This window comes from Taudactylus pleione, unplaced genomic scaffold (genome assembly GCF_031769625.1).
Source record: "Taudactylus pleione unplaced genomic scaffold, aTauple2 ptg000579l, whole genome shotgun sequence".
Taxonomy (NCBI): domain Eukaryota; kingdom Metazoa; phylum Chordata; class Amphibia; order Anura; family Myobatrachidae; genus Taudactylus; species Taudactylus pleione.
This window is the reverse complement of record NW_028284981.1, coordinates 3,213,346-3,285,434: the sequence shown is the minus strand read 5'-3', so window position 1 is coordinate 3,285,434 and position 72,089 is coordinate 3,213,346. Positions and strand designations below refer to the sequence as shown.

At 46.0% G+C, this 72,089-nt stretch overlaps 2 protein-coding genes and 1 long non-coding RNA gene across 5 annotated transcripts in view; all 3 read left to right on the top strand.

Annotated features, from left to right (window-relative positions):
• RBM34 (RNA binding motif protein 34) overlaps positions 1-13,688 on the top strand; it is an 18,071-nt gene extending 4,383 nt beyond the window's left edge. For both annotated transcript variants that reach the window (XM_088453383.1, XM_088453382.1), the window contains exons 4-12: positions 1,244-1,377; positions 2,810-3,014; positions 4,915-4,974; positions 6,010-6,053; positions 7,104-7,187; positions 8,579-8,642; positions 8,759-8,801; positions 11,055-11,173; positions 11,729-13,688. In XM_088453383.1, coding sequence (XP_088309509.1) covers positions 1,244-1,377; positions 2,810-3,014; positions 4,915-4,974; positions 6,010-6,053; positions 7,104-7,187; positions 8,579-8,642; positions 8,759-8,801; positions 11,055-11,173; positions 11,729-11,974 — 999 coding nt within the window. In that variant the 3' untranslated portion in view covers positions 11,975-13,688. The remainder of the gene's footprint in view (positions 1-1,243; positions 1,378-2,809; positions 3,015-4,914; positions 4,975-6,009; positions 6,054-7,103; positions 7,188-8,578; positions 8,643-8,758; positions 8,802-11,054; positions 11,174-11,728) is intronic.
• A 7,719-nt stretch (positions 13,689-21,407) lies between these two features.
• LOC148481452 (uncharacterized) lies at positions 21,408-29,882 on the top strand. Of its 2 annotated transcripts, XM_088453490.1 has the most exons (3): positions 21,408-21,501; positions 22,465-22,499; positions 24,491-29,882. In XM_088453490.1, exon 3 carries the CDS (start codon positions 24,502-24,504, stop codon positions 26,071-26,073), a length of 1,572 nt encoding a protein of 523 aa, XP_088309616.1. In that variant the 5' UTR covers positions 21,408-21,501; positions 22,465-22,499; positions 24,491-24,501; the 3' UTR covers positions 26,074-29,882. The 2 variants fall into 2 exon arrangements, with proteins under 2 accessions (XP_088309616.1, XP_088309615.1); XM_088453489.1 differs by lacking the exon at positions 22,465-22,499.
• Positions 29,883-35,911: 6,029 nt separating this feature from the next.
• LOC148481451 (uncharacterized) lies at positions 35,912-71,260 on the top strand. The gene is made up of 5 exons (XR_015871905.1): positions 35,912-35,997; positions 56,428-56,541; positions 66,215-66,279; positions 68,809-68,939; positions 70,623-71,260. It is a non-coding gene; the product is annotated as an uncharacterized LOC148481451 (long non-coding RNA).
• The last annotated feature ends 829 nt before the right edge of the window (positions 71,261-72,089 follow it).

Below are 72,089 nucleotides of genomic sequence, written 5' to 3'. Positions count from 1 at the left end.
TGACTATTGGTGCAGCTGGGAGATATCCATCTTCACTATGTATGGATTACTTAAGTGGTTGACCCCCTATCTCCCCATTACTTGTATAGTGCATATCTTTTCTTCTGGTTTAAGTAAATTTTTTACCAAACTAGTGTTCATTCTAGCACCCTGCACCTGTCACATCCTGTGCAGTTCCTCTTTCCTGCCTGGGGTGTCACTCTATGCTCTGGTGCTTCTAGCGCACTCAGCTGGTGCAACACATTGCTGAGATACAGACCAGAGTGTGCTAGCAACACCAGAGCAGAGAGCGACACCCCAGGCAGGATAGAGGAACTGCACGGGTTGACACAGGTGCAGGGTGCTAGAATGCCCATTACAAACTGTTTTCCACGCAAACATGCCTATAGCCATTGCTAGATAATGCCAAAATAATGTGACATGATCTGAGCCTGGAAGTGATAACCTGTCGCTCAGACATTTTCTGTTCTTGTTTATGGGAATTGTGTCTTTTGTTTTTATAATTTGAACCTGGTTAAAGCTCCAAATGACTTCTTGTCCATCACAATCTATGGTCTGAGCGTCACTAATCAAACTCTCACTGAACTACTCTCTTGCTAGGCCTCCCTGCTGGTCCCAGAGTTTATTTACACCCATTCTTCAGGATTAAATGAAGGAAAAGTTGTCCTAAATGGGACAATAACCTTTCAGCTCGTTTTGCAGAGTCAACACTGTTTTTCTCTTTCTATATCGGATCGCGTGGAAAATGTTTATCACACAACCCATCTTTGCCCACCTATTATGCCGTCTGACATAACCTCATTAAACAGATCACATGCTTATTTGTTGGAACTTTTTGAATTCAAGGTCAATAATATCTGTATTCTAAAGCAAGCAGGCCTTATGTGGCCCATACATGGTATTGTCCCAATTCCCCGTTCGGCTGGGATCTGAGAAATCCAACATTAGAAACCGACGATTTACTAATAGCGACCAAAAAAACAGGAACTGTGAGTCAGGGATTTTTAACGTGCTGTTTTTTCCTGATCCGCTGCCAGATCGCCTATCATAGATGGCCTCCAATTGGCAGAACGTGGAACTGCGGCCTTAGATGTATGAGTCCCATCTTTTCTGTAATTATGGCACCTGTGGATTTATTTTATGTTTTAGCAGTAGTACATTGTTAAATGTAACTCTTACGCTGGTCGATTACCCCCCCCCCCCCCCCCCCCCTGTCAATCACACAATTGTTTTCATAATTTAGCAGACGAAAAGAAAAGCTGCTGAAATAGTGGATACAAAGCAAAGTAAAACTGCTCCGGTTGCTCATCAAACAGAGAAAAAAAACAAGGTGGCAAAAAAAGAGCCGTCTGTAGCCGAGAAGAGGCTGGAAGACAGGTAATGCCGAATCCGGTAACAACATCCAGAGTGAAAAGTAATCAGGGGGGTGGGGTGTTTATAATCTTTAGGGGTCTATTTACTAAGCAGTGTTAGGAGACAGAGTGGAAAGTGATAAGGTGCCAGCCAATCAGCTCGCAACTGTCATCTCACAGGCTGTGTTTGAAAAATGACAGTTGGGAGCTGATTGGCTGGCACCTTATCACTTTCTTATCACTTTTCACTCTGTCTCCTAACACTGCTTGGTAAATAGACCCCTTAGTTACAGTACCACAACCATAAATAAAAGATCAAAAGGCAACAAGCAGACGATATTAGACAGAATGGTATGCGGTAATATGACAATGTGTGAGAGACCGTTGGACTTCATTAGGAAAGGGGTTAGCTCACACTACTACTATAGCTTACATGGCTTGTGGCGAAGGCTCTGTATGTTAGCCCCTCCTGCTTCAGTGTATATCAATGGGATCCCACCACTGGGGACTGTTGTGATCTCAAGCACTGATAGGCTCTATATTGTACCTAGTGAACAGCAAAATGGCTTAATAGTTAGTTGTGCTTATTTAAAGAGAAAAAAAAAAACAAGTAACATTAAATATCTAATCCAGTGTTTACTATTTGTAGTATAGCTTAAGCTGGGCACACATTAGGACGTCAGATCTGCCATTCTGCCGATCCGCCGTCCTATCTGACGATTGGTAAGTGCAAGCACACTTGCCAATTGTCAGCCCGATGTGTCGTGCCTGATGTCACAACTGGGCGTCTAGTTATCAAACTGCGATATATCTGCCATTGGCTGTGCTGCACAGCCAACGCAATATGTCTGTGAACGACGTCCCTCACAGACATATCATCTGTACACACTGGGCAACACACACACATACAGGATATATCAGCCGTTCAATTGAACGCCCGATATGAAGGCCAGTGTGTATCCAGCAATACACTACTGTAATCATATTTTATATGGAGCTTTTTCCTTAGTATACATGAAGATATTAGATCATCAAGCCTTTGCTCCGTTTTGCTTTAGTTGTATTAAAATGACCTTATAGCAGTGATGAACAACTCGATTAACTTTGGTGGCCTCATTGGGCAGCCTTCAAAACTTCAATAGAACCGCACGTTACTCTTAGTCTCAGTTCAGTGGGTGCATTTAATCAGTGAAAGACTTTGGCCTGTAATAACCTATCAGCAGGTACACAAGTGCCACAAGCTATAAGGGGCTGGGGGTTGAGGCTTCGGAGAGGCCGCCTGCTGCCAGTCACAGTTGTTAGAGTCCTAAAAAAGTATTTTAACTCCTAATAGTTAAATACTTGGAATAAAACCTATTCCGTACTGTAAGATGTGCGGTTACTTAGCGGCTAGAAAGCTGTTGGTTTGTGTGGAGAGATGTCTGTTGCGGAGAGAGTTACTTTGCGTTGTGTTGCAGGGAGCGTGCCTTGGCGAATGCGGACGATGAAGAAAGGACAAAACGCACGGTATCTAAAAATAAAAACCTGAAAAACAAAAGTAATTTTGAGGATGAAGAGCTGCTAACGCAGCACGCCAAGAAGAGGATGATCATGGCAGGGGAAAGAGTGAAAAATAAAAGAACGGTGTTTGTTGGTAATTTGCCTGTTACCTGTACTAAACAGGTGCGTGTGTCCTATACATCCTTGTATTTGTAGATGTAGCTAGCGATTTTATGACAACTGGTGCTCAAATAGCGCCGTAACCCATAGCAACCCATCGGATTCTACTTATTTTCTTATTACGGTTTTGAAATTGAAAGCAAAGTTTTTGGCTTCTGTATGTTCTAACGTCTTAAGCTGCACACTGTGCTGGTGGATCCGCCGACACAGTGACCGATCAGGTAAGCTATACAGACTTGCCGATCGGTCGTTCAATGTGTGTTTCCTGGCATTGCAACTGAACCCACCCAGTTGAGCTTTCAGTCATTGGTGGTCCCTACAGCATCAGATACAAGCTGCCATCATCACATCATGATACAAGTTTTCTTCTTCAGGGCCCATAGGCTCTACAGGGAGACCTTGGGGTGTAGGTGGCTTCATATGACTATCTCAAAGACTTACAAGCAGGCAGCCTGCCTGTTCCAGCTTCTGTTAATGCTCATTCCACTTGGTCTGTGGGTCCCTCATGGGCAGCTCGCCGTGACGCCTCGGCTTTTCATCTGTGTAAGGTGGCCCCGTGGTATTCTGTCCAGACCTTTCTAAGGTTCTTTGCCTTTGATACCTTTTGCCTCTCAGGATGCTTCCTTTGGGCACCGGAATCTCCTCTCAGCGCAGGAGTGTTCCCATCCTTAAAAGGACTGCTTTGGGACATCCCCAAGGTCTCCCTGTGGAGCCTATGGACCCTGAAGAAGAAAATGAGTTATGGTAAAAACTTACCTTTGTTAACTCTTTCTTCGAAGTCTATATGGTCCACAGGGCACCCGCCCTGACGCACCTGGCTTCATATGGGCTGTGTTTCTGGTCACTGGTTTTCCTTCTCTGTGAGAGTGGGATTCTTGAGTGTACCAGTCTTCCTTCTCTCTTATCCTCCTCTGGCCTTTGGCTTATTACCAACTGAGGTGCCTCTGGCACGGGGGCTGGGTATAGGGAGCGTGGACCAGTGCATCCTGGGAGCTGAAAGCTTTTAACTGCGTGGTGCCTGGATTCAGTTTTATCGCCTACACCCCAAGGTCTCCCTGTGGACCCTATGGACTTCGAAGAAAGCGAGTTAACAAAGGTAAGTTCTTATCATAACTCTCATTTTTTGTATCGTGATGTGATGATGGAGGTTTTATCTGGTGCTGAAGGGGTCTTGATAATGGTCACATCTGTGACCGAAACGTCGACCATACAGGACCAGATTATGGTGACATTTTATGTATTCACTGCTTTTAGATAAGTACCGCACATGAATTAATATTAAATCAATGGTGATTTTTTTTTTTTTTCTAAAGTGAGTGCTCTATATATCTGTATTGTATATACATTTTTTTTTTTTTAATGTGGAACTGCCCTTTATGCAGAGGAGCATCCATTATGTGGGCTGAACCAGCATGCAACCTTTCCTTTTGATAGGAACCAGTGACATGACTTGGGGCTCTGTCTCACTAATATTCATGAGGCCTGACTAATATTAGCTACTGATTATTGAGTAAGTTGATGGGTTACATTCACAAGGACATTAGTTTAGTGTGTGCCTCTGCTCTGTGTAAGTGACTGGTTCCTTTTTAAAGATTTGGGTTGGGTATTCAGCGTGTTAAAGGCACATGGATTTAATTAAAAAAGAAAAAACTAAGGAGCCCTGACCTTGACTCTCAAAGTGATTTCCTAAAAAGATCTATCTGTAAGATACCCTTACTCCTCACCCCCCTCCCAGCTTTGGCTATGTATTCATCATTTGTTATGTACATTGCCAATTAATGCTTAGACACTTTAGGTAATTATGTACCAGTACTTGTAATGAGAGCAGTAACCGTTACATTGGTATTTGCTGTTAAGTTTACCATCTTTAAGAAAAAATAAATCGATACATTTTGTGTTTCAGATGCTGAAGTCATGCTTTAAGGAATTTGGTCAAATTGAATCAATGCGGTTCCGTTCTGTGGTATGGTTTGTATATTAAATAGCTAGAAAATATGTATTAAAAGTCCCTAAGCCAGTGCAGATTACTTCTACTTTCCAACCACTAGCGTGTGGTTTTGTACCTCTGACTTAGTGTATAGACATCTCTGCTGAACTAAGTAGCTTCTGTTTTTCTCTTATGCTGACTTGGGGTCTCTTCCTTGTATGTGTACCTAGGGTTTGCACTTTAAAGCGATATACTGTGCCCTTCCTTTACGTTGGGCTGACCCGTCCCCTCCTTACTGTTGGAATATGGCCAACTAATATCACCCTACTATGGATATTTCTTTAAAGTCCCGTTGGGTCAAGAGCCCAGAAGATTTAATGGATTCATATGTCCTGTTAATGAGTTAATCTGTCTTATATCGTATTCTGACAAAACCTTGTACAGGGTGACGAATGAGGTTGCCATGGTGGCTATCCAGATTGGTAACAAATTCTCTTGTCATTGGGTTATTCGCTTTGAAAACCAAGGATTTGGTTTTCAAAGCGAACAAAGAACCCCATTTCCTATTGGGAGTTAATTAAAATGCATTTCATTGTCCAAGGCTATCTGTGCAGCAGGCTCCGGCCCTCGAATAGTTACAGATGGGTAGTATTTCTGTGGCTTTTCTATATAATAAAATCAAGTGCTGATAAAAATGTTTTCACATTAGTGCGTGTGCGTCTCCCAAGTAAACATTTTTTGCAAAAAACCCATTCCACTTACTGTGAATGAAAGAGAAATAGAAGAGAGAGGTGGGGAAGACAAAGATGGTGGGAGGGACGGTAAATTGGGAAAGTGCCTGTTGACTTTGTTGTACAAATTTTGTGTTGTACACCTTTGTTCTATACATTGATAGTTAACTTACAATATAGTGAATGGGGAGTGAAATCATAAAATAAAAGGGGGGCTGAAAATCCGGCCCCAAAATCATTAGTCATGGGTTTAAATGACCGCTGGCAAATAATGTGTGTTTGTATAGAGGGACTGAAGTGTACGTAAGATGTTACAAATATTGTCCTTCCTTTTGTAAAGGCGCGAGCAGATCCCACCCTGTCCAGGAAGGTCGCAGCTATTCAGTGAGTATAAATTTTTATTTTATTGGATTATAAAACTCGAAGCAAAATTCATGGGTGTTTTCACGTGTGTTTAAGTCCTGTTCTCTGAATACGTGTCTTTGAGAAGCTTTCATTGTGATTTATTTTTACATATTTATTTTATTAGTTATTTTATATAGTGCTTATTAGGCAATATTCAGTTGTTTTAGCGCGCGGATCTCCTGTCTAAAGTGACAGGAGATTGCGGGGCGCTATTCAATTGATGCCGATTATCACGCTGATCGTGCCCATAGAGGTGGGGTTTAGCCGCGTAAAACTTCTTTCCCCGACCTAAGTGCTGGGCGCGATAATGAAAAGTGCCGTTTGTGCTCCCAAACAGGTCATTTTTTTTCACCCCAGGGGGGTAGCGAGCTGAAATTGTGCGCTGGCAGCCGATCGCTCCTGACAGGAGCAACAATTGAATAGCTCCGTCGGGCGCGTATGGGGTAGAAACAATTGAATGCCACCCATATAGTCCATAGCGCTTTACAGAGAATATTTGGCCATTCACATGCTTGCACACATACACACTAGGGGTAATTTTATGTCAGGAGCCAGTAAACTTCCCAGTATATTTTTAGAGTGTAAGAGGAAACCAGAGCACCTGAAGGAAACCCACACAAGCTTGGGGAGCATATACAAACTCTACACAGTTAGGCCCATGGTGGGAATCGAACCCAAGACCTCAGTGCTGTGAGGCAGTAATACTAAACATTACACCAACCCTGCTGCCCACTTATCAACTGTTACCATGTATGTCAGTTTTCCTGTCCTTACCTGGTTTGTTGTTTACCTGGTTCTATCCGTCAGACGTCTGCCACTTCAGCTAGTGCCTTCTATTGTCTATAGCACCGTGCTGCAATCCAGCTAGTCTTAGTTATGGTAATATGCAACCATTCATCTGACAAGTATGTCTGACCTTTTGTCAGTGCCTTTAGTGTTTGTTCTTCATTTTCATGTTACTATTTTATTTCAAATGTTGAAGTTACCTTATTATAACCCTCATAATTATTCACTTGTCTTATCCCCCAGCCGGAAGGTTCACCCTAAAAGGAAAAGTATGAACGCCTACGTGGTCTTTAAGGAACAGGACAGTGCTGCTAAGGCTCTTGTGAGGTATGTTTATGAAAGTTATGATCATGCCACCTCTGTAATGCTTTGTGTAGAGAGCTCTTATCCAGCTTATTAAATCTCCTTTACACAGTTTTAGTTAATGCTACCTATAGAATATGAATAAAATATGCTCTACACTGCCTCTAGTCACCTCTGTCACACATAACTGTAAGCCTGTGTCCCGATGTGCTCCAACATAAGTGATACCTTCGCACACAATGGGAAAATAGATGGGCGACCACAGTGGCTCTGATAGCCATAGACGTCCCTTGATTCTAACCGTATTGATGGGTTTATCCTGCGGCTGCATCTTTGTGTTGAGAAATTTGTATGCATTGATTAGCAGGCCTGGCCAACCTGTGGCTCTCCAGCTGTTGTGAAACTACGCATCCTAGCATGCCCTGCCACAGTATTAGCATTCCCTAATGGCAAAACTGAAGCAGTGCATGCTGGGACTTGTAGTTTTACAACAGCTGGAGAGCCACATTCCTGGATTAGTGCATTAGTCTTCACTCCAGACCGCGGGCAGGGCGCTCAGGGGTGGACAGGGCTTCACTGCGCGGACACTCCAGAAAAGGGGGAGGGGCCATGTCCTCATGACACATCCCCCTATTCATCACTCTTAGGGGCGTGGCCGGGCACTTACAGAAGTGCTTGGCTTTTCCCAAGCTCTCCCTTCACTGTAATTATATGCTGTACACATGCACACTGCATCTATTCACCCGGTGGAGTTTGGTAACCACAACTTTTCCCACCCACGGGACACTGCGGTCCTTGGGTGGGGACGGCACAGGGCAAGCTGCTGTAAGGACAGAACGCATTTTGCCACTTTTAAATCAAGCAGGGTGCGGCGCCCTGCTAAAACAGCCTATCTGGAACACTAGTGTATTAATTCTCAGTGATGTGCTTGGAATTGTCTATAGGAAGCATCAGCCTCCAGGAAGCAAGAATTGTCTTTGTCATGCAAAAAAAACAATTGTCCAATAAAAGGATGTTCTAAATATTCTGTATATATTCACACTTTGCTATCGAGCCAATTGAAAGTGTCCTTTACCTTTTCTATTCTAAGACATTATTGCTGACCGCATACAGTTGTCAGGTGACTGAGTTCTTTAGCGGTGTTTGTTATCTATTGGTCATGTGACCATGCAATAGCTTCTGAGAACCTACGATGATTCCCTATTTGTTATCCCGAACAATCCATAATTAAGGCTTGTTTTCTGGATATGCTCAATGTATCAGATGTGTACGCTTTGGTACATACTGTATGTCAACAAATTGTTTGATCTTTCCAGTAAGCTCCATAGAATTGTTGCGTATGTGGCTACTTTTAAAACATTTTAATGATAAATGACACGTGACTGAATAACATGCGTGTACTCTTTGTGTGACAGAAATGGGAACGAGATCAGCGGTGGGTTCCACATCAGAGTTGACCTGGCCTCTAAAAGCTCCTCAGTAAGTGACCACTCGTCTCTGCTGCCCTTTGTACATGATTTCAGTCACCTCTGTATCCTAAATATTTAATTCTCAATCAAAGTGCTTAATATCCTATATCTGCCATTGCCTTGTAGCATGACAAGAAGAAAACGGTGTTTGTTGGGAACCTTCCTTATGGTAAGATCTGGACTTATCCATATTTCTTTCCACAAAATCCAATATGATAATGCCTAAAGCAAAGTTGAGGGCTGTGCTAGTGTGGGAGGGTGCAATGTATTATAGGTGATTTACAATATAACTGTACCTTTGTAGTAACTGGTTTAAATGAGATAATCCATGTAAGATCTTTCATAATCAGGGCTTGCCATTCCCTTTGTCTTGTATCCAGGGGCGTATCTATAATGGGTGCAGGGTGTGCGGGGAACACTGGCCCCTGGGATCAGGGGGGCCCCACACCGCACACTCTGCACCCATAGAATTACTTACCTCTCCAGAGTCCCACGTCGGCGCGGGGGTCCGGCGCTGTAAGAACGACTGGAAAATGGTCGCCGCGGCCATTTTCCCGTCGTTTGAGCAGTACAGGAAAAATGGCCGCCGCGGCCATTTTCCCGGTGACCAGCGCATCCACTATTGACTCTGGGCACACTCTAGTGCCCAGAGTCTATAACTCCGGCGCTGGCCGCGCACGGCTCAGTGCGCTGCTGGCCGCCCGACAGAAAGGAGGGGGCCCGTGTTGGAGACTGCACACGGGCCCCCTCCTCTCTAGAAACGCCCCTGCTTGTATCTACATTTATTCTGTCTGCCTGTACAAGTCTTGTTTGCCCAGTTTTTGTCACGGCTCTGTGAAGGCCTGTAGAGCTTTTTAAATCAGCAAGAATAATAATCTGACTTTTTAGACAGGTGGTTTTAAGCCAGTGTGCTGCAGGTAGTACACAAGTGTGCAAGGCTGTAGCCAGGTCCGCAGAGCTGACATTAAAGATTTTCCCCAGCCCGCCTCCTGCGCTCTGTAGAGAGACCGATTGGGTGGGTTTTTCATTTCCCGGATCTGTGTCAGCTCCACGGATGGGGGCGGTGAAGGTGAGCTGGACCTTGTCATGGGCGCTGGTGGGGGGAGGGGGTGGACAGGGGCCTGGCTGCCTGCCTGCATCTGGGTTTAGATCTCAAACTCTCCTCCGTGACTTCTTGTACTAAAAAAAGAGTAACTGTAGGAGAATACTGTTACGTGATGGCACTTCCTGCATTATAGTAATTTTGTATCTTATAACTTTAGTTTAGTTTTATTGTTTATAGCGCTTATCGGATATGGACAAATTTCTAATTACAAAATGCACATTAGAAGATGATGACAATGGATCAGTAATAGCTGGTACTAATTCTGGTACAGTCCTAAAACCCTTGTGCTTGTATAATGACTTTTTCTTTCAGAAAGAAGAGCAGCCATTTCTTCATTGATAAACCATTTTTTTTTTTATGCGGATAGGTTTTATCTCCGCCATTTTAGCATCTTGCTCAGTGTGCCGTGAGTGGAAAAAAAAGTTGAAAATCAATGCTTTGGACTGTATTAATGATAGAAACCATTTGCTCTGAATGACCTGCTCCATTATATCAAACCATATATGACCGGAGTGCCTCTAGGTGGCAGTATTCCAGGACTATGTGTAATCCATATATAGGTCAGCAATAAAACAGTCCCCACTACTATAAAAACAAATGAAAGTAAACACACACACATTTTATCTTCTTCATCATTATTATTCTTATCATTTATTTATATGGCGCCACAAGTGTTCCGCAGCGCCTTACAAAGTATTAGTTTGTATATTCTCCCTGTGCTTGCATGGGTTTCCTCCAGGTACTCTGGTTTCTTACCACACTCCAAAAATATAACAGGTTAATTGGCTCTCAACAAAAATTAACCCTAGTGTGTATGGAATCGGTATGACATCCCGCCGGCCCTAGCCCGGCGGGTGTAATACCGACGCCAGAAGACAAAAGATCCCAACAGGGTGAGTTTTTGAACCGTTCCTAACTCTCCTTTAGGGGTGCCTAACCCTAACCACCCCCCTAGTGCCTAAACCTAACCGCCCATCCCCGGCAAACTTACCCATCGCGGACAATCGGGATGGCGGGGGTCGGTGTTTTGGCGTCTGGATGGTATTTCGACACCTATGTTAAATCCCTTGCCGGGATTACGCTGGCGGGAAGCCGACGGTCAGCATTTCGGCCGTCGACTTCCTGACCGCATACCGTGTGTGTGTGCAAGTGATGGAGAACATAGATTGTAAACTCCATCGGAGATCAGCAGGGACTGATGTGAATGGCCAACTATTCTTTGTAGAGCGCTGCAGAATATGTGTGTGCTGTATAAATAACGGGTAATAAATAAATAACATATGACAATCGTTTATTTAATATTGTTTAATATTCTAGATATTGAAGATGAAGCCCTCCGAGAACATTTTTCTGAATGTGGGACCATAGAAGGTGTCCGTATAATCAGAGACCACTACTCTGGGATTGGTAAAGGTTTTGGCTATGTTTTGTTTCAGGTACAAATAAAAATCCATTTTCATATTTATGTTGCTGTGATAAGCACGGCGTTAGGAATTCGGGTGTATCTGGGTATGTTTTGGGGGGTGACCTTTAGCACAGAGATGGCTATGAGACTGCAGGCCTATGAATTCAGTAGGAGCCAGTGATGATATGTAGGATTAAGGCAAATACAGCAGCATAGTGTGAGGTTCTGAGGCGACCCTCACATACCAGTGCTCCTTTCTGAAAGAGGGAAAGCAACAAGCGGAAGTATGGGTGGGCCTACAGGTGACAGCGTACTCTTTCATATGTTTCCACTATTTATTACTCTCGAAATAGGTTTAAACCTACTTCATATTATTATTTTTTTAATTGCTTTAAAGTATTAAAACCACATCTTCTGGGAGGCTCTTCCACATATCCTCCGCCATTTTGTAGTGTTACCTTCCTCTGCTTGTTCTGTCAGCCATCTTATGAAAAACATGTCTCTTCAAGCTTTGTCAATGACAGCCTGGCATATGTACGCGCCAATCAACAAACCTCTCTGTATTTGTTAAACCTGTTAATTGCAGGGTCCGGATGGGGTGCAGCTTGCGCTGAAGATGGAAAATTCTGAGCTGATGGGGAGAAAGCTGAGAGTAAAACGCTGCCTCGCGAATGAGACGCAGAAAACTCAGAAAAACGCCTCTTCCAAACCATTGGAATCGGCGCAGAAAGGACAATTTGCGCAGAAGAATACGTTTGTTGGCGAGACTGCTGATGGCGCGAAGAGTAAAAAGAAGAAGCCCAAGCTAAAAAAGAAAAATAAACTGATATAAATCTTTTTGTAAGGGGAAAGGATTAGTTTTATTTTTTTTTACATGAATGCAGAGAAATTAAACTTTTACCACTTCAGAGAACTCTGATATTTTGCCTGAAGAAAGCCGCAGCCAGGATCACTTTCTGATTTGCAATAACGTTTACAGCGGACTTAGGGCCCCTGTGGAGCTTCAGCTGTCGCTGAACTCTCTGCGGTCACTACCATTGAACAAGTAGCTCTGAGAGTCTACGTACATTATTAACCATAATATAGGATTATTCAGTCTGATTTGCCACAGGCCTAGTTCAGAGTTGTACGCTATGCTAATGTTTTTGCAAATAGAGTGATTTTTTTTTTTTCTCCGCCTCAGACTCCGTGTCTGAGTCTTACAGTGCATGCGTCAAGTTACATTATCGTGATCGCACTCTGTGAGTCTGTATTCGCAGTGTGATTGACGGGCAGGGAGCGTTTGGGGAGGCAACGGGGAGTGTGTGACAAAAACCCAGGCGCGTCTTGACTGTTTCGGTGGCATCGCATCCTTCATCTGTGAACCTGAATTACGCCAGCCATTCTGAGTAACCGCAGACTGACTCGAGGAGTCGATGTTTGCCGAATCAGCGTCCGATGCTGCATATGTGTACTTATGTGCATACAGCTGCGATGGCTCCGGTGGGCATCTCAATACAAGTCCCGGCGGCTGTTTCATTAGCAGATTCTCGGACATCCTCAGTTGAAAAAAAATCTTTGTTGCGGCAGGAATAGCGTACATCTCTGTATTAGGCCCCACATGTGGTACTAAACTGTAGCACTCAATAACAGGCGTTGCTTGGGAACAGACTGCCAACAGCTCCCAGTGCTAGTGATAGTAATGGCAGCAGCTCTCACAGATTCACTGGCACAACTATGACTTTATTAAGGAAATCACAACTAGTTCCAGCATCGATTGCCATCTATAACATGGTTTAGAAGTGCACCTGTATCCAATCATAATGAACGAGTGACATTACTGTGGCATCACTTGACCCCATATTCATTAGGACCTGGTACCTTGAGAATTGATGGAATTGCATTCGCCCGCGTACGGCTCCTGCCCCGCAGAATAGCCGCCTCTGTTGATTACCAGGGTTGGCAGAGTTTGTCGAAACGAACGTCCTCTGTAGAGAAACTGGCGCCCTTCTCCAGAGATGGAATCTGGTGCAGGAGTGGAATGTTTTGTGGACTGATAATACCTATATCCATTAAGTTTACTTACATGTATGATGGCAGCAGTTCTAATAAACAGAGATCTAGCTTGTAAGTGAAAACATCAAAGGGATTGCAACGCTGGGTACAGAAATCCTGTAAGTGGACGCGTTTCTGTGGTTGTTCCCTGAGGAACGTGTCTCTATTCTTGTACTTCAGGGATTTGTTACATGTGTTTATTGATTCATACCTGTTGGTGTAACACCTACTGGCTCACTAGTATGGCTTTCCTGTCTATATCTATCTGTTCTACAGTCCATGTGTATTTGTTGTGATATTACTTGTGCCTATATTATCACAACCTTAGAGAGGACGTGTTCTTTTTGGTGGAATCCCTTTCTAATAAATGAACAACATCTGAAAACGCTTATTGAGTTGTGCATCCTGCATACCTTTATTTTGCTTGTTTATAATTTGTTGTTGTGTAGTTTGAGTCTATATGTATGGGTATGTGAAGTGTTTTTACTAAATAAATATCCCAATTTGCTGTTTTGGCCTCTCGTAAAGGATTTTTTGTTTTATCTCACTTGGTGCTATCACTCCTGTAGCCCTGCACCTACTGTTGTTTATAACAGATTGTTACACGGCACTAAGCATCCATGTGTCTTTATTCCGTTTACATGTAAGTTAATGTGCAGCAGAACTATATAAATGCAACTGTCAATTTTGTAAAAGTTATTAGATAAGGAGTAAATGTAAATATACTTTAACAGTGCTGCTAAAATGTTTCTTCTCCAGCCCTTTGATAGAATTTCATTAATCTTGTCCCACGAAGCATAACCTAATTTTACGCACCCAATCAGCCCAGCTTCTCCCCTCAGATCATGCGCAGTAATTAAACCGCCCTCCCTCAGATGCCACCATTTTTGCTAATTCATGCGCTACCCTATAAAATCTTGCAACTTTATGTGGGTTTCCTGCAGGCTTCCTAGGGCCTGATTCAGATCTGCATGCAAATGTAATCGCAGCTGCGATCTCTCAAGGATTGCGATTGCGAAAATATGCTAATGTCTCACTCGCCATACAGGGCTTAGACGGCCACTGAAAGCATCTTGCATCCACCGCTTACGCGCAAAACCGGAAACCTCGAAAGCAGAGCAGGTGGCCATCAGCCTTCTGAGTATGTCTAAGCTGCTGCAGACATGCAGTGGGCTCTCCTACGGCAAGAACTCCCTTATGGACGCCCAGAAAACAGACACATCAGCGTTTTTCTAACCACCCCTCGTTGCCTTCCCCAAATGCTGACCACCTTGTGAGTGAGGGAATTATCTGTGCGTGATCTAAAAAAAAATAAAACAAAATGCGCGTGACGTGGAATGGGAGGCATGATGCACAGCCACGCCCCTTACAAGTTCACACCCTCATACCACGAGGTCATGCCCCCCCCTGTTTGTACACAAGATAAAGTCCCGATCCCCACCTCACAATGTTGGCAGGTATGTTATCTTTGAATGGTGCACTCTTTCAAATGAGGGTATCCCCATCTCTCTAGGTGACAGGGTGGGGAAGATATAGAGACTGAAAAACCCTTCCCCATTCCCTGGCATTATTGTTAATAATCATTTATGTTGGCAAGTCACTACTCGGAGATTGACCCCAGAGCTGCCTGCAACTCCCCAAGGTTGACAAGTTGGGTAAAGGCCTCTCTTTTTTTTTTTTTTTTTTTTTTAATGGCCTTTACTGCAGATGGTGTGGGTGATTCATAGTCTGCAGTTTTTAGGGATATGTAGATGACAAGGACGTCTGCGGCAAGGGGTTAAGAATAAAATAATTATTTTTTTACATTAATAGATTTATTACAGTAAAGGAGACGGGTAGGTCAAGGAAGGGGACATAAGGGAGATCCAATATACATTATAGCATCACAAAAATCACAGGAAAAAAAAATAGTGCATACAAACATTTGTTAGTTTAAGGAAAATCACTTTAAGCTATATGGAAGGGAGCTAGATGCGATTGTGGATCAGCAACGTGCCTTCACCATTTGTGACATAGTCGTGCCAAACAAACCATGTCATAAAAGTAGATAAATCTGACAATGAATTAGGTATGATGGAGGTTTCCATAACATCATGGTATTAAACCCTAAGAAACGCTTTATGTATAGGTGGGGGAAGCAAATCATTCCAACCCTCAGTTATAGCTGCCTCTGCAGCAATGAGAATGTGACGAAGGACATATCGCTGGTAAAACTTGGGGAGGATGAAGAAGAGCAACGTCAGGGGTAGGTGGTGAAGCCTTCTGTGAAACTTTATGAATCAGAGTATGAACTTCAGTCCAGAAGCTGCAGAGAAGAGGACAGGACCAAAAGATTTGGAAAATGTGCCCCACATCCCCACAGTTCCTCCAGCAATATTTAGATTGTGCAGGCCACATGGGATGCAGGGGTGAGGCATAGCCTATGTAACATAGTATTTTAAAATGCATTTTAGAATTATTTAAGCATCTGAACATGCAACAGGAAGTAATGTATATAAATTCCCATTGAGTATCATTAATAGTATGGCCTAGATCAGAGGTTCCCAATCACGGTCCTCAAGGGTCACCAACAGTTCAGGTTTTAGAGATACCCATGGTTGAGCACAGGTGATTTAATTAGTACCAAAGACAATTTGATATAACCACCTGTGCTTAACCATGGATATCTCTAAAACCTGAACTGTTGGGGAGCTTTGAGGACTGCTTTTGGGAGCCTCTGGCCTAGATCAAGCTCCCAGCGAGTCTGGGAAGGGGGTTGTACCGGGGGGGATGAATTAAGAAATGTAGCAATACCAAAAGGATATATCACCGTTCCCAGTACCCGAAGTGGCCCAATTATATAAATCTTGGGGAGGGGGATGAATTGGGCCTTGAGAGTGGACACTTCAAAACCAGTGGCTGATTAGATAGTATCTAAATAAATCATGAGAGGGGAGGGGATAACGGCCTTACAGAAAAGAGTATGAGTGAGGAGACTTCACAGAGTTCCGATGCCCCACAATCGCCACGTCAACAAGTGTAGATCAGGGATCAATCTGGAAAGCACTAAAATAGATATATTAGCAATGACCAGAGATATCGCCCCGTGTTGGGAAATTAACCTATCCAAGACCTGCAAGGTGGCTCTCGCGGAAGAGAGAATAGAAAGGTGGTGAGGCTGTAGGCAATTCGGGAGTAAATCAGCCAATGGAAGGAAGCACTTTTTTTTTTTTTTTTTTTTTTATGTTTTTATTGGAAGTTTTACAATAATGAATACAGTAAATTGTATGAATATACAAGAAAAAAAAAAAAAAGCAATAGCAAATCAGAAATTACCAAATGGTCAAGCTACTGGCATCGTTTAACAGTTTATATCCCCACTTAAAATAAAATTATTAAATCATATAAATACATACAAATAAATTATACTAAATTATACAACATTATTTATCAGAGAGAGAAAAAATAAGAAAAAGAAAACAAAAATGCAGGGAGGGGAGAGAAAAGAAAAAAAATAAAGAAAACTCGCCTGCAGCCCAATATCCTACTGGAGTCATTAGTTTAGCCTAGTTGGATAGGAGGATCAGATAGAAACACTTCAGTTTCATACCATAGTGTAGAGCGAAAACAATTATGAATTTGTTGTTTGATTGAAACATTTAAAGTATCAATAAATCTTTCCCATATAGAGAAAAAAAATTCCAGTCGTTGTTCCTTATGTAAGGAAGTCTCTACCCAGTCCATCTTGAAAATCTGAAAAAGCTTTTCCTTAAACATTTGTATAGAGGGAGGGGATGACTGTATCCATTGCTGTAATATACACTTCCTCGCCACTGCCGAGAGAATCACAGGCTGTTGTTTCTAAAGTTACTCAACACAGTCCCGGAGGGACCTGTCCAATCTCTAAGCTGAGCAAGGAGGCGGAAATCTCAATAAACAAGATCGGGAAGAGCCAAACCACTGTGACTTAGTAAGGGACATTCTACAGCATACTAACAAAATGTATTTGATCAGTATGGCCTGGCATTTATCTAAATTTGTATGTCCTAGGAGAGGGATATGGGATTATGTAAAATAAATACATAAATTTGGGAAGTAATGACATTTTAAAAGAAGGTAGGAGGCCCAGGATTTAGCAAGGGACGACGACTGCTTAAGGAGGGGAGGGATATTAATATAAAAAATCATAGACAAAGACTGAGGAATCTGGACACCCAAAAAGAAGAATTACATTGCCAATTATATTGAAATATCATGTGGAGTTGAAGCATTGTGTCCTCTGAGAGATTAATGGATAAGGCTTTCGAAAGTGTTTGACTTGTAATGGGAAGCTCCACTATCACTATCTAACAGATCATGTCAATAACGAGTCTATACATTTATGGCAGGGGTTCCCAACCATGGTCTTCAAGGCACACGAAATTCCGACCATTTTCGGGTCAGGATTGGGGAATAAAGATTGTCCAACATGTTGAATATCACTAATCCCCCCAGTGTTAGCAGAATGAGGAATTGTGACAATCATTCGCAGATGAATGAGCCATTTAAAGCAATGATGTCAATGGCTTTGTAACAAAAAGAAAAATATCCATGAAGAGATAAAGTTTGAGTACAATCTCCAGCCACGACCCCCAGGAAGTCCCCAGCTGCTGGAATTTTGGCAACTAGAGGTTCAACAGAGTGTGTTCTTCGTTTTGACAGTAAATTGTCATATTTTCATAAATAAAACTATTTTTTAGAAAATAGTTTTCAGAACCCAATTCAAGGTTCTCACACTCACTTTCAAAGCCCTCACCCATTCCTCTCCCATTTACATATCTGATCTCGTCTCCCTTAACTCTTCTGTCCGCCCTCTTCGTTCACTTAATACATGCCGCCTTTCATGCCAATTGATTACTTCCTCCCACTCCCGCCTCCAAGATTTTGCCCGCGCTGCTCCCCACCTTTGGAACTCCCTCCCTCTCCCTCTCCCCACCAGACTCTGCACCTCTCTACAATCTTTCAAACAAGCTCTTAAGACCCACTACTTCATTAAAGCCTTTCAGCTCTCATCCTAACTTGCTGCTACATCTTCCTTCCTCCCCGCCTACCCCATCTGTGTCACTCCTGTTCGTCTGCCCCTCCCTTAAAGAATGTAAGCTCTTTTGAGCAGGGCCCTCTACCCTCTTGTGCTTCTCCCTACTGTCATTTAATTTATCTCTTACTCCCCCACTAGGGAAACTAACACTCGGCTGCTTATGTGGGTGTAAAGGTCGCTAATATAACAATGTTTATTATACATGTCATGTCCTGCTTTGTATTGTACTGTAAGTCACTGGTTCCTTATTTGTTCATGTACTTTGTAAGGCGCTGCGGAACACTTGTGGTGCCATATAAATAAATTATAATAATAATCTTTAAAAAGACTCTGCTAAATAGTGCTGTTTACAATAGCATAATTTCCAACTGATCCTAATTTTCCAGAGACAGTCCCAAGTTTTAAAGGGAGGTGTGGGCTCAGCTCTCACTTCTTACTATGTTTTCACCAGTTTCAAACTGGAATCGCTCAGATCCATTTTTCAATCTTTGGAGCCTGGAGACTTCAGGAACTCCTTAGATATTAAGGAAGCTTACCTTCATGTTCCAATCTGGAGAAACCATCAGGCTTTTCTTTGGTTTGCAGTCCTCTCAGATCACTTCCAATTCCAGGAGTTACCCTTTTGTCTATCGAATGCTCCCCGGATGTTTAACACAGTAAAGTCTGTTATGTGTGCGGCCCTCAGTCTGCAGGGCGCCACGGTCATCATTGCAGGGCTCTGGGCCTGAGTCACATGCTGTGACAAACAGGGGTAATCTTAGATTAGTGCTGCTTGTTGAATACAGAATGGAGGACATAACCCCTTTAGCGAGCGCTAAAGGGGTTATGCTTCGTTGTTAAATGGGGGCCTTAGTGTAAAACTGACAGGCAGGGGGTGGGGTATAAGGGGAGAGGAGCATGTGCTGTAAATACGTTTAACTATTTAGTGGCCAGACTCCTTCGGTACCTACTATGCCCCAAAGTCACCACCAGTGTCCCCCATGTAATCAAAGAAAAGGATTTAACTGGTAAGTACAAAAATCCCTGCCTGGAAATGTCCCTTTTTCAGCACAGACTGGCTGGGTAACCCGAGTCCCTGTTTTTATCTGCATGCTAGATGAAATCCTTACGATCTAAACAAAATGTACACTATTCTCATATACAGTATGGGTAATTATAGCGGTACAAGTCAGGGCATAACAAACAATATATAGCATCATGTAACATTCATTTATGCACCAGCTCAGAAGGGTAACACACGTGTGTGTGTGTGTCTCTCACAGCACTGAGGTTGTGGGTTCGATTCCCACTACGGCCCTAACTCAGGCTTGATTTTGCCGGGAGCCTCCCAAAAATTGGGTGCAGCTCCCGGCCCCCCGGAAAGGCAGGCAAGCCTCCCGGCAGCTGCCGATCCCCCTGCGATGAATAGTTAAAACCCCTCAGTGGAGGGGGTCGGTGACACGATTCAGTGTGAATCGCCCCCTGCTCCACAAGTATTATCGGCATTGTGTAGCACGAGTGGGGCCAAAAATGACGCGATCGCGTGGCCCCGCCCCCCAACATGCCCACAAATGCCCATCACCCGCCTGGCCACTCTCCCTTATCCAGGCCACGCCCCCGTCCTGCCGATCTGGCTGGTCCCTCCCGGAAGGAGCAGCCAGAAAGTCGGCAAGTATGCCCTAACTGTGTGGAGTTTGTATATTCTCCCTGTCCTGGCGTGGTATATGAGAATGTACACTATTCTCATATACAGTATGGGTAATTATAGCGGTACAAGTCAGGGCATAACAAACAATGTATAGCATCATGTAACATTCATTTATGCACCAGCTCAGAAGGGTAACACACGTGTGTGTGTGTCTCTCACAGCACTGAGGTTGTGGGTGTGGAGTTTGTATATTCTCCCTGTCCTGGCATGGGTTTCCTCTGGGTGCTCAGGCTTCCTCCCACACTCCAAAAATATACAGGTAGGTTAATTGGCACCCAACAAAAGTTAATGCAGGAGAAAGGGAAGAAACTTACTGGTTCTGCGTGCCGAGTGTCACAGGCATTACCTGCCCCCAGAGAGGGTACTCACTGACAGCCATGAAATGGATGGCTGTCAGTGAGTGACCATCCAGAGTGCAGTTAATGGCTGTGGACCTCATTCAGAGCCAGACGCTATTTGCGCTCACTCGTCCAGAAAAAGGGTCTGGCTATTTAAATTGACCGTTCGCTCTTTGCGGTCTGTTGACGCCTCTATGTCTGAACGAGCGAACAAAACATGCAGACTTTTTTTGTATAAGACGCCCCTTGGCCGCTTGCATCATACGTCATGTCCGCTATTTATTAGATTAATCGAGTACATCGAAAGGCGAATGAACTGCTCGCTATTCTTGTGGTTGCATTTTCCTACCGCAATCATGCGAGCAGTTCTGGCTAAAAGACACCCAACTGACGTGGTCGATGACGCTACTTTGTTAATTATGCACACCCATAAAACGCCCGTTTTGACCGTTTGCCACGCCTGCGTTCTGATCTCCACTCCCCGTTTTTAAGCACCTTCCCCTGTTACCACCCACAAACGCCTCACTCTGTCACTCAAATTACCAGGCACTCGCTATTTTGCGAGCACACGATTTCTGACTGCACTGACTGGTTCGCGCATGCGTACTAAAACCCATACGCATGCGCAGATGTGCGAAAATCGCTTGGAACGAACGAGTGGCCGCTTACGAGCGGCTCTGAATGAGACCCTGTGTCCGTGACACTCAGCACCCAGTCACCATTGACCCCATGAGGCAGTTCCCGTAATTTACATTTACTACTACTTTCTTTAATAATCCCCTCTCCCTTACATGGGCCACCGTGCGTGGGGGAGAAGAGCCTGAGGCCACCACTGCCACCTCCGATGTGGAATATGTGTGCGCTATATAAATAACTGGTAATAAATAATAATAATATATACATATCTGTACACCTACATATCATACCCCAGTATCCCTGTGTTTTCCCTTATTTTTGTATAAGCATTTCCCACAGAAGATGAAATGTAAGATCATGTCTGGGTGTCACAGCAGACAATATCTGTAATCTCTGGTCTCCCAGCTCATCCGATAACTATAACTGATATTACACCTCTGGCTGCTCCTGTGGTGGGAACCAATGTTGTGAGCTCTGTTCCCTGACACATAGTAACAGTGCACCTTCCTGTGAGCTCTGGGGCTGGTCGTGCTGCCCAGCACTGGAGGAGGAGAAGGAGAGGAGGGGAGGATGCTGCAGAGGCTCTGAGCCTGGCTGCACACACTGAGGTAACTAATTCTGCAGGGAGGGAGGTGTGGGCTGCAGAGCATTACTCCCTGCACCCAGAGAGGCTCCAGGTCATTGTCACCCAGCTGCAAAGTGACCAGGGGAAACCCCCTCCAACTGCAGTATGGCAGTGAGAAGCCCAAGATATCTGTATATGTAGATAGATATTGCTGCAGTGTCATACTACTTTCATATAGTGCTCTCTGTAATCTACCATTATGCCTTTCCATCTGTCATAGCATTATAGCATATCAGTATAGGCTGGTGCAAATGCATTACGATGATGCTGAGTATCCAACTAAGGGCCTGATTCACTGTCGATCGCAACTGCGAATGCAATATCGATTACGCACGTAGTTCAACTGCGATAGTATGCTAATTCACTGCGATCTCTACGCCGCCGCAGCACAGCATAAGTACGCCCACTTTGCCTTACACACATCCGTAATGTTTAGCAAGACTGCACGCTATGAGTCCTCAGGCTGCGTATGGCATCGCAGTGGATACTTTATGCACGCTCCTGCAACAGCGTTCAAACGAACTGGCACGCCTGCATTACCCCCGACCACCCCCCATGTCACCACCCCCAAACAGTACTTCCTGTCAATCACTCTGTGATGGGTCTGCGTAGTCACTGCGATTGCAGTCCCGATCACAGTGGCCGGCACGTGCACTGCGATGCATTACGCAGAACGCAACAATCGTCCAATTGCCTGCATATTAGCAGTTGCGATCCAAGCTGAATCAGGCCCTAAATGTACTAGTACTGGCAGCCTGCCCTCAAACATGCGTACAGCTCTACATGTGGGGTTAATATATGTGTTCAGTTATGGATGCAGCGCGGAAACAATTAAGGTCACTTCTTCGTCAGGTCGTTGGTGCTTTGTGACAAAAAAAAGAATATTTCAACTATTATATCACTATAATAATAATAATTGTATTTATATTGCGCTTTTCTCCTGCAGGACTCAAAGTCGCTTTACAGACATCAGAAAACATGGTACATTGTTCAAGGATTTGGTATTGCAGAAAATAGAAAACCACACGGAGATAATTAAAAACAACCAAAACCTAGAGAGCACAATAAGCGTATTACAGGGTTGGTGCAGACATTTTGAGAAATAACTTTCATTTGTTATATATTCCACCAACAAAAGGTACTAGATGAGGCAGCCATCTTGGGCGCACTACGTACCCTGGGTGGAAGAGGTTATGCCTAGAAGAGATGACACAAAATGAATGGTTGCAGCATCCTAGCGCTAGGTGTAGGGACCCACCATAATCGTCAGGTCCATGTATTTTTCATCCCATCTACGAGTGTACCAGGTGAGGCAGCCATGGTGGGCGCACTACGAAGATTACAATGTGGGAGATAAGCTGTACAAGGACCCAAGGCATATATGGGAAAACTGACATATGTGTGGCAGTATGATATACCCAGTATGAGTAGATCTATGTGAAGTACATCCTGCCTATGGATGTTGCATTTCATTGGAGGTATAACACGCTGGTATATCATAAAAAAAACAAAAAAACATTAACGTTAATCAGAAATTAAAAACAATGGTGTAAACTGTAACAAGTAACATGACTGCACCTAGCGTTTCCCTCGTTCCAGTGTGATATCTTGTTGCATCCAGAAGTTTGTTGAGTGCGATTGGGATGCAGCATGAGACTGACCTCAAACTAAGTCTAGGGGGGGGGGGTTGGTGAGGTTGAATTGAAAGACGGAGTGATAGCATTCCTGAGCTGCAGTGTTTAAAAAATTGTTCCACTTTGGTTCAGAAAGTAGTTCAAAGTCCAAATTATTATTATTATCATTTATTTATATGGCCCCACAAGTGTTCCGCAGCGCCTTACAAAGTACATAGGCAAATAGGTTGACTTACAGTACAATACAATACAGGACATGGATAATATACATTGCTACATTCGCGACCATAACACCCAGATAAGCAACAGAGCAAAGCAACCAAGTGTTAGGTGCCCTAGTGGGGAGTAAGAAGTAGATGAAGTAGAGTTAAGGAGAAGCACAAGAGGGTAGAGGGCCCTGCTCATGAGAGCTTACATTCTAAAGGGGAGGGACAGACAAACAGGTGTGACACAGATGGGGTAGGCAGGGAGGAAGGAGCATGTAGCAGCAAGTTAAGATGAGAGCTGGAAGGCTTTGATGAAATAGTGGGTCTTGAGAGCCCGTTTGAAGGATTGTAGAGAGGTGGAGAGTCTGATGGGAAGAGGGAGAGAGTTCCAAAGGTGGGGAGCAGCACGGGCAAAATCTTGGAGGCGGGAGTTGGAGGAAGTAATCAATTGGCATGAGAGGCGGCGTGCATTTGTTGAACGAAGAGGGTGGACAGAAGAGTGAAGGGAAATGAGATCCGAGATGTTAATGGGAGAAATCCAGTTCAAACTCCGGTTCTAACTCCATGCTTCAGATGCAGGTTAAGGTAGCAGGCTAAGCCTTTGCAGGCTTTCAAATGTTTCCCCTTTGTAGGAGATGCTGGGTCAGCTGGTACAGGGGGAGGGAGTGTTTGAGCAGTTTGATCAACAAGCTAATTGATGGTGGGGGAAGTTGCAGTCCCACAATTGCAAAACAAACTTTCAATACAGACTATTCTTGTAATGAAAAGCATCAGTTGTGGAAGATGGCATTCATTTACCTGTGGACGTCATTTACTATAGCAAAAATACAATAAATTTCGATGTCAGAAATTCAGAATTTGCCTTCAAACATTGCACACATTTAGAGATGAAACAATGATAAAATTATGACCCCCCCCCCAATGGGGTACTAATTCAGACACCTTATTAGCAGCTCTTTTATATAAAGCTTACGTATGTTCCTGTAGGAGGCCTATCTGCTATCTTTTTTTTTTTTTTTTTTTTTTAGGCAAATGCTGGATTTTGTATAATTTTTATTTTTTTTATGTCATATTGGTTATATGTCAAGTCATATTTAAATATGCAGTTATACTTTTTTATACTATTTTATAGTGGGCTACAAGATGGAAGGCTTTTCGTCCTGTCTGAGTGACATGCTTGACAGTGTGAAGGCAGCGCAAGCCAAACTGGACAGCAGTCCTTTTTCCATGGGAGACTTTTTGAAGAAAGTGGGCGTCACAAATAACCAGCCAACTCTGGTGATGGGGCGCAAGCAATACAAATGTGAATTGTGCGGGCGTTGCTTTTCTGACCCCTCCAACCTGAGGCGCCACAAAAACATTCACACGGGCCTGAGGCCTTACGTGTGCGATGTATGCGGCAGCAGCTTCCGGCAAAAGTCGCAACTTGACCGCCACCATTTGGTTCACACAGGAGAGCGACCCTTCCGTTGTGCATTTTGCTCCAAGGGTTTTCGGGACTCTACTGAGCTGAGGGTGCATTTCCGGGTGCACACAGGAGAGAGGCCGTATAGCTGTCCAATCTGCCAGAAGAGTTTTTCTCGTATCTGTTACATGAAGAGACATCAAGAGAAGCACGCAAAAGCTGAGTCGGTGGATGAACAAATACCTGAAAATAGTCATATCATTACTCCTGCTAATGAAAATGAGGAGATTCCTGAGGAGTTTCAGTGTTCCTTCTGCAGTAATTGGTTTGTAACCAAGAAAGAACTTGAAGCTCACCGTTCTGTACACCTGAAGTTTGGTCCAACGGGGCAGAAACTTTATGAATGTGTACAATGTAAGAAATGCTTCAACAACTCCTCTAACCTGAGAAAACACACTGTCATTCATACAGGCAAGAAACCCTTCACTTGCACCATCTGCAATCAACGTTTCCGGCAAGCCACCCACCTCCAGCGACACTACCTGATCCACACCGGGGAGAGGCCTTTCAAGTGCTCGATTTGCCAAAAAGGTTTTCGTGACACCAGTGACTTGCTGAAGCATCAACGAGTCCATACTGGCGAGAAGCCCTATCAGTGCTCCGTCTGTGAAAAGTGCTTCAAGCATTTGCATAATGCCAGAGTGCACAGGCAACGCCACCTCGATGAAGGATTTAGTCCTGAGGAGTTCCCCACACTTCCTCCTTTCTCTCAGCCCATCTCTCCTCTTAAAGCCGACCAATACGACGAGGAGAGGAAGCCAGAACGTTCACCTGCAAAGTTAAGTTCTAAAAGAAAAAAATATTGCTGTAGAGACTATGACATTGTAGTAAGCAAGCACAGCGAGGACAGAGTAAAGTGCAGTCTTTGCACCAAGACTTTCACCCGTATTTCAAGCCTGCATCGTCATTACTTGATGCATACGGGCTACCGCCCGTTCAGTTGTCACGTTTGTAATAAGACTTTCCAACAACTCTCCCACCTCGACCGCCACAAACGGATTCACACAGGAGAGCGGCGTTACCACTGCACCACCTGCTGCAAAGCTTTTCGAGAGTCTAGCGACTTACTGCGCCATCAGCAGGTCCACTCTAAGGACAAGACTTCCACTTCGAACCAATTTGATAAGGCCTACGCTACGAGGCATTACCTCAAGTCACATCGTATGGGTCACGGAGATGAGGCCTTTCTGCAAACTGAAATATTAGCAGACACAGAGGACAGTAACTCGATAGAGGTTGTTCTGGTCTAATTATCGAGTTTTTGCGAGAGAAATTAATAAGTTTCATTTGATGAAACGTCAGTTCATGGAGGCGGGATGCATACATTTAGGGGAATCTGGACCATGATTGAGGGCAAGTTGCTTTTATATGGAGCAGTTTGTCTTTTTAAAATTCTGAATCTGGGAGTTTGAATATTTTCGTTGATGGAATTCTGGACCTCATTCAGAGTCGGTCGTTGCGGCCGCACGGTCGTACACCTCCGATGTTCGCTAAACTGCGCATGCGTAAAGTTCGCAATGCGCGTGCGCAAACTAGCTGTTACGATCAGAAATATCTCTCTCCTTGAACACAGCCAGGTCGTTGGTTTGAGTGACAGATTGAGGCGTTTGTGGGTGGTAACAGGGGAAGGTGCTTGAAAACGGGGAGTGGAGATCCGAACGCAGGCGTGCCTAATTATGCGAACGGCGTTTTATGGGAGTGCATAATTAGCAAAGTAGCGTCATGGCACACGTGACATGGGAGGTTTTTACACTGACATGATCGTAGTGCTTAAGAGAGGGTAAGGTCAACCTTAAGCTCTACGACCAGCTCCGATGGTCTCGATTAATCCTTATATGCCCGGAGATTACGTGTAATGCATACGAGAAGGGGGCGTATTCTTTTGTCTTCCGGCCGCATCCTCCCCTTGGTCGTCCAGCTACCGATCCGATCTGAAGGACGCAACTTGCGAGTGCATCATTTGCGTATCCGGCCCCTTTTCCCTTACAACCGTGTGGCCGCAACGACCGACTCTGAATGAGGTCATCTGCCCTTTGGGGGCGATTCAATTGTTTTAGATGCCAAGCCCCCCCCTCCCCCCGGTGGGCGTCTATACGAATAGGTGCCCAATGAAGCAATTCAATTGTTTCGTCGTTCGGATGCCTAAAGCTACAGGGGCACACATCTCTTCTAGCAGCCTCCCGAGGTGTGAGAAGAAATGTGTGCAAAGTCCATTTTTTGGGGCTTCCTAATGGTTGTTTGGGCCCTATAGACGGGTTTGCCTGGTGTGTGCGGCCGAACACGGACGGTTCTTGTAGCCGCAATAAATACTAATTGGCGTCTGAAAGCAGAAACTATTGAAATGCTATTCGTATAGACGCCCAACAGGGGGTGTCTACAACAATTGAATCACAGCCTTTGAGCATTATCTTACCTACATTTTTGCATCTGAAATACCATTATGGAATGAGGATAACAAAATAAAGAGAGCAGGTGAGATGTGGACAACGTTTTTCTATCCGGTTTTTGCCAATCCTCCAATCTTGCTTGTTATCGACTGATGGGGCATAAAGGGGTTGTAAGATGTAGCACCAATGGGAAAGCCACAACCAGGATTCCTCTGAAAGGAAAGGCAAGGAACAGGTGCTATACTCACAATGCCACTCAGCTGTAGGGCAATGTGATGGGTACCTCTGTGCCCATGTAGATGCCATCAAAGCATTGTGTGCAATTGCAAACATATCTTGGTTTTAGCTTCTTTGGTTCTGACCATGAGTACATGAGCAGCAGGACAAAAACAAGCCTCTCAAAATGGTGCAAGATTATTCTGGGTGAATAATGATGGGATTCCGTGGGGCTAACATACTGTACATAAGAGTCATTGGGGCTGATTCTTAATTGAGAGCAAAGTAAAGTAAGCTAGAAACATTGCACCTGGACAAACCATGTTGCAGTGTAAAAGGTGCAAATACATTTTATTTATTTATTTTTGCATGCAGGGTAAATACTGACTGCTTTTGCATGTAGCCTACAAATACTGTACAGCTGGATTTTGCACTGCAATTTAGATTTCAGTTTGGAGACTCCCCTCCCAAATATAAATCTCTGCACATTTTATATCTGCCCCACGTGCTGTGCAACACGATTTTACAATGGGCAGAGGGCCTAATTCAGAGATGTACGCAAACCCAATGGTTTTCATACATCTGCGATGGTGGACGCATGCATTGAACCTTGAGCCTAAGCCTGAATGACAAGCTACGGCCGCATGGGGGCAGGGGGGTGGTGGTGCTGGCCTCCGTTCCTTGAAAACGGGAACGTCACCTGAGTTTTCTGGGAGTGCTCAGGCCAGAGTGACTTCCTGGCCTTGGCTAAGGAGCTGCAAGGGCCAGTAATCTCAGGGTTACTCAGATTGCCGATGGTATCGCATAAGATCCGATGTTGCGTCTTAGCACGCAGCTCTCGGAACTGCGAGGCTGTCAGGTTGCGTCCTTTCTACTGAGACACCTACTGACATTGCGTTTGAGTAATTATGTGCCCCCCCTCCATAATTTTGTTCCATTTTCTTGCTATAACTATATGTTTTTGTCTTCTACTGCTCATAATATTTAATATAGCTGACAGAACTCTTGTTACACCTAAAATGGCTGCCCGAGTGCAGTTCAGCTCCTCTTTATAAGCCTTATGATAAACTTAGATTCCAATTTGGTGGAGAATTAAGATATGAAGTCTAAAGGTGCCCACACACATACCGATATACTTGCGATCCGACGATGTGTCCGATTTCCCTTAAACTCTCCCCTGCAGCTCAGCACACGATCAGCACACGATATGGTGTCCAATCTTCATACGATCTCCTGCAGCCAGACTTTTTTATAGTGCATTGTGGGCCTGATTCAGAGCCGGACGCTCTGACCAGAGCGCTCGCTCTGAATCAGGGCCGGCCTACCTAAAATTGGAGTGGCCTCTTGGACGCTCGCATAGCTGTGTGTTACCACCCACAGCCTATGCGAGCGTCCATGATGATGGTCGCGATGGTCAAGACCATCGCGACCATCGGGCTTGCAACGAGACCCTTGCGGTAGGGTCTCGTTGCCGCAAGCCCTAGAGTGATTTTGGCTCTTATCAGAGCCAAAATCACTCCCACTGACATCACTAGTGATGTCAGTGGGGCCGGGTCCCAGACGGAAGTCGTTCCCATGGGAACGCCTCCGTCTGGGCAGCCACGCCCCCGGCACGCCCACCAACCAAAGGGGGCGTGCTGTCAATCACCATCGACAGCATGCCCCCATTGGAGCGAGACCCCGAGCGACGGCTTCCCCGTCGCTCGCCGGGTATCGCGCATGCGCACGACGGAGCTCCCTCCGTCGTGCGCATGAGCACTTGGGCACCATCGACCCGCTTGCGAGCGTACAGCGCTCGCGAGCGGGTCTGAATGAGACCCTGTGTCCTAGATTGTCAGATTTGCCGTACTGCACGGCAGATCTGACGATGCGATGTGCGACCTGCGGGGGGCGTGCATCTGATCGTGAGTGGGGACTCACGATTTGGGCATTTTTTACCCGATCTGTCGTTCCAATGTGTCGGAATCGGCCAGATCGGGGGGAAAATCGCTATGTGTGTGGGCAGCTTAACTAAGCAAGGAGTGAAAATCTAGTCTAGAAAGCTTAGTAGATTAATGTTAGAAATGCATGGTAATACATAAGTTGTAACTGTGAGCATAAATGGGAAATAAACTGTATGTAATTAGGTTCACAATAGTTTTCTACAAATGTTCAGTAAAACATATGGTCATGAGTTATTCTGGGTAGAGAACCTCATTTATCTTTATATTTTGATGTATATTTATCTTTATATTTTGATGTATAACCAATGCCTGCAGCATCCTTGGCTGAGGTAAAAAGAATTATATGTCATAGCCTCTGGTGGGACGCTGCACCAAGTGGCCAAATTATCCGAAGAAATATGGAATCACCAAGCAATAACATTTGAACAAAACTTTTCTCATAAAATGGAGTTTCCTTGTTTTTCTTCACAAGAAAGTCCCTACAAAACTGATGTTAGTCATTAAACCATGTTTACAAGTGATTTTGTTTCCTGGCTGCTTTACTTTGAGCTAAAGAGAGCTATAATACTGGATGTTTATATGGTGGAAGAGATATTGAGGTTTGAAAACACTGTTCATTTCAAGTTCGTACATGTATGCAATATTTTTTTTAGTGTACTGCGCACAATAAAGGCAGCCATTTTGTAGGCCAACCCAATGTTCCTCCATTTATCCATTTACTAGGAATCGGTGAAATCACATATGTACATCATGACGGAAGCATTATACACACGTAAAGATTTTCTGTCCGACCATCCAACTAGTTGATTGGTTGGAATGAAAATCTGGTAAGGTATGGGAGTAAATTACATTCAGCAATTTGCTCCCAAACGCCGGAAAATGGACAAAAACTGTTGTTTGAACAAATTGTTTAGATCAAACATTTAACAAACTTGTCTGACGACCATTTTCATCTGTTTTCTGGCATTTAGGAGCAAATTGCTGATCATCAGTTGCTCCCATACGTGACCAGATTTTCATTCCAACCAATCAACTAGTTGGATGGTTGGACAGAAAATTTTTACGTGTGTACCCAGCTTTACATTCATGAGGTGCTGGCACACAGAGGACCTGATATAGATAGCTGCAAGGAAGCATGTGTGTAATACCGTACAAACTAATATGCTAATGCAGCAGGCGGCAGGCTTGCCTACTCTTCCGATTTGGTCGGGAGCCTCCCGATTTTCGGGTGCCGCTCCCGGGCCCCCCGGAAAGGCAGGAAAGCCTCCCGGAAGTCTCCGACCCTCCCGACCTCCCCACTGAAAAAACAGAAACACCCGCAGCGGGGGGGCTGGTGATGCGATTCACGCAGAATCGCGTCATCGTGGCCACGCCCCCTGCTTCACAACGCCGAAAGTAACATCGGCATTGTGAAGAGGGGGCAGAGTCACGATGACGAGATTGTGCGGCCCCGCCCCCAGTGTGACAACAAATGGCCGGCCCCAGCTCCGCCCCCAATGGCCGGCCCCGCCCCCTGCTATTAGCGACAATCAGCTCCCTCCCGGAAGGCTGGAGCTGATTGTCGGCAAGTATGAGCAGGCGGTGTCTGTAAGTAATAGATACATATACTTCCCGCACTAATACACCCTCACCCCTACCCTACTCCCACCTCTACTTCCTACACTAATACACCCTCATATCCTATACTACTCCCACCTATACTACCCACACTAATACACCCTCATATCCTATACTACTCCCACCTACACTACCCACACTAATACACCCTCATATCCTATACTACTCCCACCTACACTACCCACACTAATACACCCTCATATCCTATACTACTCCCACCTATACTACCCACACTAATACACCCTCATATCCTATACTACTCCCACCTATACTACCCACACTAATACACCCTCATATCCTATACTACTCCCACCTATACTACCCACACTAATACACCCTCATATCCTATACTACTCCCACCTACACTACCCACACTAATACACCCTCATATCCTATACTACTCCCACCTACACTACCCACACTAATACACCCTCATATCCTATACTACTCCCACCTACACTACCCACACTAATACACCCTCATATCCTATACTACTCCCACCTATACTACCCACACTAATACACCCTCATATCCTATACTACTCCCACCTATACTACCCACACTAATACACCCTCATATCCTATACTACTCCCACCTACACTACCCACACTAATACACCCTCATATCCTATACTACTCCCACCTATACTACCCACACTAATACACCCTCATATCCTATACTACTCCCACCTACACTACCCACACTAATACACCCTCATATCCTATACTACTCCCACCTATACTACCCACACTAATACACCCTCATATCCTATACTACTCCCACCTATACTACCCACACTAATACACCCTCACCCCTACCCTATTCCCACCTATACACCTATACTACCCACACTCATACACTAACACCCACATTACTCTAACCTATACAACCTACATTAATACATCACCCCTACACGACTCCCACCTATACTACCCCCACACTACTCTAACCTCTACAACCTACACTAATACACCCTCACCCCTACACTACTCACACCTATACTACCCACATTAATACATCCTCACACCCACATTACCCTAAACTATACAACCTACACTAATACATCCTTACCCCTACATTACTCACACCTATACTACCCACACTACTCCCACTTATACTACCCACACTAATACGCCCTCACCCCTACCCTACTCCCACCTATACTTCCCGCACTAATACACCCTCACACCTACCCTACTCCCACCTATACTACCCACACTAATACACCCTCACACCTACCCTATACAACCTACACTAATACACCCTCGCTTATACTACCCACACTAATAAACCCTCACCCCTACCCTATTCCCGCCTATTCTATCCTCACTAACACACCCTCATATCTTATACTACTCCCACCTATACTACCCACACTAATACACCCTCACCCCTACCCTATTCCCACCTATACTACCCGCACTCAACCTACATCATCACTACTCCCACCTATACTACCCTCACACTACTCTAACCTCTACAACCTACACTAATACACCCTCACCCCCAAGGGCGTATCTACCCATTGGCCAGGATGGCACTCGCCAGGGGCGGCGGCCAAAGGGGGGGCGCTGCCCGGTGGTGTCACCTGCAGCTACAGGGTAGATATGCCCCTGTAGTCGCCCGCATGCACCGGCCGGGGGGAGGCTCATCAGGGGCACTGAGTGTGCTAGGCCAGGCCCACGATGCTACGGCTGCCTCCAAGGGGGACAGAGCGGAGACGTAGGTGTTCTCAGGTGTGGGAGCCTGTGTGGGTATGCTGCAGGAGCCGGAGATCGGTTGCCCGGGGAGGGAGTGTTGGGAGGAGGGCAGCGGCATGGCTCTGACCCGAGACTCTGACAGCTTGAGCCCCGTTGTGTGCCAGGGGCTGGAGCTCCTCCATTGCCGGGCTGCGTCCTCCTCTTCCTCGTCCTCTGTGGAGGAGCTGAGCGCAGAGCAGCTGATCGATAAAGTTTTTTTTACACAAGGCGCGCGACGTCATGACGTCACGCGCGCCGCATTGCTGCTCTCATTGAAGAGCCTGCCGCAGCCACACCACAGCAGGAAGGTACAGTAAGTATCTGCGGGGGCTGAATGTGGGGGGAGGAGTAGAAGGGGGATTCCTGGGGACACAAAAAGATGGCTGGCGAGAGAGAAGGGGGAAAGGCTCTGGAGAATGAAGGGGGATGCCTGGGGACACAGAAGGGGTTGGCAGGGGACACAAAAGAGAATGCTGGAGACACAGAAAGGGGAAGGCTAATGGCTGGGGACACTGAAGGGGAATGGCTGGGGAGACAGAATATAATTATTCAGAAAATTTGGAGAGAGGGGGACGCTATTCCATTATTTTGCCAGGGGCGCACAGACCCCTAGATACACCCCTGCTCACCCCTACACTACTCCCACCTATACTACCCACACTAATACACCCTCACACCCACATTACCCTAAACTATACAACCTACATTAATACATCCTCACCACTACATTGCTCCCACCTATACTACCCACACTAATACACACCCACACTACTCCCACCTATACTACCCACAGTAATACACCCTCACCCCTACCCTACCCCCACCTATACTACCCACACTAATACACACCCACACTACTCCAACCTACACTACCCACACTAATACGCCCTCACCCCTACCCTACCCCCACCTATACTACCCGCACTAATACACTCTAACCCCTACCCTACACTAACCTATACAACCTACACTAATAATGACTCGCCTATACTACCCACACTAATAAACCCTCACCCCCTACCCTATTCCCACCTATACTACCCACACTAATACACCGTCACCCCTACCCTATTCCCGTCTATTCTATCCACACTAATACACCCTCATATCTTATACTACTCCCACCTATACTACCCACACTAATACACCCTCACCCCTACCCTATTCCCTCCTATACTACCCACACCCACATTACTCTAACCTATACAACCTACATTAATACATCCTCACCCCTACACTACTCCCACCTATACTACCCACACTAATACACTCTAACCCCTACACTACTCCCACCTATACTACCCACACTAATAAACCCTCACAGCCACATTACCCTAAACTATACAACCTACACTAATACATCCTCACCCCTACATTACTCCCACCTATACTACCCACACTAATACACACCCACACTACTCCCACCTATACTACCCACAGTAATACACCCTCACCCCTACCCTATTCCCGCCTATTCTATCCACACTAATACACCCTCACCCCTACCCTATTCCCACACTAATATACCCTCACAACTAACCTATTCCCACCTATACTACTCGCACTAATACACCCTCACACCTACCCTATTCCCACCTGTACTACCCACACTAATACACCTACCCTATTCCCACCTATACTACCCACACTAATATACCCTCACCCCTACATTACTCCCACCTATACTACCCCCACTAATACACACCCACACTACTCTAACCTCTATAACTCACATTAATACGCCCTCACCCCTACCTATACTTCCTGCACTAATACACTCTAACCCCTAACCTATACAACCTACACTAAAACACCCTCGCCTATACTACCCACACTAATACACCCTCACCCCTACCCTATTCCCACCTATACTACCCACACTAATACACCCTCATATCCTATACTACTCCCACCTATACTACCCACACAAATACACCCTCATATCCTATACTACCCACACTAATACCCCTTTTACACCGGAGCTAAAACCCGGGTTTTTGAAGGGTTAACCCGGGCAGCTCCCTGGTGTAAAAGGGGAGAGAGTTGGATTGCCGGGTCGAGTGACCCGGCTATCCAACCCAGGTAACTAGCAGGGTTTAACACGGGCGCAGCCCGTGAAACTCTGCTGTGAGAACAGCGCACTCCGGGTCACGATGACCTGGAGTGCGCTGCTAGCCGGCCGAGTGGTCCGGCTTCAGTGGCGCTTGGAGATGACGTCATCTTCAAGCGACCACTTTCACTCCGCAAAAGCCGGGTCTATGCAGACCCGACTGCGGTGTGAGCTGCGCTGACTCGGGAATATCCCGAGTCGGCGCCGGCAAAATTCCGGGTCTGATCCCGGAATTTAGGTGGAAAAGGGGTATTACATCCTCTCCACTACCCTATTCCCACCTATACTACCCACACTAATACACCCTCTCCACTACCCTATTCCCACCTATACTACCCCCACTAAAACACCCTCATATCCTATACTACTCCCACCTATACTACCCACACTAATACACCCTCATATCCTATACTACTCCCACCTATACTACCCACACTAATACACCCTCTCCACTACCCTATTCCCACCTATACTACCCACACTAATACACCCTCATATCCTATACTACTCCCACCTATACTACCCACACTAATACACCCTCATATCCTATACTACTCCCACCTATACTACCCACACTAATACACCCTCATATCCTATACTACTCCCACCTATACTACCCACACTAATACACCCTCATATCCTATACTACTCCCACCTATACTACCCACACTAATACACCCTCATATCCTATACTACTCCCACCTACACTACCCACACTAATACACCCTCTCCACTACCTTATTCCCACCTATACTCACACTAATACACCCTCACCCCTACCCTACTCCCACCTATACTTCCCACACTAATACATCCTCACCCCTACCCTACTCCCACCTATACTACCCACATGTTATGGATGTACCCAGTAAACCAGAACCCACAGAAAGTTTTACCTGGAGTAATGGCAGCAGGCAAAGTAGGGGTTAATAGCTGAAGCAAACAGATGCAGGTGTGTGCTAGAGTCTGATACTGGAAACTAGCTGGAAGATCAGAAGTCTAGTAATTAACCTGCACAGGTGGACATGCACAGAAACAGTCAGAATGCAGATCTGGATTGCAGGGCAGCAGGCCAACTTTTCAAGATGCAGGCTGGAACAATGCCAAAGCAGCAATGCTGGATTTGGACTTGGTTGTGGCAGGCCAGCTACCCAGGATTCAGGTAGGATTAATATTGTACCTGCAATGCTGCATATGAGCTTGGTTGAGACAGGCCAGCTACTCAGGATGCAGGTGTAAATAGTGTTGTACCTGCAATGTTGGATATGACCTTGATTGTGGCAGGCCAGCTATTCAGGATGCAGGTGGGAGTTTGTAACAGAACCAGTACTTGATATGGTTGAGCTGATAGGCGGATGCAGGTTGAAGTTTGTAGCAGAACTTGTGCTTGATATAGTTGAACTTGGCAGGATGAATCCACAGGTACACATAGGGACTAGACACAAATCGGAATTAACACAAAAGGTAAGCTGGAAGGTCTTGGCAAGGCACAGATACGTACAGTAGCTGGGATGGACACGGGAACAGGGCAGAATCCAGCAGGACACAGAAGTAGGACTGGCAAGGACAGGACACTAATACACCCTCACCCCTACCCTATTCCCACCTATACTACTCACACTAATATACCCTCACCCCTACCCTATTCCCACACTAATATACCCTCACCCCTACCCTATTCCCACCTATACTACCCACACTACTACACCCTCACCCCTACCCTATTCCCAAACTCATATACCCTCACCCCTACCCTATTCCCACCTATACTACCCACACTACTACACCTTCACCCCTACCCTATTCCCACCTATACTACCCACACTAATACACCCTCACACCCACCCTATTCCCACCTATATTACCCACACTAATCCACCCTCACCCCTACCCTACTCCCACCTATACTACCCACACTAATACACCCTCACACCTACCCTACTCCCACCTATACTACCCACACTAATACACCCTCACACCTACCCTACTCCCACCTATACTACCCACACTAATACACCCTCACCCCTACCCTATTCCCAAACTAATATACCCTCACCCCTACCCTATTCCCACCTATACTGCCCACACTAATACACCCTCACCCCTACTCTATTCCCACCTATACTACCCACACTAATACACCCTCACCCCTACCCTATTCCCACCTATACTACCCACACTAATACACCCTCATACCTACACTACTCCTACCTATACTACCCACACTAATACACCCTCATACCTACCCTACTCCTACCTATACTACCCACACTAATACACCCTCATACCTACACTACTCCTACCTATACTACCCACACTAATACACTCACACCCACATTACTCTAACCTATACAACCTACATTAATACATCACCCCTACACTACTCCCACCTATACTATCCCCACTAATACACTCACAACCACACTACTCTAACCTCTACAACCTACACTAATACACCCTCACCCCTACACTACTCACACCTATACTACCCACACTAACACATTCCTCACCCCTTCAATACTCCTACCTGTACTACTCACACCTACCCTACTCCCACCTATAATAACCACACTAATACACTCTAACCCCTACACTACTCCCACCTATACTACCCCCACACTACTCTAACCTCTACAACCTACACTAATACACCCTCACCCCCTACACTACTCACACTAATACACTCTAACCCCTACACTACTCCCACCTATACTACCCACACTAATACAGCCACATTACCCTAAACTATACAACCTACACTAATACATCCTCACCCCTACATTACTCCCACCTATACTACCCACACTAATACACACCCACACTACTCTAACCTCTACAACCTACGCTAATACACCCTCACCCCTACACAACTCTCACCTATACTACCCACACTAATACATCCTCACACCTACACTACTCTCACCTATGCTACCCACACTAGTACACCTTACATCTACCCTACTCCCACCTATACTACCCACACTAATGCCCCCTGACATCTACCCTACTCCCACCTATACTACCCACACTAATGCCCCCTCACACCTATGTTATCCACACTAACACCCTCACACCTACCCTACTCCCCTTATACTACCCACACTAATGAGCTCTATACACCTACTCTACTCCCACCTATACCACCTACAATAATACACCCTCACACCTACTCTACTCCCACCTATACCACCTACAATAATACACCCTCACACCTACTCTACTCCCACCTATACTACATACAATAATATACCCTTGCACCTACCTTACTCCCACCTATACTACTTGCAATAATACACCCTCACCTACCTTACTCCCACCTACCTATACTACCCACACTAATACTCCCTTTTCTACCTCTTTTTTTTTTTTTTTTTGTATAACTGGGTTGGCCTCTGAGCAGTAACAAATGGTGACTTCAATTTCTGGTCCTCTTCGGGCTCTTGTCATTACTGGATGTAGATACTGAGTGGAGAGTACCTTGGAGATTTGGCAGTGACGGGTGAGAAAGGGTCAGCTCCTGGTGATGTATCAAAAGTGGAAGTGACTGGCTTGGGAGGAAATCTAGATATGGGAAGAGAAGTGTGTAGAGTATTCGAGGGAGACCTCACCAAGTTAGTAGACATGAGCACTAGGGCCAGATTAACAATGGGGTAGAAAAAGTTACAGCTCCAGGCCTCCATCATTATAAGCATTAAAATTGTATTCTAGTTTCCATTTTTATGTTTTTAAGGAGACTGTAGAGGGTGTATACAGCCAAGTAACACTGACCATGCCCACACAGCACTGGTCACAGCTACTACCCTTCTCAGTATAGGCCCATGGTTAGGTCTAAAGAGAAATGGGGCGAAGGACCTCTGACGTCACAACCATGTGACCCGCGACGTGAGAGGGAGGAGGAAGGCTTAGAAGTTAGAACATGGGACCCAAAGTGAGCCCTCGCCACGCTTCAGGCACGGTGGCTTGCTTCACTCGCTACAGGTTACTATTCCCACTCTGTGTCCACGTGAATAGTAAAACTGCTAGCTCACCGGCCTTGCCATTCCCCCTGCTGTCGCGGGTCACTTGGTTGTGACGTCTGAGGTCCTTCTGCCCACTTGGATCTAGCATCAACCCTATGCCCTTGTGGGCCATAATCCGGTCCTGATGGGGAATAGAACTGGTCAGAGAGATTTAGGAAAGGGAAGTTGATGTTTTAGACATGATGAGATTTAGGTAGCACAGATCTACGTGAGTTATTTAGGATAAAGTTCATGGGACCTCAACAAGTAAAGGTACAAATAGAAAAGTGGTTGGAGAGATAGGAAGTGATTCACAGATGCCAATGGAATAAAGAGTGTGCAGAAGTAGATGGTTATCAATAGTGTTAACTATGGATGCATCTGATACTATACTTAGAGCAGTGCTGCAGAATATTTAGAGCAGTGGTTCTCATACTCGGTCCTCAGGACCCCACACAGGTCACGTTTTCCAGGTCTCCAAGCGGTGGAAAAGGGGTATTCATTACTCACTGACACATTTTAAAAGATCCACAGGTGGAGCTAATTATTTCACTTGCGATACCATGAGGAGACCTGGAAAACATGCACTGTTTGGGGTCCTGAGGACTGAGGGCCTGATTCAGAGCCGGACGCTATTTGCGGACGCTCGTTCAGAAAAAGGGGCTGGCTATTTAAATTGAGCGTTCGCTCTTTGCGGTCTGTTGACGCCTCTATGTCTGAGCGAGTGAACGAAACATGCGCTCGCTATTTTGTAAAGACGCCCCTTGGCCGCTCGCATCATACGTCATCTCCGCTATTTATTAGATTAATCGAGTACATCGAAAAGCGTATGAACTGCTCGCTATTCTTGTGGTAGCATTTTCCTACCGCAATCATGCGAGCAGTTCAGGCTAAAAGACAACCAAGTGACGTGGTCGATGACGCTGCTTTGTTAATTATGCACACCCTTAAAACGCCCGTTTTGACCGTTTGGCACGCCTGCGTTCGGATCTCCACTCCCCGTTTTCAAGCACCTTCCCCTGTTACCACCCACAAACGCCTCATTCTGTCACTCAAATTAGCAGGCATTCGCTATTTTGCGAGCACACGATTTCCGACCGCACTGACTGGTTGGCGCTTGTGCATTACAACCCATACGCATGCACAGATGTGCGAACATCGCTCGGAACGAACAAGCGGCCGCTTACGAGCGGCTCTGAATCAGGCCCTGAGTTTGAGAACCTGTGATATAGAGTAATACATTTACCATAAGTAAGATGGACATACAGTACCTCACATGCAGAGATCAATAGCAGATAGAACTTACCACGCATCCTGAGACCCAACACGTGTCGTAGCTGTGATGAGAAGGTTATAAGATTCTATTGTCTATTTGATGAAGTGGTGAATGAGGGTTTTGGTGAATTACTTGAAGGTTGTGTATGGTCATTTCCTTCATTGTTTTGGCCCTACTACTGATTCTCCCCATGCTTGTGGCCTCCCATTGTAGTTGAATCCGACCCAGGATCCCTCGTATTTATATAATTACAGAGCAGTATATGTGGGTAGGCTCGGCAAAGGCAGAACTCGGAGATTGTATACCAGAATTTCAGACCGCGAGGTTTGTGCCCCATAATAAATGTAAACCGCTGCTGAATGATCTGTAGATCACTACAAAACTCGATTCCCAGAAAATGTTGGCGTGTCGCTCACTGCTCTGATTGCCACAGGTCTGCAAAGCATTCAGCTTTGTGTCTGGCAGATCGCCTGAATATGCCACTCTGGCACATTTCCTGTTGTAGGCATCTCAATTAAATGATTACCCCCTACTGGTGCACTGTTTTGCTGTTCCAGGTGTCACCAGCAGATGGCTCCACCTTTGCATTGCTTCCCTAGATTCTGCTTTATTATAATCTCTAGAGCAGGGGTTCTAATTAAGTCACCTGTGCTCAAGTGTGGCTATCCTCCAAAACCCATACTTGCCTACACTCCCGAAATGGTCAGGAGGCTCACGAAAATCGGTTGGCGCTCCCGACCACCCGGAAAAGTAGCCAAGTCTCCTGCACCTCCCTCCTTTGCCAGCACCCCTCTTCACCTGCTCATAACCCCCTGCAGCCACCCACATATAGAGCACAAATGGGTGGTCCGGGGGAACCAATGACTCAATTCGCAGTGAATGGCGTCATCTTAGCCCCGCCCCCGCTATACAATGCCTGTTTGCACTGTATAGTGGGGTGCGGAGCCACGATCGTCGTGCAGCCACGCCCCTGAACCGCCTAGTTTCTGGACTGTCACGCCCCTTCTCTGCCGACCTGTCTCCCCCGACTCAGAAAAGGGGACAGAAGAGTAGTCAAGTATGTAAAACCTGGACTGTTAGTGTGCCTTGAGGACCGTGGTTGGGAATCCCTGCTCTAGACGGTTTATTTCACTGATGGGCAATCTGATACACTGTCACCGTCCCATTGTGAGTGACAATAAAAGGACTGTACATGACTTACTAATAGTAGCAATTTAAAATTATACAATTAATCAATGAGACCCCTGTCTGTAATGTCACAATATTAGCCAGCGTTATAAGCATTACAAACAAATAAGACCACAAAGCAGATGGGGACTGGAAGTGAAGGGCCACATGCCTTCTTGCCCGTCACTGGTTTATCTATGCCAGCTTTCCCGATACCTTTGGTGCCTCTGCATTAGACAATCTTCAGCTCACCTATAACCAGTCATTCCAGCACTTTTTGCCTTGTCTAACCTTTAGATGATGTGATTGTGCTCTTGGCCCAGTTACCTTACTGTGGGGTCTATTTACTAAGCAGTGTTAGGAGACAGAGCGAAAAGTGATAAGGTACCAGCCAATCAGCTCCCAACTGTCATTTTTCAAACCCAGCCTGTGAGATGACAGGAGCTGATTGGCTGGCACCTTATCACTTTTCACTCTGTCTCCTAACACTGCTTAGTAAATAGACCCCTTTATCTCCTACTCCCTGTGTTTCTGTTAATAGAACATTATTCGGTGCCAGATCTCCTCTTACTGAAAGAGCCAGGCAGCACTACTATCCATGTCCCCGTTGTGCTCCCATTCATGGTTTTCGTCGATGATTTTATATGTCTGCCCACCCCAGGTAACTGGGTCACTGAGTGAGACCTCTTTATTGTCACTCACCAAGTCCTGATTTTTATTTATTTTATTTATCTGATTTCACTCTTTAGTCTAAAGCTGAGTGCACACTGACAGATATATTGGACGATTTGTTGTATTGAGGCGAATTGGAGCAACGAAACGTCCACATTGTCCAGTGTGTGCGCACAATTGCACGCTCCCATGTGCCGTTCGTTGTACCTTCAGATCTGCCTGCAGTGCAGTCCAGTCTGAAGATGCAAGGAATGGCACCACGCTTGTGGATGCAGCCGGGAAGCGACATATCGGGCAGTCGTACACCAGATCGCACAGTGTGTACGGAACTCCCGATATATCGTGCTGTCACTGGGTACACACATCGTCTAGTGTTTACCCAGCTTAAGACCTTATACGGTGCTTTTTGTACTATGTATATTGAAGTCGTTATGTTTTCAGAGCAATTGTTTTTCTTTGTATTACGCTACAGACACTTGGTGGCGCCACATATATACTGGGGGGTGGAGGTAAATAATCTGGATATATCTACACGCACTATTAATACAATGAAATAAGAGACTTAACAATATAGTTGTCCTTTATTTTTTTTAAAGTAATTTAGAAATTGTAGCTATGCATGTTCTTTATAGGCAGGAGTGTTTCCACCGGGCTGGTTACGGGATGCTGGCGCACGAGATCCCAGCAGTCAGAATCCTGGCGCCCGCATGCCGACTGGGTTAGGATACAGACACCTGCCCCTCACTACACTAACTCTCCCTCCGTGCATCCTAAACCTATCCTCCCTACCCCCGACAGTTTAACCCTCACCCTAGTGCCTAACCCCTTCGGGATCCCGGCATTCGGTATAATGACCGCATCCCGTTTCCACCATGAAACCAGGTAGTTTTAGGCGCCGGAATGTGAGTACCACACCAGAATGGTGCGTTGTTGGCCGGTACCCCACCCCAGGCTGTCTACTGTTACAGCTGGTTAATGATTTCATGGGGCTCTACCTGTGTTTTTTTTTTTCTTTTTTAACTATTTTTTAAACTGTGCCGTTGCATTGGTAGTTTCCTGCAGATGGCTGTTGTGTGTGACGTGTTATTGGTTTGTAGTCAAAAGGTCGACAGTAACAATGTCAGCAGCTATGATGGCGATTTAAAATGTTGACAGGCAACTGGTTAGCATTTTCAGAATGTCGCCATTAGGGTTAGGCTGCCGAATTGGGGGAGGCTAGGGTTAGGGCATGTGGCAAGGGGGGGGGGGGGGGGTGTTTATGGTTAGGGAACAAATACTAACCAAAACACTGGTAGTTCGGAGCTAATACCTGGAAGTGATGGTCACATGACTGCCGGGACTCCGAAGACGCCACTGCAGTCGCCAGGAGAAGGTACATCACTGCTGGGCCACCAGGACAATCTGTCATTCTGACCATGTCTACATTCTCATGTTAATGAATGTCAACATTATGTACCCAACCCATGTCGGATTGCACCACAGACTCAATACAAGTCTCTGTGGGTGTATAGGACGAGGCCCAACCTCTGCTAGCTCTGAGCTGGCGGAAAACATAAGTGCTTTTGCTGAGTGGCAATGGCTGTGTACATCGAGAAACAACCCTCAAGATGTCCCTCTCCACTCTCTCATCTCATTCCAGTAGTCTCACTTTACTAAATGGAATTCTGTTCCGGCACCAGGGCACCTTCTCCGTACTATACTAGAAATGTCTTCCTTCTGCCAATCTCTATTCCCCTGCTTGTGTAACCCTCTGCTCCTTTTGCTCCGTAATCCTGGGTTCACCGGCAGAGATGTAGGTTATCCCTATTTCTGAGAGATTGAGACATCTCATGTGTATAGCAGCTAGAGACCCATATCCTAGTAGTGCAAACCTACAATATTCCCTTTCTTCCGTATCGTCCAGCAACACCTTGGAACAATGTCACATAGCCTCTAAACGCTATGTAAGCATTTAGTAATGTCCGGCGACATAGAGGCTGATTCTGAGTCGCACTGACTGTATTCACGGGCGCAAGCGGTGAATTTTTGCATACAGTGCATGTGCAGATGTGAATTGACACATATTTGCGTACGTCCTATTCTTAGTCGGACTGACCTTGGCCGGATCTGTTTTTCCATGAAATTGGGCGTTTTCAGGGCTGGAACGGACTTGTGGGAATGTCATGGGCGGGTATGTAAAGCCCTGTGCTATTCTGAGTCGCAGGTATGGGGAAGGGGCCTCTGGCGCTTAGCAAGGGGCTGGGGCAAGTGCCAGTACTAATGATGACGGTTGCGACATCTGCCATAGAATCAATGGGTGTTGAGGGTTTATGGTTGCAGCCACAACCCACGGATTGGCCCTATGGATTTTTCCATTAGCATAAAGTAGTAAACCTGGCTTCCACTGCTCGCCACACCTATTTACTTATTTATTACCAGCGCTGTACAGAGAATATTTGTCCATTCACATCAGTCCCTGCCCCAGTGGAGCTTACACTCTATATACCCTATCACATGCCCACACACATACACACTAGGGTCCATTTTGTTAGGAGCCAGTTAACCTACCAGTATATTTTTGTATACCTACAAGAGATCCGAAATAAAGATCTACAGTGTCTGGACAGACAGTCAATAGGTCGACACCAGATGGTCAACAGGCAATAGATCCACAGGACAAAAGGTCGATAGGTGAAAAAAAAAAAAGGTCGACAGTGCAAATGGTTGACACAAATATATATATTTTTTTTCAACATTTTTAAGGTTAGGGTGAGTGTTAGACAAAAGGGGACGGTTAGGCTTAGGCACTAGAGCAGGGGTAGGGAACCTTTTTTCTGCAGAGGGGCATTTTTATACATATAACATTATTCGATGGCCTGCTGCAGGCCACACCCCCTCTGTGTGATGTCACATGGGGGCGGGTCCACAATCGCCGGTGATTATAGCAATGCCTGGAGCATCCAGAGGATGCTCCAGGGAGCTGTAAGGGCAGCAGTGTGACAGTCTGAAGCATGATAAGGACGCTCCGGGCGGCACTGCTACATAGATTCTGGCCGCAGGGTGTCATTATAGCCTCACCTGGATGGCAGGGTGCCTATCAGAAAAAAGCTCAGAGGGCCAGACCAAATGATTCCGGGGGCCTTATACAGCCCCTGGGCCTGAGGTTCCCCATCCCTGCACTAGAGGAAGTGTTTAGGTTTAGACACTTGGGGGAGGTTTATGGTTAGGCTGTGGAAGGGGAGGATTAGGGTTAGGCACCAGGGGGAGGATTAGGGTTAGGCACCAGGGGGAGGATTAGGGTTAGGCACTAGAGGGAGGGTTAGGATTAGGCTAGGGTTAGGTTTAGCTACTTGGGGGAGGGTTAGCGTTAGGCTGTGGAAGGGGATGGTTAGGGTTAGGCACTAGGGGGAGGGTTAGCGTTAGGCTGTGGAAGGGGATGGTTAGGGTTAGGCACTAGGGGGAGGGTTAGCGTTAGGCTGTGGAAGGGAATGGTTAGGGTTAGGCACTTGGGGGAGGTTTATGGTTAAGCTGTGGAAGGGGATGGTTAGGGTTAGGCACTAGGGGGAGGTTTAGCGTTAGGCTGTGGAAGGGGATGTTAGGGTTAGGCTCTAGGGGGAGGTTTAGGGTTAGGCTGTGGAAGGGAATGGTTAGGGTTAGGCACTAGGGGGAGGTTTAGCATTAGGCTGTGGAAGGGGATGGTTAGGGTTAGCCACTTGGGAGAGGGTTAGGTTTAGGCTGTGGAAGGGGATGGTTAGGGTTAGGCACTAGGGGGAGGGTTAGCATTAGGCTGTGGAAGGGGATGGTTAGGGTTAGGCACTTGGGAGAGGTTTATGGTTAGGCTGTGGAAGGGGATGGTTAGGGTTAGGCACTAGGGGGAGGGTTAGCGTTAGGCTATGGAAGGGGATGGTTAGGGTTAGGCTCTAGGGGGAGGTTTAGGGTTAGGCTGTGGAAGGGGATGGTTAGGGTTAGGCACTAGGGGGAGGTTTAGCGTTAGGCTGTGGAAGGGGATGGTTAGGGTTAGCCACTTGGGGGAGGGTTAGCGTTAGGCTATGGAAGGGGATGGTTAGGGTTAGGCTCTAGGGGGAGGTTTAGGGTTAGGCTGTGGAAGGGAATGGTTAGGGTTAGGCACTAGGGGGAGGTTTAGCATTAGGCTGTGGAAGGGGATGGTAAGGGTTAGCCACTTGGGGGAGGGTTAGGTTTAGGCTGTGGAAGGGGATGGTTAGGGTTTGCCACTTGGGGGAGGGTTAGCGTTAGGCTGTGGAAGGGAATGGTTAGGCACTAGGGGGAGGTTTAGCATTAGGCTGTGGAAGGGGATGGTTAGGGTTAGCCACTTTGGAGAGGGTTAGGTTTAGGCTGTGGAAGGGGATGGTTAGGGTTAGGGACTAGGGGGAGGGTTAGCGTTAGGCTGTGGAAGGGGATGGTTAGGGTTAGGCACTTGGGAGAGGTTTATGGTTAGGCTGTGGAAGGGGATGGTTAGGCACTAGGGGGAGGGTTAGCGTTAGGCTGTGGAAGGGGATGGTTAGGGTGAGCCACTTGGGGGAGGGTTAGGTTTAGGCTGTGGAAGGGGATGGGTAGGGTTAGGCACTAGGGGGAGGGTAATGATTAGTCTTAAATTACAAAATAAATCAACAATTTTTAAGTCGACCATATGTGTGTCGACCTTGTGTACCTGCCGACCATTTGTACCTGTCGACCTATTGTCTGTCTACCATCTGTTGTCGATCTATTGAGCGTCTATCTAGACACTATGGAATTTTTATACCCAAGCCCAACTACGACCACTGTCCCTGCTCCTCAGCATCAGCCCTGTACTGTCTCCCTTCAGGCTCAGATATTTGTTTGCAGAAGAAAGCAATAAATCCTAGAGCTGTGACGTGTAAGCCCTTTCTCCTACGTTACTGGGTGAGGATATTGCAGATAATGCTGATGAATAATAGACAGAGAGCAGCTCATTTATAACAAAACCAGCGATCCACCCACTTACATGTAAGTGTTATCATAGATTTTGCATTGCCTGACATTGTGCCCGATTCAGAGATGTCCGCTATTCCTACGATTATGCAACTGAGCGATAATCGGCAATCTACGCCTACGTCTGGGTCGCACGGTGCACGCGCCAAGTGACATCACACTAGTCGCTCACAGCGACTGTCTAACCCACAGTGTGATTGACCGTCAGGTAGCGTTTGTGGGTGGTAACAGGGACTGGCGACAAAGAACGCAGGCACGTCAAAACCGTTTTCAGGGCGGGTCACAACCTGTATCTCCGATCCTGTATGCAGTGAAAGTGGCTCCGGCATTTCACGCGAACATTCTGCACGACTGTAGGGTCACTCAGAAATTCGATTATTGTGACCGATGCTGCGTCTTTATGCGCGGGATGTTTTTTTGCTTCGCAAGGTCGCAGGTGGGTTCTTAGGAACCCTCCCCCTCAGCAATGGCCGCCGCACACGTGTGGTCTGTAGCTTTCAGAGCCCCTGTGCCTGCGTGTGACCTTTAGTACATACGGGCGCTATAAACGCATCCTGCAATGCGATCATGGGTGCTGATATCGCGCCCAGATCGATCATTAATAAATGGAGCACATGCAGTTACTAAATATCCCAAGATCATCTGGAAAACGGACTTGCGTTCAATTTTGCGCCTGGTCCTGCCCAGTAGAGTATTTATTGTGTTGTTTATACGTAGCCTCACACAGATGAACACTGGAACATCATTGGCACCAGGTTACTGCTAGTGACTTGTGGCGTTCCGGTGGCTTCCAGCAGTTGGTGAGTGTGAGTACAGTGTTTACCAGCATAGTGGGAAAACCTCCCACCTCCTTCCCCCTAAGGTGAAAAAAACCTTTGATCTATTTCTTTGTGCATTGACCTGTTGATGCCCACCCACTACAATGACAGCAGGCATGTTCTATGGAACACACGACATGCAGGATACGGTGCTGTCATATCTGTCACGCACAAAGCAATATAACATTCACGTGTTACTCTAATAATAATAATGCTTTTCTATTTAACTCCGCACGTAACCAAATGTCTGTGATAATAGAGTTATAGAATGATCCCTATCATCACCCTCATTATATCCTGTCAGCAACGCGATCCTGGCTGAGGATTCCCTGACGTCATGTATTGCAGAGCTCTTCATTTTACATTTCTCACGTTTTGGCACCTACCGAATTCTGAGCTACCGAATTCTGAGCGAAACCTTTTTGATAAGGAAAATGAAGTCACCCGGCCTCAGGATACCCAGACAAGGAGAAAAAGGCTATAAGGGGTAGATGTACTAAGCCTTGGAGAGTGATAAAGTGGACTGAGATAAAGTACCAACCAATCAGCTCCTAACTGTCATTGTTTGAACACAGCCTGTAAAGTGACAGTAATGCTCGGCACATAGTGGCCGTCATATTGGCCGATCAATTGAACGGACGATATATTGTGTGTACCAGCCATATGTCCGTGAACGACGTCATTCAGAAATATCACGGGTGTGCAACACAGCCAATGCCCAATATATCTGCCAATATATTGGTGCATCATGGTGTCTGTACAGGCGGTCAGCCGACTCCTGGAACACTTGCTGCATGGGCCGGCGGTGATTGACAGGTCAGCTGTTTGGGCACACGTAAGTGCCTGCCCAGTTGTGACGTCAGCCACGATGAATCGGGCCGTCTGTATGCAGAACATATGTTCTGCACAGTATACCGATCAGTCGATCTGCAGATATATCAGTCAGGTGTGTACTCACTTTTAGGAGCTGGTTGGCTGGCACTTTGGACCTCATTCAGAGTCGGTCGAAGCGGCCGCACGGTCGTACGCCACCGATGTTCGCTAAACTGCGCATGCGTAAAGTTCGCAATGCGCGTGCGCAAACTAGCCGCTACGATCAGAAATTTCTCTCTCCTTGAACACAGCCAGGTCGGTAGTTTGAGTGACAGAATGAGGCGTTTGTGAGTGGTAACTGGGGAAGGTGCTTGAAAACGGGGGAGTGGAGATCCAAACGCAGGCGTGCCTAATTATGCGAACTGCGTTTTATGGGAGTGCATACGGTTTATGGGAGTGCATAATTAACAAAGTAGCGTCATGGCACATGTGACATGGGAGGTTTTTACACTGACATGATCGTAGAGCTTAAGAGAGGGTATGGTCAACCTTAAGCTCTACGACCAGTGCCGATGGTTCCCGATGGTCTCGATTAATCCTTATATGCCCGGAGATGACGTGTAATGCGTACGAGAAGGGGGCGTATTTTTTTGTCTTCCGGACGCTACCTCCCCTTGGTCGGCCAGCTACCGATCCGAACTTAGGGACGCAACTTGCGAGAGAATCATTTGCATATCCGGCCCCTTTTCCCGTACGACCGTGCGGCCGCTTCGACCGACTCTGAATGCGGTCCTTTATCTCTCTCCAAGGCTTAGTGAATAGACCCCTAAGTTCCCTCAAGTCTGAAATCTCTGCCACAGCCGCTGTCCATGCTTCCACTCTGCGCGCCAGGGAAAGATGGTTTTATTTTTTTTCTGATGATACTGGTCAGTACTCCGTAACATCACCTCTTTTTTTTTTTTTGTGGTGTAATTTTGAATTCTTATAACTTATAGTTAAACAGGAATAAATCAATTCAATAAATTCAGAAATTCATAATTTAAGAATCTGAAGACTTGTCCGGAGTATGGAAGCTACTACAAACCTTGCAACATAGGGGAAAAAAAGCACCAGGCACAGGTATTACTAAAATAGAATGTAATGAGACTATTACGCCGTGTAAATATCTGGGGCATGATGGGTCCACCAGGGGGACAATTAAAGGGGCTCATGTAATAATAGCTTGTGCTGCCAATAAGCACTGGAGAAGAAGGATTAGCCATTCAATGTAAGGGACATGACCAAGTCACGCAGTGTAAAGCTGGCCACACACTAGACCAACTTACATCCAACCAGCCAACTTGTTGATTGGTTGGAATGAAAATCTGGTAACGTATGGGAGTAACTGATGATCAGCAATTTGCTCCTAAATGCCAGAAAACAGATGAAAATGGTCGTTTAGACAAGTTTGTTAAATGTTTGATCTAAACTATTTGTTCAAATAGCAGTTTTGGTCCATTTTCCAGCTTTTGGGAGCAAATTGCTGATTGTATTCCTTACCAGATTTTCATTCCAACCAATCAACTAGTTGGCTGGTTGGACAGATAATCTTTAGATGTGTGGCCAGTTTAGACTGGCGATTAACAACTGTGCTTAGGAAGTGGTGTTACTCATACACGCAGCAATGAAACGTGCAAACCTATCTCGCTGACTGTTGTAGTGTCATCATTAGTATTGACAGATGCACCAACCCCCTTTCAAGGGGTAAAGCCGCATACACACTCCATGAGCGATATCGTTAAGTGTTTCCCCTGCATTGCCGGGCTCAATGTCATTAACGACATTGAGCAAACACACTGAACGATATCTTTAACAATATCGTTCGGTGACGGCACCCTCCCTCATCCCTGAACATGCACAACCTGACGATATCGTCAGGGTGCCCTGCAAGTACGGGCGATGAAAGATATCATTAACGATCTGCGGGAGCGCGCCTCGTTAACGATATCTTGCATACACACTAGACGATATTGAACGCGATGAACGATATCGTTATCGTTCATATCTTCCAATTTATCGTCTAGTGTGTATGCGGCTTTAGGACCTGATTCAGACTCGCTCGCAAGGATGCGTTCGCTCATAGCCAGCCGATTTTCGCATGGTGCGTAGGCATTGCAGTGCGCGTGCGACAACCAGTGCGAGAGATCGGGAAGCGTTCGCTCGCTGTGCATAGACTGCCCAGCAGAGTGAGTGACAGTAGAAGCCGTTTGTGGGTGGCAGGGGCTGGCCGCTAGAAACTGGGGATTGGAGGTGCAAACGCAGGCGTGCCTGAGCGTCTCAACGCCATTTCAGAGGCGTGCATAATATAGAGACAGCGTCATTGTACACGTCACCTGGCTGGATTTTACACTGAAGTGCTTGCGGTAGGGCATGGTCAGCCATAAGCGTTGCCATCGCATCCGATAGTACTAGATGGTACCGATGGTTACATACACTTCCTTGAGATGACGTGCGCAAGTGGGCGTCTTAAGACAAGCTGGTGGGCGTCCGCATACACAATGCGATCGCACACCAAGACATAGTGGGCGTGCTAATGCCTTGCCGTGCGATCGCCTGCCTTCCCAAATTTGCATACGCAACGAGCGAGCGGGTCTGAGTGAGGTCTTCAGATCTGTCAGAACCCCCTACACACGCACGCACCCAGTATAGCCTGTGTTATCGCATCATGGGTGCCCATTATTAGCCAATCAGCACACAGTAATGTGAATGGGACATGAATGGAGAATGTTTTTTTAAGGCCCTGGTAACATTTATGAAGCCATAATGTCAGATTACAAAGCCTGTGTTATTGCTCAGATAAGATCACCATTTGCCTGACCTGATTAACATAACACCTCTGTGGCTGACTCCGCAATCATCAGTCACTGCTATCAGTGAGACAGTGATAGGGGAGATGTATAATCCTATCCAGAGATGACACAAGCTGATATTCCTGGCAGGGCAGGGTGATGGCCCACATCTGCTCAGGGTGCTCTGGCATCTGCTAATAGAACACACACAGGTCTGATAGAGGAGATAAGGGAAGCCAGGGACAGCTGCAGGAGACACTTGGCTAATAAAGTCCTGATCAGATAAATGTCACTATGTGCAGCAGGCAACACAGAGGAGAGTCTGGGGAGGGATTCCCAGGGAGAGGTGCCAAAGCTGCCACTTCCCTGCACCCATCTGCTGCCATTCTCCACCATGTGTTGTCATGGGCCAAATGCAGCAAGTGTGACTTCATGAGCCAACTGGACTGTATGTGATCAGCCACCTTTGCCTAGGTGATGGAGAGGTGTGAAGCTCAGATCTTTAGCTACAGAGTAAGATAGATCAGATAACAAATAGGAAATGGGAGTTGATATAAAAATAATAATAATAAAACTAGAGCTGACTAAATCGTTTTTAGGCTGATGAGAAACAAATATACCAGAATGTTCCCTTGCTTCATCATACAGTCAGCCAGGGACAGCAACATTTTGGTGGGGCCCTGGATAAACATTATTGGGGCCTTCCTCACCTCCAGGCCCTGTGGTGGCCGTACCCACTGCTCTCACCTACAGTGCAGCTTAATTTTTCCACACTGATGCTTAATTTATAATGTTACAATGTGCAGAAATGTGCTGTAAGTAACCAATAGCAACCAGCAACGCTAGATTGAGATTTTTTTAGGGGCTCCACAGCAAATAATTTACTTTGGCCCCCCTGAGTTTTACCCAGTGGTTCTACGCTGGTTTTGGGTGTGCAACCTGGTGGGTTTGCCACTGTCTAAATTAATATGAAGCAGTAGATTCTGCTTTCAATAGGAGAAAAGGAAGAGGGTGCGTGACTAACATGGCATAAACTCCGGAATCACCTCAGATCGGAATCCGGGTGATAGATCTACAGTAAAAAGGTACATAATGTCTAGGTAGACACCAGATGTTAGACAGACAATAAGTCGACAAGGACAAAATGTTGACACACTAAAGGTAGACATGTAAGAAGGTTGACAGCTACAAATGGTCGACAGGAAAATGGTCGATGCGGAAATGGTCGAAACGTTTGTTTTTTAGGGTTAGGCACTTACCCAAACTGTTAAGGTTAGGCATCAGGAGGGAAGGTTAGGGTTAGGCACTAGAAGGGACGGTTAGGGTCAGGCATCAGGAGGGAGGGTTAGGCACCAAGGGGAGGGTTAGGGTTAGGCACCAGGAGGGAGGGTTAGGGTCAGGCACCTACCCCAACGGTTAGGGTTAGGCACCAAGGGGAGGGTTAGGGTGACGATTAGGGTTAGAAAAAAAACCCGCGTCTTCTTACATGTCGACATTTAGTGTGTCGACCTTTTGTCCCTGTCAACCTATTTTCTGTCTAACATCTGGAGGCCTATTCATGATGTTAATTACATTCTAACTCGCTGCAGATTTTCTGAGCAATTCATCATTGCTCCGGCGCGGTGACAGCTGATGTAAAATCTGCTGTCCCGGCGAGCGGCTTCACTGCTTCTTTTCGGAGCAGTGACAGGAGTGCGCATGGTCATGCATGCGCACAAGAGCCCCAATGTCCGGCGGAAGGAGACGGACAGGGGCGGAGGGATCCGAAAGGATACTCTTCGCAACCCGGACCTCCTTCTCATAGGTTGCGATCCACAAGCGGGAGCATTCGCCATCTGAAGTTGACAAATGCTACCACACTCAAGCTCTGAAAATATTGTAATAAGAAGGTAATACGAAGGTGCTATTGCAATCGGGGCAAAAATGGTAACAGAAATGTGGTGGAAAAGTGTTGGGCGATCCTGACTGGGAGGTGGCTAGTGCATGCAAAAAAGGTCTGCCCAGTGGGCGTTATGGGAGTGTCGTGGGCGTGTCAGTTGAAGTGAATGCGTTCACAGACCCACAGCCCCAGGCATAGCAGGCTGTGGTCAGACACGGGCACCTGCCATAGGACTCGTGCAAATTTCGATGGTGCGACCGTTGGTGTCTAAGGACTCACCAATCGGTATCATAGCAAACAGCCGCTAAAAATGGGCGTGGTATTGCGCATTTGGGCGCACAGATGTTTACAGGGGAAGGAGTTTGTAGCTGCATTATAAATTCACAGATGGGCGACCGCCAATAGGTGCTGCCGGGTGCGACTTAGAATCAGACTATTAGTGTTTGAATATTTGTAGCAGTCTATAGATGCATGCATACAGGTGTTCAGGCTACAGTATGTGTCCTGTTGCAATTGTATCCCCTTATACGGCGCAACAGAACCCCGGTGGCACCTTATAGATAAAAGATAATAATTAGAATAATAATGTTGCTCCTCTGCTCAGAGTCGTCACGAGTGGTGACACCCGGTGCGGCACCTTCCACCCTCAAATATGCAAAATGGGGTGTGACCTCGTGATCACAAGACCACTCCCCCTAATTTCCACCAGTCTGGGAGTGTAACCAGGTGTCACGCCCCCATCTTCGTCATGCTGGGGCTTTTCCCAGTGCTCCGGGAGCTGCTCCCTGACTCTCTGAGGGGGTGACACCAAGGGGTATATTTACTACAGTGCAGGTTTTTAGAAGTGGAGATGTTGCCCATAGCAACCAAACAGATTCTAGCTATTATCTTCGAGAAGGTGCTAGATAAATGATAAGTCGAATCTGATTGGCAACAACTCCACTTCTAAAAACCTGCACTTCAGTAAATATACCCCCCAAAATACCAGAGTCCGCACCCCCCCCCCCCCCTAGTGACATCACTGCGTCTGCTCAGGTTGCAACTCAATGGAAATTTCAAAAGGGACCATTGATCCTTATGGTAAGTGTGGCTTGCTCAAAATGTTTCCATCTATTCCCCCATTGAGCATTGGCTCTGGAAGTCAGGCGGTCAGCGTACACTGCGCTCTCCCCTGGGTTATCTTCCTTTGTACCGCCAAGCTCTCCTGCTGGACGAGTGAGCATGCTCTATTACTATGATAATAGTAATAATAGTTCCTCTATGTCCCCAGATAAACAGGGACATAGAGGAACATAGGGTAATATATAGACTGGAAAGATATTCCCTAAATCACAGAGTCATTTTGCAGAGGGGTGGATGCAGAGAATGCAAGTCTGTTTGCAGAGCATATCTGGTGTGTTTTCGCTCTGCGCATGCTCCGAAACCAAGCAGTACAGAGACATACACAATGCAGACGCATCCCGTCTTGGACTGAAGGGTCTGTAACTAGGGAAAGATCACTGAGGGCCTATCAACGGAACTGGGTTTATTTCTTCTGTCAATTTGTTTCTTGTTAAAGATGATCATAACTAAAAAATACTCGCAACTGTATTTTGTTGTTTTAATAAAAAATAGATTACGTAAAAAAAAACCAATACAGAATCCATTTCTGTGCATAAGAATATGACCGGTATTATAATAATTTTGTCCACATAACGCTGGCGTTAGAAATTTTTGAATGGGTTTCTGCTTCATCTGTGAGATAAAATACACAAAAAATACACACATTTAAATAGGGGAGATGTATTAAGCTCTGGAAAGTGATCAACTACCAGCCTAACTGTCATGTTACAGGCTGTTAGAAAAAAAATAACAGCTTGGAGCTGATTGGTTGGTAGTTTATCACTCTCCAATTTATCACTTTCCAGAGCTAAGTACATCTGCCCCCATATGGTATGTAGTCTGTGTATTATCTCAAAATATACAACCAGGCCCCCCTGACCACCGCCACCCCCCCTGCTGGCTCATTGACTGATTCTAGACTGTTCACAGTCTACAAAACACAAATGCACTTTAATCATGATGATGTGTACAGTGCTGTGTTTATACAGGGAGGTAATTAAATATCACACTTGTATCCCTTTGTTTCGGTGTATTCTGATTTACATGACTTCACCTCTTTTTGTGCTGGAAATAGTGTGTACAGGCTTCAAAGTCATTCAAGTTTTAAACAATTTATGTACTGACTAAAGACAAAGTTATTATACAAACAGCATGTAAGTAGCTCTGATGTGTGCATGGAGTCTTTTGTGTTATATAAGTATAGGTGGTTCTTAGTGGCATAATCACTTTAGTGTTCCTTAAATATACTATAGACCAGTGGTTCCCAAACTCTCCTGAATCACGGCGCCCTAGAGTATCAGTATTGTTGTCATGGCAACACGAGGCCAAACGTTTCTCATTGAGACGATCAGAAAAAAAACATAAAGTACAATGTACTGAGCGGCCATCCTTAGGGTCAGCTATGTGATGGTGGACAGGGTGGTGTTTCTGTTTGTCCATACATTATATGATTGGCAGCCATTATCGCTGGTTTTACCTATCACACTGCATAAATAATTTGATGTGGTCCTGGACCACCAACACGTGGCACCCCTGCAAGTGCCCCACTGCACCCACTTAGAGCACCTATAGTTGTAGACATATAATTATAGGTGCTATATCCTATATATTCTATATTACTGCTGCTATATCCTAGTCTGACGTCACTAGGTTTTTTTTTTTTATTTACATACAATTTTGTGTATTCTGTTGTCTTTGTTTTGAACTCTCTGCTTTATTATATAATAGTGTATATGTATTTAATGTAGTAATGTGTATGTTTAATGAGTAAAGTAGAATACTGTTAGGGGTCAATCCAATTATATGCGAAGGGTGCGAGTTGCCATTGCAAAGGCATTAAAATGCCGACAACGGACTGGCACCTCGTACCCTTCGTGGCCCACTCCGAGCCCAAATTCACTTCATTTTGCTCGGAGCCCTATGGGGCTGCAAACGCTTTTAAGTCAATACGGGCTGCCGTCATGCACGGCCGCTGTCGCGATGACCCGTGAGTACATTACAAGTAATTGGATTGACCCTGTTCAAAACTGGACTCAAGTTGTTTCATTTATAGCAAGACCAGTATCTCATACATTCTTTTTTAATTCTAGGTGTTGCTGTTTTTCAAGGGGGACCGTGCAGGAATTGGAATGCCATTCCAGAAGTTTTCTTTACAATGTCGTAATCCGGAACGGCGTTACTGAACCTTACTCCGGATAGTCCAGGTATCAGAAAATGTCACCGGAATGCAGCAGAGGTGACCTAATCCCGGATCCGGTTGTTATGTTCTGGCAGTCTTACCATTGCTGTGCAGCAACTTGAAACTACAAGTCCCTGCTGCGCAGGGAGAAGACTGTGAGAGATCTGCAGCTGAGCATCTCCCGTGAGAGACCTGCTGCGGCTGAGCATCTCCCGTGAGAAGACCTGCTGCTCTTGTGAGCACTGTGGACCTGCTGCGCAGCGAGTTTTGCCGCAACGAGTTGAATACACTAGTGAGGAGATGATCTCACTGTGGCCCCCATTTATTAATGATCACTTATCCAACGCGATCAGGGCATGACAGTACCGCCCATGATCGCATTGCAAAATGCGATCATAGCGGCCGGATGTATCATCTGGGACATGCAGGGACATGGGGTCCGAAAGGAACCTGTCCCATTGCCGTGGCTGCTGCGCATGCGCAGTCCCGTGGACTGCACATGTGCCATAGCTGGGGAGAGTTATGGAGGATCCCATCACCAGCTAATCATGTGTGGTGTAGCCCATAGGCTACAGCGGCTAACGCCATCTTGAGATGGCGTTATTCCGAATATTGGTAAATTTGGCTGCATCGCATTCCCCAAAGAACCCTATGATGTTACAGAGACACTGGCACTTTACCTACACGAGCTCTGACCTGGCATATTAATAACACAGTAACATTTAAGGGGGGGTACGGTAATAACAGTCAGTACAGTTTATACTTGTACCTGTACTGGGTTACATAGGTCAGAATAGAAGGCATAGGGACCGTACAGTCATTGTTAAAAGACAATTTTATGGTGTAAATTAGCAGCAGATTGGAGAAATTAGCAAATGTCTGAGAGACAACATTCGGCTCAGTGGGGGGTTTCCTCAGTTTGGTGGACGGCAGTAACAAAGCTTGTAACAAACTGTGCAACAGGACAAACTGTGGCCTCATGTGCCGCCCATCTGACCCTTTTGCAGTACGACTCAAGTTTCAAGGACTTGTGGCCAATTTGTGGAGAACGGTTTATACTGGTTTTTCCTCTAATGTTTAGCAACCTGTCCCAAAAGATGCATTTTGTTGTGACTGCACCAAATGTTTGTTGGACACACAAATGGCGCTTACGTGTATGAATAGCACCTTATTTATTTGTAATCCTCCCGGAAAACATTTTGGGGAAAGTTGGTGAACTTTTCACAAAAGTTTGATGTGTTTTTCCCCTCCAATAATAACAGAAGGTGCTGACTGATCCCAGTAAGGAGAGCCATAGGCTAGGGCGGGCTTGGGATGTCCCATTCCATATGACAGGAGATAACTGCTGTTTGTATGAAGCCTTTGTATTGTAGGTGCTAAAGGTATTACTGCTAATTACCTATTCACTTATAATTGATTTGATTAGTGACTTCAGGGGATGCAGACAATAGGTAATTAATGGGCAAACATCCCTTCAAGCTTGAATAATAATTACAATAAGCAGTTTATGATCTTCTCATTACACACACCTATACTTACCTAATATTTGCATGAACACCTCTTACTGTAGCATAACACCATTCCCCTGTAGTACACCTACAGTCATCCTGACAGGAATAACCTATTTCACAGACACTGTCCTAATCAGGGCCGAACCTAGGATATCTGTCACCCGGTGCAAGGCAGCAATTTTGCACCCCCTCCCTTCCCATACCTGGATTTTGTCCTTGCTCCTCCATAAGGCAGTGCACTAGTCAAACGTCCCTGGTATAGTGACTTACATTATTCCACACACCATAATGCCCATTACACATCATGCCACACACTGTAATGCCTATTACCAAAGTGCCACTTACATATTTGCACGACACCATTTAATACCCCACAGTAAGGCTTCTAATTGCTTTTAAATTACCTGCTCATTGTCAGGGATTACATGCTCGTTGCCAGGGGGTTACATGCTCCTTGTTATGGGGTTTCATGCTCGTTGCCAGGGGGCTTCACGGGAGAAGATGCAGCTTTCAGCATCTTCTCCCGGCACTTGTGCTGGCCTAACAGACACTAGAGGTTCAGTAGGACCTCTAGTGTCTGTCTCCTCCTTGGCGGCGGCCATTTTTGGATGGCCATTTTCAGCAGAGTTCATGCGGATGGCTAGTGCCCCATAAGGACCTCTAGCATCTGTCTCCTCCTTGGCAGCGGCCATTTATGGATGGCCGTTTTCTGAATCTGCAGCACCCAAGCCACCGTGAATCAGCCCTTTTTCACCCCCTGCATTCCGGCACCCGGTGCACGTGCACCTCTAGCCCCCCCCTAGTTGCGGCCCTGTCCTAATGATATCATTCATACCCCTTTTACCCCAGAGCAAAAATCTGGGTTATTGCTGGGTCTACCTGGGTCACAGCTCAGTGTAAAAGGGTCTCTGAAAAATAACCCGGATTAAGTGACCCTGCAATCCAACCCAGGTAGCTACCAGGGTCGGACCTGGGTAATGGTGCAGTGTAAACGGCACAACCCAGGTTATTCGACCTAGATCATGCCTAAAATGAATTGATTGGTGGTTGTGGAGCAGTCACCTCCCACTTTTTATGACCTCACAAGTTTAGCAGGGCAGACCCAGGTTCAGTGTGAACGGGGCTGACCTGAGAATAACCCAGATCGATGGTGCTGTGTAAATGGTGTCTGACCTGAGTTGGAACCATGTCTGAAAACCCAGGTTGGACCCGGGTTTTTGGTGGAAAAGAGGAATTAGTCTGCACCGTCAATATGGACAGGCAGTCCAAAAACAGAGACCTTACCCTACTTCTATATAATATAATGACATAATAAAGTGGAGAAGCATGCAAACACAGTGGTTAGCATTGCTCCATCACAGCACTGGGATCAAGTTAAATTCCCAACCATCAGCGTGGAGTTTGTATGTTCTCACCATGCTTGAGTGTGTTTCCTCTGGGTGCTCTGGTTTCCACCCACATTCCAAAAACATACTGTTAGGTTAATTGGATTCTGGCAAAGTTACCGCTAGTGTGTGCGGCAGGGTATTTAGACTGTAAGCTCCAGTGGGGCAGGGGCTGAGGTGAATGACAAATATTCTCTATTCAGCGCTACATAAAATGGTGACTCTATGGGGCAGATTCATTTAGCTGAGGGACTTACCGCACGGCTAACGCTCGGGGTTTTACTGGCCAATTTCCATGAGCGGTGATCCTGCAGTTAATACACGTTAACCCATAGCTCCAGGGTTAAGTACCTGTAGCTATGGAGTAACCCCGTGCGGTAAGCCCCAGGGCTGTGGAGTTACCCCGCGGGGTAGCGACAGTAATTGGATAGCTCCAGGAAGAGCTTTAGCCGCTCTTTAAGCCCCGTGGCTAATTGAATCTGCCCCGATATAAGCACACAATAGTAATATTATTATTAATAAAAAGTGTCATATAGACCTAATAGTATATTGATTTAACAGGGTTACATTCATAAATGTGAAAGTCGCATTTTCAATATAAATTGTAATTAGATACAAATCCAAAAATATGAATACAAGTTAAATACAAATATCTGTTGTGTAGCCCTTTACAAATCCTATTTTAAGTAGAGGAACAGTCACTGATGCACCAAATACACATGTGCAGTACCGATATAAAACTGACGTACCTCCAACTCTAAATTACCCCCAATGTCTCCTACTGCAATTACTGTGAGGTTCTCTGCTAAACAACGTCATCAGCAGGAGGACGCTAAAACACCATTAAAACCATCCCATTTGTTTTAATCATATTTTAGTCATGGAAGAGGCCCTTATATGGGAAACCCCAAATCCTAGGGGCCTGGCGACAATCACCTCGGAACTTTCCATGCTTACCAATTACCCTCTTACTTAGTGCTATTAGTAAAACTTTTATACCCTTACGTGAGTCACATAAAATATTTATTCATCTACCAACCTTTTTCACCATTTCATACATAAATATAGGGGTCTATGTACTAAGCTTTGGAGAGCACTAAAGTACAAACCAATCAGCTCCTGTCATTTTGCATACACAGCCTGAAAAGTGACAGTAAGGAGCTGACTGGTTTGTACTTTATCTCCATCTACTTTATTTATCTCCCAGGCTTAGTACATAGACCTCTTAAACTCGTTCGTGGGTACTTTTTTATTACTATATTTGTGAATGTGGAAATGACTTTAAACATAATTAACAATGATTGGACATGGAATTTCCAATGGAAACTAGTGCATGAGTATCTGCCTTCTTCCTGATATCAGATATCATCACATATATATATGATATCGGCCATTTTGTTGGGATGGCCTTATTTGCTGCAGTTTGCCAGGCACAAAATGGCTGAGAAGCAGACGTGTAAACACCCAGCTAGATGGCTGGTAGTACACAGAGTCTATATATTACCACCTTATATTAAGGAGAAGGTGAATGCAAGGCCAGTGTGTGACTGTCCTTGCATCCAATGATAATGATGCTCCCATAGAAGGGAAGGAACAGGTTTTTTTTTTTGCAGGGTGGAAGAGTGTCAGGAGATGCACTACAGCTACGTGCATGAGAGTTCTCAGAAATGGCTGACTAAGCTAATATCATTTTATTATCATTTATTAATAAGGCACCACAAAGGATCTGCAGCACCAGACATGATAGGAAAACATACGGGCTCCGTTTACTGTATGTAGAGAAAGTCCATAAATATTACTGTCATTTACTTATTTTATGAAAAATAACTAAACATTGGGGTAGTGTATGATAGCGGCACTTACCGTGCCGCTATAACGCTTCCCGCTTCGCCTCTTTACCGAGGCGAAGCAGGAAGCACTACTGATGAGATGTAAGAACATCTCATCGGCCGTAGAGGGGGAGCGTTAGCTCCCCCCTCCGGCGCTACCCGCCTAGTGCTGATGCGTTGTGTCTCTGTCCCGGTCAGCTCCACTGAGCATGCGCGGGATCTCGCAAGTATCGCGAGATCCCCGCTTGGAGCCCTGGAGCTGGCAGCAGCTGCAGCAGGGACAGCGCTGTCCCTGCTGTGGGGATAGGCTAGCGCTAGGCTGTAGCTGTCGATAACGACAGCTACAGCCGGCAGAACGGTCATGCGGTATGACCGTTCGTACATGGCCCTGCCACTCGGCGCTGCTATCTTGTAGACAGCAGCGTTGATAATGACAGGGGCGCTCATTTACCGCCCAGACCCCTGATCATACATTGGGGAGAACCAGTATCAGCGCACATAACGTGCGCTGATACTGCTTCAGGGCTTCATACATCTCCCCCATTATTCTGTTAGTTTGTTAAAACACTGTTAATATTTCCAGTACCCCAAAGGTTTATACATATATTCCTTTTACACAGCCAGTCTGGATGCCGCTAGTCAGAATACAGACACTGTGTACATGCTTGTTGTGTCTGGGTAGTGTGTGAATGCTAATGGTATCTGGATAGTATGTGAAACCAGCGGTGCCTGGGTTTTGTTTGACTGCCAGTGGTGCCTGGGTAGTGTGTGACTGCCAGTGGTTCCTGGGTAGTGTGCGGCTGCCAGCTGTACCTGGGTAGTATGTGACTGCCAGCTGTTTCTGGGTAGTGTGTGACTGCCAGTGGTTCCTGGGTAGTGTGCGGCTGCCAGCTGTACCTGGGTAGTATGTGACTGCCAGCTGTTTCTGGGTAGTGTGTGACTGCCAGTGGTTCCTGGGTAGTGTGCGGCTGCCAGCTGTACCTGGGTAGTATGTGACTGCCAGCTGTTTCTGGGTAGTGTGTGACTGCCAATGGTGCCTGTGCAAAGTGTGGCAGCCAGCAGTGGCGCCTGTGTAGTGTGTGTGGCTGCCAGCGGTGGCGTTTGTGTAGTGTGTGTGGCTGCCAGCGGTGGCACCTGTATAGTGTGTGTGGCTGCCAGCGGTGGCGCCTGTGTAGTGTGTGTGGCTGCCAGCGGTGGCGCCTGTGTAGTGTGTGTGTGGCTGCCAGCGGTGGCGCCTGTGTAGTGTGTGTGGCTGCCAGCGGTGGCGCCTGTGTAATGTGTGTGTGGCTGCCAGCGGTGGCGCCTGTGTAGTGTGTGTGTGTGTGGCTGCCAGCGGTGGCGCCTGTGTAGTGTGTGTGTGTGGCTGCCAGCGGTGGCGCCTGTGTAGTGTGTGTGGCTGCCAGCGGTGGCGTTTGCGTAGTGTGTGGCTACCAGCGGTGTCTGTGTGGCTGAATATAAAGGAATGATAGAATTATTTGCTTGTTTTATATGCCAAATTTGTAGACACACAAAGGTCAATATATGATTTATGCTGAAGTATTTTACTTTTAGCTCCATTGACATTTTCACCACTAACAGCTGCTGAAATAAGATGTATGTAAATGACATTTACACACTGTCAGAGCAAATTTAGTTTAATCAACTTTATTTGGTAATGTCAGCTAATTGCATTTCCTGTGTGAGCCTGATATGTGTATATGGCTTATATGATACATCCTACTCTGACACAAGCCTGCAGTACATTAGCTGGACCCCAGCTGAGAGCTCTGCTAATAGCAACTTCATTTGTGCAGCATCAGTGACCATTTGTCCTGGAGACGCATAGATTGGGGAAGGGAGGGCGAGGTGTGAAGCCTATTTGCATATCAATGGCCATGTAACCTGAGGGCAGAGAGGACCAGACACACATTCATCCTCCTGAGTCCTGAGTCACCCTGTACTACTTAGCTGGAACCACACATCTGTAGGACAGAGTCCAGGACTTATAACTGTGCTGTTTGTGCAGCATGAAGGCTACAGAGAGAATGCTTCGTACCCTGGCAGTGATCTTGCTGGGTCTGTGCTCTTCATTATGTTTTGGGAAAATCGTCAAATTCTACACTTATGAAGAAGAACCACCTGGGACAGTAATCGCAGTCCTATCAGAACATTCAATGTTTAACACTACAGATGGTCCTGCTGCTAAATTCCGTCTCATGAAGCAGTTGAACAAATCTTTCATCCAGGTCCGGGAGAGTGATGGCCAGCTGAGCATTGGGCACAAGATAGACCGGGAGAAGATCTGCAGAAGGTACCCAAGTTGTCTCCTGACTCTGGACGTGGTCAGCTTCTCCAGCGAGCATTTCAAACTTTTTAACCTGAAAGTGGAGGTGAGAGACATCAATGACCACAGCCCCCACTTCCCCAGCACTGAGATACACCTGGATGTTTCTGAGGCAGCTTCTTTGGGCACCAGGATCCCTTTGCCAATAGCAGTGGATGAAGATATAGGGCAACACTCTGTCCAGGACTATCTCCTCTCAGCTGACAGCCACTTCGGCATTGATGTACAGACCAGAGCAGATGGACTGCAGTATGCAGACTTGGTTCTAAAGAAAGAGCTGGACAGGGAAAGTTGCTCATCCTACACTTTGGAGCTGGTGGCCACTGATGGAGGAAGCCCTGCTCTCTCCGGCAGTGCGAGGATTAAGGTCCGTGTCCTGGACTTCAATGACAACAGCCCAGCGTTTGAAGAGAGCTCTGTCACTGTGGACTTGATGGAGGACGCTCCTGTAGGTCACCTCCTAATGGACCTCAACGCAATTGACCCAGATGAAGGTCCGAATGGAGACATCTTCTACGGCTTCAGCCCTCAGGTGTCTCAAGAGGTACGTGAGCTCTTCAAAATCAATCCAAAATCAGGGGGTATAACTTTAGATGGCGAGGTGGATTTTGAAACCAAGCAATCTTACGAGTTTGATGTCCAGGCTCAAGACTTTGGACCTAATCCGCTAAGTGCCACGTGTAGAGTCACTGTGCACATTATAGATGTCAATGACAATGCCCCAACGATCTCTATTACCCCTCTGACCACCAGCAACCACGGAGTAGCCTACATCACCGAGGCAGCTGCTAAGGGCAGTTTTATTGCATTGATCAGCACCTCGGACATAGACTCTGGATTAAATGGCAAAGTCCACTGTATCCTTCATGGTCATGGGCACTTCCAGTTGCAACAAGCCTACGAGGACAGCTTCATGATAGTCACCACCTCACTTCTAGACCGAGAATCTACAGCGGAGTACAAGCTGACCTTGGTGGCTGAAGACCTAGGTTTCCCCCCACTGACGACCAAAACCCAGTACACCATCCAGGTAACTGATGAGAATGACAATGCTCCTTTATTTACTCAACCACTGTATGAAGTGTCTGTCCTGGAGAATAATGCCCCCGGGGCTTATATCACTACAGTACTTGCCAGAGACCCTGACTTTCAGCAAAATGGCAAAGTATTTTACAGATTACTGGAAGGAAAAACACTGGGGCAGTCATGGTCCACCTTCGTGGCCATTGATGGTGACTCGGGGGTAGTGAGAGCTGTGAGGTCTTTGGACTATGAAAAGCTTAAAGAAATTGACCTTGAAATCGAGGCCAGTGACTGTGGGGTCCCTAAACTCTCAGCTCGCACTCAGCTGAGAATCAAAATAATTGATCAAAACGACAGTCCCCCTGAGATCACCTCCCCTATGCTGGACAGTGGGTCAGCTGATGTCCTGTTGCCAACTGGTGCTCCAGAGAACTATTTGGTGCTGAGGGTGAAGGCTGTGGATGCAGATGATGGACATAACTCACAATTGTCCTACACTATACAGCACGATAAGCACAAACTATTTACCATCAATAGTGAAAGTGGGGAGGTCTCCCTTAGTAGAAGGATTAGCCCAGGGCAAGATAAGGACTTGAGCATTGTGGTTGCTGTCTATGACCATGGCACACCTTCCTTGTTCTGCAATGCAACCATAAGGTTCCTTATCACTGAGGCCTTCCCATCCAATCTGGAGATAGTCACCATGCAACCTTCTGAGGGAGAGCAGCAGATGGACATGTCCACCATCTTCATTGCAGTGCTATCAGGTGGCTGTACACTGCTCCTCGTCGCCATCTTGTTCGTGGCCTGTTCCTGTAAGAAGAGATCTAGTCATTCTAAGCAGTTGGAAGAACCTGGGACAGAGACGGCAGGAGGGCTGCTCAATGCCAGCACTGACCTCAAAGGGTCCAACCCAACCTCTATTGACTCCTGTCAGCTGTCACTCAGCACTGAATCAGAGAACTGCAGTGTGAGCACCAGCAGAGGGCAGTGCAGAGACCTCCACTCAGCTTCATCTGTGAGTACTTTCCTTTTACTGGATAGTTAGTTTACAGTAAACATTGTAGCTAAATAATGGTACATTGTTTGTGTAGATTATTCATGTGCTGGGAGCTTTAATGTTCTAAACAGAAATCATCTGCAATGATATTGGAGTTGCTCTTTGTTGTAATGGGAATAAGATAATAGGTTGCCAATATGCAGCATATAAATTTTGTTGGAACTAGTGACACCATGAAAACATGTTCCTCGCTCTTCCAGGCATCTTGTTGTCAATTAACATTATGCTGCTGGATATAGATATATATAGCTGCAGTAAGTAAACTTTAAGCCAGTGCTTTTCTTGTTCAATTCCAGTCCACAAGTCCCACCCACAGGACATGTTTACAGGATTGCTGTCTGTGTAAGCAGCTGGGATCATGTCTGACACTGCATTATACAATAACTCACCTGTGCATGTTTAATGACATTCAGAAAACATGACCTGTTGTAACTTTTTTTGCTATAGTAATGCTCAATATGTTTGTAATAATAAAATGGTTTAGTTTTTTTATTTATTTTATATTTTCCATTTAAATAGGAATGTATTTATTTAACTCACACTAACCTTTGTGTTTTTCTGTCCCAGAGCTCAGTTTCTGCTCCTCCGTGTACAACTGATTGGCCACAGGAGAAGTCGGCCGGTAGCACGAGGTAACCATTCTATTTGGATCTTTTAGATCAGGGCTCAGGGAACTTTTTTACCTTTTACCCCAAAATATATTTAGATACTCTGACGTTACCCCCTTGATTTGAAAGGAAGGAAATCATATAGTTATGCCCCCATATAATGCCCCTGTAGTAGTGTACCCATATAATGCCCCTGTAGTGCCGCTTGTACAAAAAAATACACTTACCTTAATCCCCGCTTCTGCATCCGCCGCCGTCCTGTCCGCCCGGCTGCTCCTCGGAACTATGGGAGAGGCGTGATGACGTCTCTCCCATAGTGCGCATGGAGAGAGCCGGAAGCTGGAGTTCAGAAGAGAACTCCAGCCTCCAGCTAACACGGCGCTGCAGGGAAGGAGCCGGGCACCCGCTGGTAATAACATCTCAGTGGGCGTTCGGCTTAGAGCCTCCCTGCGGCACAGCCGGGCATGCATATGAATCATTTTATATTATGTCATATGCATGCCCGGCTGTCCATCCATTACCCCCAGGAATTTACCCCTGTTCCCTGACTTTGATTGTCATTGACTTATTAATAGATAATCTATCATATGGTCTTAAACACTGGAAAATGAAAACAAACAAAAAACAATTGTTCAAATTGGTTAAATTCATGTGTTTTAACCAATTTGAATGACCATTTTTGTCTATTTTCCAGTGTTTGTGAGCAAATGGTCGACTGTCATTTGCTCCCATACATTACCAGGTTTTCATTCCAACCAGCCAGATTGGACAGATGTCTGGCAGATAATTGTATAGTGTATGCCCAGCATTAGCAGTATAATTTTCTAGAATGCTAAAATGTACTTTGTTACCATTACATTCCCTGAAAAGCCCAGAATGTGTATGTACTGATATAAGTTATATCTCTGCGGAGGAAGCTTGTGTAATATGAAAGTTTGGCACCAGCTTAAAGCACAGATGAAACCTGGTGTAACGGTGAGGGAGGTGTTATAAGGAAGCTACATATAACTCAGATCGGGCCTGATTCAGCTTAGGATGGAATTGCAAAGCTCCTTGCAATCATGGTAATGCAGCAGGAGGCATCACGCCTTCTGCATGCATTATTTATCCGAGCTGCGTTATCCAACACTGCATCAGAAAATCTGCGAGATCATAGGGCCCGATTCAGAGATGGACGCTAACGCGACCGCAACTGCGTCTCCGTACGCAACGCCGTTGCAAAAATATGCTGTTAGCAAAGATCACCCGAGCATAAAGACGCCCACTGCTGCCTTCTCACCTGCGTACAACTACGCATACCTACTTAAACATCGGTACCATCGAAGGTCATTGGCGGCCATTTTGCCCTTGTGGCAGGTCTGACATGACGCAGGCCAGGGAGCTCTTCTGCCATGCAGAGCAGCGTATGCAATTGTAGTGGCTAATTTATACACGCCCACATAGCGGCGGTCAAACACCCAGGCACGCCTGCGTTTCACTAACCAGCCCCTGTCAACACCCACAAACGGTCACTTCCTGTCAATCAATCTGCAATAGGCCTCTGTGGTCTGCGTGAACACACAGCTGCCTTCGCGCACTGTGATGCATGCGTAATGGCAAATAATCGATCGATCTGCGTGCGATTTGCAGTTGCGTTCATCTCTGAATCAGGCCCATAGGTCGGCTAAGTGACCCATGGGGTCAAACAAGTTCACTGCCGCAGACGAGAGGAAGAGGCCAGGAAATCTCTGTCAGCCGACGGAGATCCTGGCCCCCCTCCCCCCAATGGCGGCGACCCTCCTCCGTTTCAGAAAACTGAGGCCATCGCCATCCCCTCCCTGCCCACAAACGGCGGCAGGCTGTCAATCACTGACAGTCTACTGACCAACTGCGCGTGATCACGCAGGACCCGTATTCCCAATTCCCAACCATTGGGAAGCGTGCACTGCTGAATCACTATATTACACACTGAATCATGGAGGGAATATAACTGGTGTTACGATGAGGGGCGTTGTATGTACAATTGGTTTTAGATAGCTGTAGGAAAGCACCTGTTTCAGAGTTTTATGCAATCCTGATTGTTTACGTACATCTCCGATGTTTGCCGATCTGCGCATAATCTGTACTGCGCATGCAAAGATCTGTGTCTGCCACGACGGTCGCAGTGACCCCTAAACCGCAGTAGGAATGTGGTGCTGCAGCCGTATGGGGGTCGGCAACGGTCAGCGTTACAGAAATGAAGGGGAGGGGGGAGAGTGTCGGTCCCGTTTTCTGGCTGTGCCGCAGCAGCTTCCCTGGCCCTGAAAGCGTGAAATACATTATCATCCTGAGTAAGCCTAGGGTTACTCAGATGATTGATGGTCACACAGAAGATCTGATGATGCGTCTCGGACGCAGCAGTGGATCAGAGAAGCCGGCAGAGGGAGTCTTTCTACTACAGGTCGCTTCCTGCCGCTTTTACATATTATCGCACAGCCGCTACGTACAAAGATGCAGCTGATGTGTGGAGAGCGCACAGCGCCGACTCAGGCCCAGTGTCCCATCATCTGACTAATGGAAATCTTTTTCATGTAGTTGTTCACAGACGGCGCAGTTCAGTGCAAAGGACAGTGGGAAAGGTGACAGTGACTTCAATGACAGCGCCTCCGACACCAGCGGGGAAGGTTTGAGGAAGGGAAGTGGGCCGCCCCCCCAGGAGCAAGCTGGTACCTTTCTGTTTCATATTGTTATTTACACCTTAGCTATCGGAAAATTATTTATGTTCACAGGGCCCAGCAGTAGATACAGGGCCCCCTGTGATGTTGGAAGAAGGAATTTGTTTGTATTTTTTTTTGTGTCACTAATACTCAACAATCCACTATATCGATTTGTTTTAAAGATTATTATGCAACATGAAAAGGTAACTATTTCCCCTTGAAACATTAGAACGTCTTAAAAAGCCTGGAGTTGCTCTTTTAGATTGTAGCCACTAGGTGTCACTGTCCTGTTTTCTGCTTACCTGGTTTACTTCAGGTCTTGTATTGTATTGTATACTTATTAGATCAAATAGTGGTATATATGCCTATTTATTTCATATTAAGCAGAGGTGGATGGGCAATTAGTGGCCCTCCAGCTGCTGATGAACTACACTTCCCAGCATGCCCTGAGATTTAGCATGGACAAATAGAATGATGGCAGGGCATACTGGGATGTATAGTTCTACAACAGCTGGGGGGCAGCTTACTTTATAGAGTTGCTCAGTAAAATTAGGTACATAAAAGGTTCTGAAAAGGATATTTCTCTGTATATCTGCATTCATTACAAAGCTGGCTCAGGCAAGATTAATTTAATTATCACGCTTTAGGGGCCTATTTATTAAGCTGATCACAGCTGAAAACGATACTGTAACAGCTGCTTCCCCATCATTTATGTCTCATTGCTAATGACCAAAAACTGAATGCAAGCTCTAATATCAGAGGCAGTCTCCTCTAATACCCCTTTTACACCGAAGCTAAAACCCAGGTTTATTGCAGGGTTAACCCGGGCAGCTCCCTGGTGTAAAAGGGGAGAGGGTTGGATCGCCGGGTCGAGTGACCCGGCAATCCAACTCAGGTAACTAGCAGGGTTTAACATGGTCGTTGCCCGTGAAACCCTGCTGTGAGAACAGCGCACTCCGGGTCACGATGACCTGGAGTGCGCTGCAAGCCGGCCGATTGGTCCGGCTTCAGTGGCGCTTGGTGATTAAATAACTTTCACGCCGGGAAAGCCGGGCCTATGCAGACCCGACTCCGGTGTGAGCGGCGCTGACTCGGGAATATCCCGAGTCGGCGCTGGCTAAATTCCTGGCCTGATCCGGATAGGAACCCTGTTCCAACTCCAGGTCAGACCTGGAATTTAGGTGGAAAAGGGGTATTAATGAATCAAGCCTTTCAGAGCCCCGATAGTCCATGTCATATGTAGCCTGTCACCTGTGGCTACTTCATCAAAAGTTTAGCCCGGAGGGGGAGCTGTGGATCCCTCTCCGGCAGCCTATAATTGCACATGTGCATGAAGTAAGCTAGCCGGGTCCAAACCCTGCAGTAAATTCCTGTGCACCATTCCCACAAAAGTCCCTCATTGTCTTTAAACAATATATGTATAATGTTGCTTAAATATAATAAATGTAATCAAAACATGACAGCAATGCGGATATTTCCACACATAGCAACGCCAGTATCACCATACCTGCCAAGCGGTGCCAGATTTAATGGGACGCTCCAAAACAGATCTCGTGGCATGGCCTTACCAAATGGGTGGTGTTTCAGCATTAGGAACGTGGTCAGGGCAGAGGCGATTTTGTACGGGAATATTGGTGGGAGTATTTATCCTATATAGAGAATGAAGAATAACTCTTTGATGTGATTTTACAGATGCTCCGAGTATTGAGAAAGCGATGGCATTCCACAGCGCAAAGAGCCAATCCATTCACAGAAGCAACAGATCCCTGTACAACGAACTCTATGCCGTCCAATACCAGAAGGAATATGCAGTGTCTTATACTATGGCTCCCTCTTACTATAACACGTACCATCCCCGTGTGCGCGATGCTCTCGTCCCCCATTACAGTATGAATGACTCCTATTACCATATCAGTCACCAGCCAGCACAGAGAGACTGTGAGCGAGATCCGATATACAAAAGTACCACTTTATCGTCATTCAGGATGACCAGAGGGCACAGAGAATTCAATTATAAGCCTGAAATTACACTACAAACCCATTCTGAGGAAGTGGCTACAACATTCTAATCTCGTGTTACAAATGATGAGCGTCAATGCGAAATTCACAGTATTGTAAGTCTGACCACAACACGGTCCCACTGGCTGATTACACTGGGCACCTATTGTCTAGGGCGCTTGGAGAAAAAGGGCACCGTATGCATTTTAGCCTTGCCCACTTCCGTACGCTAACTGCTGCCAATCCGTCCTGATATCAGTACAGTTCTGTTTTCTTGTGGTCTCTAGTTGCTGTGTCTTTTCATCATCCATGTGCGTGCTTCTTACATTAATGTTGTGGACTGTATATATGACTATTTGTATATGAAGAATTTACTTTTTCAATAAATATTTATTTAGAAACAAAATTGACAAAAGACTCGCTGTATAAAGAGAAGATATCACATTCCCACAAATGCCGGTGGTTGGATGACTTTTTTGATACATGTCACTATATTTTACACTATTATCAAGCTTATATATATATATATTTATTGTTAACCACATCTGCTACTATGTCTGTACTGCCCAGGACCCACCGCCAGTGCGTGAGGTTTCTAGGTTTGAAAACCCCAGATTTTTCCATTTGAATTAAATTAAATAATGAAAATAATTTAACCCTATGCCAGGCCAGTATACGTTTTTGAACCTGTTAATTGCAGAGTATTTTTAATAATGATGTGCAATGTCATGCCGGAGCCTTGTTAATATATTACAGGAGAATCCTAAAGAGGGTGGGGACAGTGTCCTTAGGTAAATGGCTCCGACAATACAGGAGCCTTATTCAGTGTCATTCTATGTATCAGTCATCCTCTATTCTCCATGTATCAGTATGGCCAGTCTTAGGAGACAGCTCTGTGGGAGTCTGAGTTCCCTAATATTAGTGCATAGCATTTTCAGTAATAAGGGCACCTCCCATTAATTGATAAAGCTGGCTCCATCTTATAGGCCTCCTAGCTCGCTTGTGGAATGACCTATAAGATGCTCCACAGACGATTGCTAGGCAATGTCGTCGTAACCATTTCAACCATGTCAATTTCTTAGGTTGTCACTTTATAGGACACGGCTGAAGAGTTTTGCGACACAACTTGGGGATTCCCAGACCCCCTCTGATTTGTATGGG

Bases quoted from the DNA above. Each gene is read 5' to 3' on its own strand.
- LOC148481452 (XM_088453489.1), top strand. From the start codon at position 24,502: ATGGAAGGCTTTTCGTCCTGTCTGAGTGACATGCTTGACAGTGTGAAG.